Source organism: Triticum urartu, chromosome 7 (genome assembly GCF_003073215.2).
Source record: "Triticum urartu cultivar G1812 chromosome 7, Tu2.1, whole genome shotgun sequence".
In the NCBI taxonomy this organism is placed as follows: Eukaryota; Viridiplantae; Streptophyta; class Magnoliopsida; order Poales; family Poaceae; genus Triticum; species Triticum urartu.
The window spans coordinates 366,731,650-366,803,738 of NC_053028.1; positions in this window are offsets into that span (position 1 = coordinate 366,731,650).

The following is a 72,089-nucleotide window of genomic DNA, read 5'->3' on the forward strand; positions in this document are numbered from 1 at the left end:
TTTTACGAAAAATGGTCTGAAATTTGAGAAAATATTTACTTTTTACAAAGTTTGTTTGGAGTTTCAAAAATTATTCAGAAGTACAGAAACGTTCCTGGTTTTTCAAAATTTGTTCAAAAATTCGAAAAATGCTCATCAAATTCAAAAAAGTGTGTCTTTTCCTAAGTTGTTCACAGTTTCAAAAATTGTACACATATTGAAAAATTGTTTGCTTTTCAAAGTGTTGTTCAGAGTTTCAATAAAGTTCCATTTTTTCCAAAAATATTCCTGTTCTGAAAAAGGTTAACATTTTCAAATTTGTTCAAAACTCTCCCCTTTTTCTAAATTTTGTTCAAGATTGAAAAATAATTGACATTTCCATAATTTGTTCGTGTTTTCAAACAATTTTCCAACTCGTAAAATTTGTTCATGGTTTCAAATAATTTTCCAACTCATAAAATTTGTTCACAATTTTAAAATGTTTTGTTTCAATAAATATTCCAATTCCTAAATAAAGACGCGTTCAAAATTCCAAATCATATTTAGATACGTCGCCATTCACAATTCTTATAAGCCATGATGCAATTTTTAGACACCAAACTTATGTATTCCACTGGTTGTGTAGCGTTGCTTACTACCAGGAAGTGCCTAGTTCGAATCCTTGTGAGTCTATCTCTTTTATCTTTCTTAGGAATTTCATGCGAGTCCAACTACTTAAATGTTTGGGCTGCTTATTGTTTATAAACGGTTGTCAGATCCAGTCGCTTGGTTCACGAAACAAGGAGTCGTGCGGCGCGAGTTCGAACCCAACCCAGCACATCATTTTTGCTCACTGGATTGGTAACCTGGGACGGCCCATTAGTTTGGCGCATGTGCGAAGGCCTGCAAGTCTATTGCAGAATGCAGCAGATTGGAGTCTCGTATAGGAGCTTCCCAAAACGAAGGGAGCTCCTAGTTGGCGCTGTAAGCGCTGATTCCCGATACTGGCGCACACTACAACACCCTCTTGGGCCAGCCCGCCAAGGAGCAGTCGAACTAGCGATCTTGATTGCTTACCCGAGCTCAGGCAACTACTAGAGCCATTATGGACTTGCGGCTAATAATCATGCCAGTAATATATGAAGAAGTGTGCCCCACTATTTACTGCACAAATGTCATATATTGTATCACTTAGATTTTTGAATTATTTAAATAATCATGAATTTGAAAAAGTTCGTCTATTTTGAAAGAACCTCATCATTTTTGAAGAAAAGTTCACAAACTGAAAAAATGTTCATTGAATTTAAAAATAGTTCATCACTTTTGAAAAGGTTCATCGATTTTGAAAAATAGTTCATCAATTTGAACAAATTTCATTGTTTCTGACAAAAAGTTCATGGAATTTGAAAATAGTTCACCGTGTTTGAAAAAAAGTTCACCAATTTGAAAAAGGGTTTTTATCATTTATGCATGTAACGCCCGGATAATTAAGCTACAGTAATCCCGCATTAATGATGCCATGTCACCATGATTACTGTGGTTAATCTCGCGTTAGCTCAAAACCGATTCAAAATTCAAATAAAAAAATCAATTCAAACAAATAATGTTTTCAAATGTTAAAAATAAAATGTTTTTAATGTGTCAAATAATTTATAGATAATTATGGTGAAGAAGTCAACTTTTATAAAATATTTAAATGCCCTAAAATAAACAAAACAGTGGCTAAAACAATTAATTAAATGTTTTTTATTATAAAAAAATTTGCAAAGTATTTTAATTTTTGTACCAAACTTTTTCTAGCAGAGGCATATTCTGTAACACTAATTTAGGAGCCACTTTTGTACATTGATAAAACTAAAAGAAATTGAAACTAAAAGAAAGAGCAAAAACCTTCCGTGCTAGTGGGCTCTAATGCAATAGGGCACTAGGCCCAGCCTAACCGGGGTCATCCCCAACCTCAGCTACAGGGAGGCGGGGTTCGTGGCGACCATCCGCCGGCCATGGCTGCGCCATGACGCGTGTCGGCCATCCCCCGGCTCCCTTGGAGTATAAGGCCGACGCCCCCGCGCCCGTCAATCGAACCCTAGCGATATTTCCCTCTCCCTTTCCTCGTTTTTGATATGGAGCTCGTAACCGAGTAGGGCATCGATGCGCCGCCATCGTACCCATGTACCGAGGACCCCCGTGCCACCCCTTGATGTCCACGGTCCTCCCCGCACTCGTCCACGCCGTCCCCGCCTACCAGCTCGAGCCGCGGGGGTCTCCATCGTCGGATTGTGCGCCTCCCTCCGCTTCGGCCGCCGCCATCCCGCCGTGTCGCCTCGCCTCTCTGGTACACCCCAGCCTCTATTGGGGAACGCAGTAATTTTAAAAAAAATTCCTACGCACACGCAAGATCATGGTGATGCATAGCAACGAGAGGGGAGAGTGTCGTCCACGTACCCTCGTAGACCGTAAGCAGAAGCGTTATGACAACGCGGTTGATGTAGTCGTACGTCTTCATGATCAACCGATCCTAGTACCGAACGTACGGCACTCCGTGATCTGCACACGTTCAGCTCGGTGACGTCCCATGAACTCACGATCCAGTAGATCTTCGAGGGAGAGTTCCGTCAGCACGACGTCGTGATGATGGTGTTGATGAAGCTACCGACGCAGGGCTTCGCCTAAGCACCGCTACGATATGACCGAGGTGGATTATGGTGGAGGGGGGCACCGCACACGGCTAAAAGATCAATGATCAACTTGTGTGTCCATGGGGTGCCCCCCTCCCCCATATATAAAGGAGTGGAGGAGGAGGAGGGTCGGCCCTCTACTATGGCGCGCCCTGGGGAGTCCTACTCCCACCAGGAGTAGGATTCCCCCCTTCCATGTAGTAGGAGTAGGAGAGAAGGAAAGGGTAAAGAGAAGAGAAGGAAGGAGGGGGCGCAGCCCCTCCTGTCGTGGAATTGTCACGGCAGATGTCCTAGCGAAAGGACTTAGTCGTAGGGCCATCGCAACTAGGAAGCTTAAAGGGGTTAATCGGGACAAAGGACACGAGAGGTTTTATACTAGTTCGGTCCCTTACGATGAAGGTAAAAGCCTACGTCTAGTTGTGTTTGGAATTGCTAGGGTTTTGAAGACCAGGGAGCGAATATGTCTGCCCTGGCTTCGAGTTGTTGTCTCCTTCCCTAAGCCGTCGCCGGGTCGTCCCCTTATATACACGGGTTGACGCCTGGCAGCCTACAGAGTCCCGGCCGGCTTATAAAATGTGTCCGGCTCGGTGACTTCTTTTACATGCCTTTCTTTACAAGTCTTTCCTTACAATAGTGGTTTACAATATTGGGCCTTAAGCCGCCTCTGGGCTCTAGGCCTTCTATAAGTCTTAATAAACTTTCGCCTTGAATGTTACAGGGCTTCTTTTGTAACCCGCCATTGGGGCTGACCCGGCCCCTCCTGGGCAGGTCATACCTGGTAGCTATATCCCCAACATTAGGCCCCAGGTTGACTTTGAACTTTGTTCTTTGTCAATCTTCAATACTTAGACGAAATCCATCTTCCTCCCTTCGCAGAAGTTTTTGTACCCCGCCATGACGTCATTTCTTGAAAACACGAAAAACTATTATGATGTCATCTCTCAACGGATCTTTATCCTTTAATGCCTTTCGAGAATCGAGGCGTCCGTTTAGTTGGATAGTCATTATTTGGGCCTTCCTCGATTTTCGCGCTTGCCTGTTCACTTATCTCCTTATAAATAGGCACGCCCCGGTCTTTCTCATTCTTCTCTCTTCTTCATCTTCTTCCTCACGCAACCCCCGCTGCTGCTTGAGCTCTGCCGCCGTCATAGAGCACCTCACCTCCGTCGACTTCGGCCGCTGCATCAACTGGAATCAGTCCAGAGAACGGCGGCGACTCTCTGCGGAAGATTTGTGGCTGTAAGCGTTTCCCTTCTTGCTCCTCAGATCTGCATTAGGGCTTTCTAGGTTTCTACGTGTTCTTCGTAGTTCATCACAGTTTCTTTGTAATTCTTCCACTGCAGCCTCTTCTTGATCCAAAAAGAGATATATACTTGTGCGGTAGTTGTTTTGTGCCTACTCTTGATACTAGTAGATCCCTTTTCCTGGTATAAAGGCCTCATTAGGACTCACGAACTCATCTGCGCTAGACTTTTAGGTCTAGAATATTTTCCATTTTGAATAGCCATTTGATCTAGAATAAAATCAAACAATTAGGAAACTTGTTTGTCTCAACACTTAGCCGAATCTGTTTCTGGCATTTCTCAAATATCTGTAGTCATGGCGGCTTATTGCGTCGGCTTACTTTTCCTTATATGACATTAGCCCTTACTTAAGCTACTATTACTCCTTTGTACCATCATCACTTAACTTCACCATTATCATTGAATTGAACCGGCATGTTACTTTCTTTTCAGTTCGTCTTTTGAACATCATGCCATCAAAAGCACCGACTGTCTGGAACTGAGTTCCCTCAACAGTAACTGATGATAATTTGAAGGAATTATTCTCCATAGGATTTTTGCCAGGGAAGAATGTTATGTCTTACCGTGCACCTGACCCGGTCGAGGAACGGCCTAACCCAAAAGACGGTGAAGTTATTGTGTTCTCTGACCACACGAATCGAGGTTTTTCACCACCCGGCTCAAAGTTCTTCAGAGACGTTCTTCATTTCTTCAAACTCCACCCTCAAGATCTTGGTCCCAATTCCATATCCAATATCTGCAATTTCCAAGTTCTCTGTGAAGTATATCTTCACGAAGAATCGACTATGGAACTCTTTAGAGAGTATTTTTATTTGAACCGCCAGAACGAGTGCACTAATGGCCCTAGCTTGGAACTTGGAGGTATCTCAATTCAGCATCGACAGGGCGCAGTCCTCCCCCTAATAGTCTTGCCAAGTCATCCCAAAGACTGGAATCAGACTTGGTTCTATTGTCAAGACACTTCACCAGCAAATGAGAAACCACTGCCGGGTTATCGCGCAGAGCGTCTCGACTCCAAGTTTGCGCTCCCTGACAAACTCACTGCCGCCGAACGCAAGAAGCTTATTATATAAATTAAAAGGATTAACGCCTTATTGGGGAACGGCTTAACCGGGGTTGACTTGACTCGTTGTTGGGTCTCATGGCGGGGCATCCCTCTAAGCCGTCGATCCAAATTGATGTATGAATATGGTGGTGGCCCAATTGACTCTCTTCGTCATAGCTCCGTTCAACTTACTGAAGAAGATATTGTTTCAATGTCAACTCTTCTGGTGAACGGAAAATATGAAGATTGCAGTGAAGTCGGGTTAAACCCCTTCTGCAAACTTAACCCGGCGCCTGAGGTAAGAACCCCCTGACCTTTTTTCTCTTTGTATTTTTCTTAGCAGTTTAAATACCTGCATGACCTTTTATCTTGTTTACTTGTTTACAGGCTAAATCTGACTTCTGGAGAGCCAAATATGATCATGAAGCCGCCAAGAAGGCTAGAGCCGCCGACATAACTGCCAAAAAGACGACCCAGAGATCCAAGAAGAAAAAGAGCACGGTTGAGGACCTGCTAAAGCTCGATGATTCTGAGTCGGAGGTAGCCCTTGACTCCCTTGGCCAGTTTTTTAATAACCTTATTGACACTGATTATTACCAGGACGACACGGGGGCCAGTCAGGCCGGAGAAGAAGAGGTAATTATTTCCTCTGACTCAGACCATTTGCCGAGACAGAAACTTCGACTGGTAACCCAGAAAGTAAGGTTTTCGCACCCTTTGGCTTATTTGGACCCTCATTTTCTTTTGAAAAAGCAGCAGCACGAGAGCCGTTGTCAAGCCCAGAACGATGATGAGCCGCCTTCTGTTGTACAACAAACTCCTCAAAAACACCAAAATGAGGTCTCTTTTATATTCCTCTTCGGCTTTCATTAATGAATCTATTCTCTTGTATTACTGACGTTATTTGCCCTTTGAAGGAGGTTTCTCGCTCTTCTGGCGACTCATCTCAGACGCAATTTCCGGCCTTCAAGACTGCCCCTGGGTAAGGAAAAAAAATCATCTTTCCTTCATGTCTTTAAAAATTGCACCGTTGCACTAACTGTCTTATAAAATCTTTCTTAGTGGCCAAGCCAAGTCCAAGAAGGCCAAATTGGTTAAACCGGTGGAAGACCCATCAGTTCTTGCACCTGAACCGGCTATGCCAACTTCTCCCCTTCAAACTAAAGCACCAGAAGATCCGGCTGTGACGGCTCAATCGGACCCTCCTGAACCGTCAGTTGATGAGACCACTCTCAACCCGGCTATAACTGAACCATCCAGTTCAGCTAACCCACCGACAGCCTCTGACGTCTTGATTAATGGTAGCCGGTTTGTTGAGCCAGGAAACCCCACCATATTAGCTCGACACACTACTAAACAAGAAGCTTTAGAGAAGCAGAAGGTGCGGTTTGATGTCTCCCATTACACCCATCTCGATGTCAATGACGTGCTGTCCGGCTATCTCAGTCATGTGCACTCCAGCCGTGACTTGGAAATCGAGATGGTCAAGCAATTGCAGTTGAAGTATGAGGTATGCTCTTCCGGCTTACTTATATTCTGCCAGCCCCCAAGTCTTTAGATTATGGTAAACCTGAATGATCTGTAGACTTATGATATAGGCTAAAGCTTTACCTTTAGATTTTTTTGAAGTCCAACATATTAGTATAAACTTCACCTGTAGTCCCCAAGGGCCGGTTCACTTGATCATAAATGAGTTGGTACTTAATTTCATAACTGTCTTCTGCCAGTCCCAATAAATATTGTAATTCGGTTAATCTTGAGATACTTTCTGAATATCATGCATTAGCCCCCAAGTGCCAAGTACTGCTACTTTGTAAGGTACTTGGGACTTGAATCATAAGAAATTGTTTTGGCAGACATTAGCCCCCAAGTGCCAAGTGTTATTACTCTGTAAAACACTTGGGACTTGAAACATATAAGAGTCATAAAAGATTGCTTTGGCAAACATTAGCCCCCAAGTGTCAAGTAGTATTGTAGTGCAAATTACTTGAGACTTGAATCTTTATAACTTTTGGTTTAAGCGTTGATAACCTGTGTATGTTTTGTAGAACGCCCTATCTGAACTGGGCTCTCAATTAACTGATGGAAAGACCCAGCTGGTGGATCAAGAGGCAGAAATCAAGTCAGCTGATTCTAAACTTCAATTGAGTCTTGCTGAGATGGAAAAATTGAAAACCAGCTTGATTGCCAAAAAGAAATCCTGGGCCGAAGAAAAGACGCTGCTTATACAACATGCTGAAAAAGCTGAAACTGCTCTTGAAGAGGTTACCACAGAGCTCACCGGCTTAAAGAATCGGGTGTCTCAAATGGTTTCCGCCATCTTTGGTAAGTCATATGTATTGATCTTTTGTACCTTCTTTTGACCCGGAACATAAACCGCCTGCCGACTCTTTGTTTAAAAAATATGTGCAGGCCCGCGAAGCAAAAATCTGGGCCTAGATAATGTGACTAAACTGAAGGCGGTCTATACCTTAGTGGAACAGTTGTACACTGGCGCTCAACGAGCACTTGATGCTATCTCTCCTGCCAACCAAAGACCCAACCGGCTCAGTGATGTCTTGAAAAAATTGTCAATCTTACCCGCCAGGTTTCAAGAAGTCAAACGATCCTGTGCCAGAGCCGGAGCCTTGACTGCCCTGAGCCGCTCCAAAGCCTGGGTGCCAGATCTAGACCTGGCGGACGTAGCCAGGGGGTACCCTACCATGAAGGAAGACGGGTCTCTGTTTGAGCAGGATGACTTCGTTGCTTGCGTGAGGGAAGTTCGACCACAGGCTACCATTCTTGGAGATGAGACCAATATTGACAAATATCAGCCGGGTTTTGATTTGGAGAATAAGAAGATGGTGACTCCCTCTTACAAGGTGACAGACCTTATCCCGCCGGTTCGTCAACATACGTTTGCTCCAGAAGTTGATCCGGCTGGCCTTATTGATGATGAATCAGAATTCATTGCCGTGAACGGCTTTGACTGGTCCAATCCCAGCTTCCAACTAACAGAAGGAGGTGAACCGGCGAGGGAAGAGTGAGAACCATCTTTGCGGGCTCTTTAAAGCCTTGTAATAGATTTAGCTTGAAACAATTGCATATTTTGCCTATGCCATCGTGCATAAGATGTCGTGTGTGACTCTTTAATTCCTGATGTCAATATAGGCGTCACATTTATGGTTATCTCTATAACATTTCAGCTATGTTCCTATAGAAAAGGAAAAAACTGGCTTGGCGGTTTAGCACCGAACGGGTCAGAATACCTGGTACATGACCAATGGTTTTATCATAGTAGAAAAACAGAACCAGACGTGAAAATAAACAAGGTTGAAATAACCTTTGATTAACACAGAAAGAAACTGTTCATAAATAACAGTCATACATGTATCTTTTGTATTTGGACCACCGATTTATATGACCCAGGAAATGAGGTTGATGATCCAATCCATTTTTGAGAAGTCAATGCTTCTTCATGCCTGATGATCATCATGCCTGGGCAGCTTATTGTCAAATAGTCAAGCCAGTGAAAAGACAGTGCTGATCGTTTAAAATTGAGACAATAAAAGACCAGTAAGGCAAAATAGCAGTTTGCAATATAAATTAACTTTGTAACTTAAAGTTGGGGGTTTATGATTCGAATACGATCAGTAAACCGGACCAAAGGGGTTAAGCTAAGATTCGAATACGATCATATAGCCCCCAGTGGCTTTGGCGTTGCGCCGATCAAGAGGGTACCGACAGCTATGTTCTCTTTGGTTCGAATACGACCTATGTTTGAACAGGAAGCCCCCAAGTGATCATGAAGTTTACAGCTAGATTCGAATACGATCATAAGCCGGACCAAAAAGGTTAGACTTGATTCAGATATGATCAACTCCTTAATAGTCATTTTAATAGTGAAAAAGAGTAAAGATATATAATCTTTGAAAGCGAAAAGGATAGAGGTCCTGCTTTATTACTTATCATAGTATATACAATGTCAAAGTATGTACATGACCAAAGCCGGTGACTCAGGTGTAGTATGGCCGAAGTTGAGCAATGTTCCACGGCCGGCGGGTCTCCTCCTCCGACTTACGTGAGTCTTTGTGTTCTCGGACGTCGATGAGGTAATATGACACGTTGCTTAAATTCTTGCTCACCACAAAGGGTCCTTCCCAAGGTGGGGATATGTAGCGACCTGACCCGAATGGATCACGTCTACTGTGCTACGGTGTCATCCCTGGATCAATAATGCTGACACCACACAGTACATCGAGGTTTTATAACAGAGTTGCAATCACACACTTATTACATCGATGGCTCAAAAAGAACTTATTACAATAAATATGGCTTAAGGCCATATTATAAAGATAACAGCGGAAGACTTGGAAGATAAATGGGTCCATCAACTCCAGCGGCATCACTGAGTATAGGGCCACGACCTAAAAGCACCTCAATCGTCGTCTGAAAAGTCTGCAACATTAACGTTGCAGCCCGAAAACGGGTCAGCACATGGAATATGCTGGCAATGTAACACATAGAGAGTAATGGAATGAAACAGCTATACTATATGCATATATGGCTGGTGGAAAGCTCTATGGTTACAATTTTGCGTAAAGCCAATTTTTCCCTACTGCAAAGGAATAAATTTATTTAACTATAATGGTGGTTGTGAAACATTGAGAATGGTTGACAGCATTCTCAATCCCAATTAAGAATAATTAAAACCCAACAACATTAATTAGAAGTAACATGTTGAGATTCACAATGATATTCAAGTACTAGATACTCAAATTGTCCATAACCGGGGACACGGCTAATCATGATTAGTTTGTACACTCTGCAGAGGTTTGCGCACTTTTCCCCACAAGACTCGATCGCCTCCGTTTAGTTTCTCGCACTACACGGTGTTTGAGAAGACGGATGACCGAGACACAGTCTTTCAGAAGCGCTAGCACCTTACATGTGGGGTAGACCGTACCACCTACAACCCCTACATCTGCTAGTCCACCCCGTAAGAGTTCGCACAACTTAGTCAACTATGCCAGAGCCCATAATGGCTTGTGGCTGCACACAGAAGTTTCTAGCATGAAAGATCTTATGATCCCTTTGAGCCTGGGTGGCGGTCCGAAAAAAAACAGGCAAGTCCTGATAGACATCAGGTGCCTCAATCCACCCAGATGTGTGTTTAAGTTGCCACCTTAGATAAACCATTAAAATTATCAATCTCACATCTGTCATGGATATCACTCACCCAATCCACGTCTACTAGCATAGCATGGCATAATAAGCAAACGTAGAATTAACTCCCAAAGGTTTCATAGTAATACAGGTGATAGGTACTACCTCATCTACTTCCCATCCCACAATTTAATTAGATCCTAATCATGCAATGTGAGAGGATTGATCTAATGCAATAAAACATGGGTGGTAGAAAAGGTTTGATCAAAGTGTTACTTGCCTTGCTGATGATCTGCGAGTCTTAGGGTTTCGAAGTAACAAGCGGCGCAATCCGGGTAATCTATCGCAGACAAACAAGAAGCATACAGTAAGTACTCATCTAATGCACAGGTAAAACTCGAACAAGAGAACGAACCAGAAAGTTCAATTTAAGAACTCCGGTTGAGAAGAAAGAAAGAACCGAACAAAGAAACAAACGGCGAAAGAAAACAACTCGGTTCTAGCAAGTTGAAACTAGGTCAAATTTTACCGGGGGCAAAAACTTGTTTAAGTTGATTAGACGGAACGGCGGTTTCGAAACAAAACTTCAGGCGCTTGAATCACCTGATTCCGATAAACGAGCGAAAAGAAAGACTAGAAAGAAGATCGGATCTGAAATCGCGATCGCGGAAAAGACGCGGAATAAATCCGACGAGAAGAAAAAGAAGAACGGTTAAACAAACGGAGGTTTGTTAACCTAGAAGAATCCGGTGATCACGTTCGTTAAGACGAACGGTCCGGCGAACGGTCCAAAGGCAACTAAATCGGAGAAGAAAACAAATCCGATCTAGGGTTTTGGAGAAGAAAACCGAAATGAAAAACCGATCTAGAACACCGGAACGGTTTGGCGAAGAACCGGAAAGAAAACGAACGAATCGGAACGATTAGAAGAAAACGATCCGATGAAAAGAATAGATGTAGCGCGGGGCTACCTCCGGCGAGGTCTCCGACGAGGGGCTCCGGCGGCGTGGGCGTGGGGCGGCGCGGCAAGGTGCGGCGGCGGCTAGGTGCGGCGGCGGCGGCGGCGTAGGGCGCGGGCGGCGGCTTAGGGCGCGGGGTGCGGTGGAGTGCTTGGGGTTGAGAGAGGCTTGGAATTTGATGTGTTTAGAGGGGGGGGTGCTTGGGTATTTATATTGGGGAGGGGAGGGGTTTACTTGGGGTAGAGGGCAAGGAATTAGACTAGGAATAGGGATAGAAAAGAGGGAAGGAAAAGATCTAGAAATAGAAAAGGAATATACGGAAGTAGGACCAAAGTCCTACTAGGATTCGGTACAGGAGAGAGGCGGCGGCGGCCTCCTGCGCCTGCGCCTGGCGCGCGGCTAGCGATGGCCTTGGCCGGCTGCTTGGCTTGCGGCGGCTTGGGCCTTTGGCCCGGCTGGCCTGCGAATAGTTTCTTTTTTTTAACGGTTCAGCGCGCAGAAAAAAAACAAAAAGAGATCTAAACGAACTCCGAAAAATCTAAAGTAAATTTTTCCCGACTCCTAAAAATGAGCCGAACAAAATGAACTTTTCTCCGGACCTAAAATGCAATTTTCGAAAACGCGCATTTTTCCCTATCCAAATAAAATGCAAATAAAACTCCGGCAAACAAAAATTGATCTATTTATTAAATCTTCATTTTTCCTAAATTTGGGAAAGTCATATTATTCCCTCTCTCATATATTTTTGACACCGGAAAAATTATTGAAGATAAAATAAATAAATCAAATGATCCTATTTTCAAACTTCGAGAAAACTCTCAAATATGAAAATAACGAAATCTCCAACTCTCTCCGAGGGTCCTTGAGTTGCTTGAAATTTCTAGGATCAACCAAAATGCAAGAAAATAAGCTATGCATGATGATCTAGTGTATAACATTCCAAATTGAAAATTTGGGATGTTACAAACCTACCCCCCTTAAGATGAATCTCGCCCTCGAGATTCTGGTTGGCTAGAAAATAGGTGAGGGTGGTCCTTGAGCAAATATTCTTCTCTCTCCCAGGTGGCTTCATCCTCTGAGTGGTGGTTCCACTGAACTTTGCAAAACTTGATAACCTTGCTGCGAGTAACTCTGCTGGCATAATCGAGAATCTTGACTGGCTTCTCCTCATATGTTAAGTCGTCCTTCAACTGAATCGCTTCAAGCGGCACGGTATCTCTTAGCGGTACCTCCGCCATCTCGGCATGACATTTCTTCAACTGAGAAACATGAAATACATCATGAACTCCTGACAGTCCCTCTGGTAATTCCAACTTATACGCGACTTCTCCCATACGTTTCAAGATCTTAAACGGTCCAACGAAACGCGGTGCTAACTCCAAAGCGCTTAACTCCTCGAAGTGGGGATACTCGAAGATAAACTCTGTCTCCAGTTTCGTAAACTATCTCCTTGCGTTTAGAATCTGCGTAGCTCTTCTGCCTGGACTGGGCTACCTTGAACCTATCGCGAATCAACTTAACCTTCCGTTCAGACTCCTTAATCAAATCTGGTCCAAAGAATTGTCGGTCTCCAACTTCGTAACTGTTGTCATGGAACGAAACTGGTATCTGATACGATACTCCTCGGGACTCCATGCAAATAAATGATCCTAGTCATGTATATCTTCGCCAACTTAACACTGGTGTAAGTGGTCTTAACTGGAATAAAATGTGCTACCTTCGTCAAACGGTCAACTATTACCCATATCGAGTCATAGCCTGCTTTCGTCCTGGGTAGTCCTGTGATAAAATCCATGCCTATCTTATCCCACTTCCATTCGGGTATCGGCAATGGTTGTAACAATCCTGCTGGCTTCTGATGCTCTGCCTTTACTCTCTGACATACGTCACAAACTGCTACATATGCTGCAATATCCTTCTTCATTCCGGTCCACCAGAATGTTTCCTTCAAATCCAAATACATCTTGGTATTCCCTGGGTGAATCGAATACGGTGAATCATGTGCCTCCTGCAAAATCAACTTCCTGATCTCCGGGTCATTGGGCACATAAACATGGTCCTCAAACCATAAGGTATCGTGCTCATCCTCACGAAATCCCTTAGCTTTTCCTTTGCTAAGTTTCTCCTTTATAGCGGCAATCTCCTTGTCAGATTTCTGAGCTTCTCTGATTTTATCCATCAATGTTGACTGAATCTCCAATGCTGCTACATAGCCTCTCGGAACTATTTCCAAACATAGCTCACGAAGGTTTTCTGCTAACTCTTTTGGTATACTCCCCGTCATTATCGTATTGACATGGCTCTTACGGCTCAATGCGTCAGCTACTACATTAGCTTTTCCGGGATTGTAATGCAATCTCATGTCATAATCCTTGATGAGCTCCAACCATCTCCTCTGTCTGAGGTTCAACTCCTTCTGCGTGAAAATGTACTTCAAACTCTTGTGATCCGTGTACACCTCACAATGATTTCCAATGAGGAAATGTCTCCACGTCTTCAATGCATGCACTACGGCTGTTAACTCCAAATCATGCGTGGCATAATTCAACTCATGAGGCTTCAGTTGTCGTGAAGCATACGAAACAACTCTTCCTTCCTGCATAAGCACTGCTCCAAGTCCTCGACGTGAAGCGTCGCAATACACCTCATAATCCTTGGTCTGATCTGGCAAAATCAATACTGGTGAGGTAACCAAACGTTTCTTCAACTCCTGGAAACTAGCCTCACACTCCTCAGTCCAATTGAACTTAGTATCCTTCTTCAACAACTCCGTCATAGGCTTCGCAATCCTTGAAAAGTTCTCAATGAATCTCCGGTAGTATCCTGCGAGTCCAAGAAAACTCCGGATCTCTCCAACTGTTGTTGGTGCTTCCCATTCGGTTACGGTCTCAACCTTTGTGGGGTCAACTGCTATACCTTCTCCGGATATAACATGTCCGAGGAATCCTACTTCCTTCAACCAAAACTCACATTTGCTGAATTTGGCATATAACTGATGTTCCCTTAGTTTCTCCAAAACCAAACGCAAATGTTCCTTATGCTCTTCTTCATTCTTTGAATAAACCAGAATATCATCAATGAACACTACGACGAACTTATCCAAAAACTCCATAAACACTTTGTTCATCAGGTTCATAAAATAGGCAGGCGCGTTAGTCAATCCAAATGACATAACGGTATACTCATACAATCCATATCTCGTGGTGAATGCTGTCTTAGGTATGTCCTGCTCTCGAATCTTCAATTGGTGGTACCCTAATCGCAAATCGATCTTGGAAAACACTTTAGCTCCTTGCAACCGATCAACAGATCGTTGATCATTGGCAGTGGGTACTTATTCTTGATGGTTACTTCATTCAATCCCCGATAATCTACAACCATCCTTAATGATCCATCCTTCTTTTCCACTAGGAGTACGGGTGATCCCCAAGGTGAAGAACTTGGGCGAATGTAACCTTTATCCAATAACTCCTTAATCTGATTCTTTATTTCCACCAAATCCTTTGCTGGCATCCTATATGGTCGCTTCGATATTGGGCCTGTACCTGGCAATAACTCAATCAAAAACTCAAATGTCTCTATCCGGTGGCATGCCTGGCAATTCCTCAGGAAATACATCAGGAAAATCCTTTACCACTAGTACTTCCTCCTGCACGACTCCTGTTAGGCAATTCACTTGTGTCCTTTTTGGTACATGCCGGGATACATACTTGATCCTTCTCCCTTCTGGTGTAGTAAGCAAAATTGACTTACTAGCACACTCAATATTCCCTTCATACTTTGATAACCAATCCATGCCTAATATCACATCCAATCCTTGAGATTCCAATACTATTAGGTCTGAGGGAAACACATAGTTACCAATCCTTAATGGTAACCGATCACACCATCGTCTAGCCATAAACTCCGCTCCTGGTGAGCTTACTAACATGGGTGACCTAAGGGCTTGGGTTGGCAGGTTATACTTTTCCACAAATCCCCTTGATATGTATGAATGCGATGCACCAGTATCAAAAAGAACGAGTGCAGTAAATGACTTAACCAAAAACTTACCGATTACTGCATCGGGCTGATCTTCAACCTCCTCCACATTAACGTGGTTCACCTGTCCCCTATTGAAAGGGTTCGGCTTCTTTCCAGAGCTTCCATTGCCATTTCCAATCTGGCCTTCAGGACATTCATTGGCATAATGTCCGGTCTTCGAACACTTGAAACAGGTGACTTGACTCAGGTCTCTCTTGGTTGGGGTCGATGGGGTTGTCCGGTTCTGGCCGTTGCTTCCTCCATTCCCATTACCATTCTTGTGGCCATTATGGTTGTGCGAGCTACCTCCTCCATGGGTATGCTGAAACTGAAATCCCGGTTTAGGGGTAAAACGGGGCTGCTGCTGGGCTCCAGAGTTATACTTCCCCTGTCCATACTTCCTCTTACGGTTCTCCATCTGCTGTTGCTTCCCTTCTATCATGATGGCACGATCTACCAACTCCTGGTAGTTGTTGAAACTTGCTACCATCAACTTCATGCTTAGCTCATCATTCAATCCTTCCAGAAACTTCTCCTGCTTACTGCATCCGTAGCAACGTCATCTGGGGCATAACGTGCTAACTTGCTAAAATCGTCAACGTACTGGCCAACTGTCCTTCCTCCTTGGCGTAAGTTGCGAAACTCACGCTTCTTTATGGCCATAGCTCCTGCTGAAACATGGGCAGTGCGGAAAGCTTGCTAAAACTGATCCCATGTGACAGTGTCAACTGGGTAAGTGGCTGTGAAATTCTCCCACCATGCTGCCGCGGGTCCGTCAAGCTGGTGTGCGGCAAACTTCACTTTCTCACCATCCGTACATCCTGCAGTGGTCAACTCCCTTCCTATCTTGCGGAGCCAATCGTCTGCTACTATCGGCTCGGTGCTACTGGAAAACACCGGCGGATTCAGCCTAAGGAAAAGGGCTAAGTGGTCAACAGGTGGTGGTGGTGGGTTGTTGTTGTTGTTCTGCTGATTCTGAACTAACATCTGCATCAATTGATTCTGCTGCTGAATCAACTGAGTGAGCTCCGGTGGAAATCCATTGTCACGTCTCGGAGGCATCTGAGGGTTTTAGAAAAGACGAGAATTAAGAATAGAGGGGTCTAAAGGGAAAACACTACCCATATGCACATGAGGCAAATGCACACAAAATCACTTCAATCAATCAAACAAGGGCTTACAAACGGTCTAACTATCGCAAATGTGCTCGACTATTGTTTACATGGGGAAATACTACTATTATCTGGTGGTCATCTAGAAATTTGAACCGGTGGAAGACTCCATGATATCTGCTCCAGCTTCGTCTTCAAAGTCGGGTTCACTTGGATCCGAATCGGTGTCGTCGATGATGATGTAGTTGTCCGGACATGCGACGTACTCATCTTCCTCCTGGGATGCTAACTTCCTCTTGAGTTCTTCAATCTCCTGCTTAAGATCGTTATTGTGCCTTGCTAGAGCTACGATCTCGTCCATGTAGTCCTTGCGTGTAGACTTCAGTTCTCCTTCTAGCTCGATGATCCTTGCCTTCGCATTCTTCAACTCCATCATATCATTGCACATCTGGTTCTCGTGGCGTCGAATGTGCTGGTTTAACTCCTGGATGAATGCTGCAATGGATCTATCCTTCTTGGTGCTGACTAACTCCCATTGTTCATCTCGGCGTCCGCAAATCTGGTAGATAGTGTCCTTGAGGTCTTCTTGATAAACTTCTCCAATGCGTCCTATGGTGATATGAGCTGCCATGCTCCTTCCCAGACTCCAGGTTGGTGCATTGAAAACACTATCTATGGGCTTCGTGATTGGCGCGAATGTTCTTCCCGGAACGTGAGCTTGAATCTTCCAGCGCTCCTCTTCAGGCAGAGTGGCGTTGAAAGTTCCCGTGAAGCTTGGTAATCCAATGTTCAGGTACTTGGTGACTTCCTTCAGGTGAAATCCAAATGGTGTGCCTTCATCCGGTTGAGCGTACTTAATCTTCACGTTCGTCATCCTAATAGAGTAGAAAAGATGAGGAGTTAGAAAATGAGAAGAGAATGGAAATCTATGGCTTTAACTTAGTGGTCGTGTCCTACAGTCAGCGTGTGCTCTGATACCATCTCTGTAGCGACCTGACCCGAATGGATCACGTCTACTGTGCTACGGTGTCATCCCTGGATCAGTAATACTGACACCACACAGTACATCGAGGTTTTATAACAGAGTTGCAATCACACACTTATTACATCGATGGCTCAAAAAGAACTTATTACAATAAATATGGCTTAAGGCCATATTATAAAGATAACAGCGGAAGACTTGGAAGATAAATGGGTCCATCAACTCCAGCGGCATCACTGAGTATAGGGCCACGACCTAAAAGCACCTCAATCGTCGTCTGAAAAGTCTGCAACATTAACGTTGCAGCCCGAAAACGGGTCAGCACATGGAATATGCTGGCAATGTAACACATAGAGAGTAATGGAATGAAACAGCTATACTATATGCATATATGGCTGGTGGAAAGCTCTAATGGTTACAGTTTTGCGTAAAGCCAATTTTTCCCTACTGCAAAGGAATAAATTTATTTAACTATCATGGTGGTTGTGAAACATTGAGAATGGTTGACAGCATTCTCAATCCCAATTAAAATAAATTAAAACCCAACAACATTAATTAGAAGTAACATGTTGAGATTCACAATGATATTCAAGTACTAGATACTCAAGTTGTCCATAACCGGGGACACGGCTAATCATGATTAGTTGTACACTCTGCAGAGGTTTGCGCACTTTTCCCCACAAAGACTCGATCGCCTCCGTTGGATTTTTCGCACTACATGGTGTTTGAGAAACGGATGACCGAGACACAGTCTTTCAGAAGCGCTAGCACCTTACGATCGGGTAGACCGGTACCACCTACATCCCCTACATCTGCTAGTCTACCCTGTAAGAGTTCGCACACTTAGTCAACTATGCCAGAGCCCATAATGGCTTGTGGCTGCACACGGAAGTTTCTAGCATGAAAGATCTTATGATCCCTTTGAGCCTGGGTGGCGGTCCAAAAAAAACAGGCAAGTCCTGATAGACATCAGGTGCCTCAATCCACCCAGATGTGTGTTTAAGTTGCCACCTTAGATAAACCATTAAAATTATCAACTCACATCTGTCATGGATATCACTCACCCAATCCACGTCTACTAGTAATAGCATGGCATAATAAGCAAACGTAGAAGTAACTCCCAAAGGTTTCATAATAATACAGGTAATAGGTACTACCTCATCTACTTCCCATCCCACAATTTAATTAGATCCTAATCATGCAATGTGAGGGATTGGACTAATGCAATAAAACTGGGTTGTAGAAAAGGTATGATCAAAGTGTTACTTGCCTTGCTGATGATCCGCGAGACCTAGAGATTCGCAGTAACAGGCAGCGCAATCCGGGTAATCTATCATAGACAAACAACAAGCATACAATAAGTACTCGTCTAATGCACAGGTAAAACTCGAACAAGAGATCGAACCAGAAAGTTCAACTTAAGAACTCCGGTTGCAAAGAAAGTACGAACCGAACAAAGCAACGGAAAACAAACGGCGAAAGAAAACAACTCGGTTCTAGCAAGTTGAAACTAGGTCAAATTTTACTGTGGCAAAAACTTGTTTAAGTTGATTAGTCGGAACAGCAGTTTCGAAACGAAACTCCAGGCGCTTGAATCACCTGATTCCGATGAACGAGCGAGAAGATAAACTAGAACGAAGATCGGATCTGAAATCACGATCAGAAAATCGCGGAATAAATCCGACGAAAAAGAGAACGACGAACGGTTAAAATAACGGACGTTCGTTAACCGGGAATAACCGGTGATCACGTTCGTTAAGGGACGAACGGTCCGGCGAACGGTCCAAAGGCAACTAAATCGGAGAAGAAAACAAATCCGATCTAGGGTTTCGGAGAAGAAAACCGAAACGAAAAACCGATCTAGAACACCGGAACGGTTTAGCAGAAGAAAGAGAATCGGAACGATTAGAAGAAAATGATCCGATGAAAAGAATAGATGTAGCGCGGGGCTACCTCCGGCGAGGTCTCCGGCGAGGGGCTCCGGCGGCGTGGGCGTGGGGCGGCGCGGGGCAAGGTGCGGCGGCGGCTAGGTGGCGGCGGCGGCGGCGTAGGGCGCGGGCGGCGGCTTAGGGCGCGGGGTGCGGTGGAGTGCTTGGGGTTGAGAGAGGCTTGGAATTTGATGTGTTTAGAGGGGGGGGGGGGGCTTGGGTTTTTATATTGGGGGGGGGGGGGGTTTACTTGGGGTAGAGGGCAAGGAATTAGACTAGGAATAGGAATAGAAAAGAGGGAAGGAAAAGATCTAGAAATAGAAAAGGAATATACGGAAGTAGGACCAAAGTCCTACTAGGATTCGGTACAGGAGAGAGGCGGCGGCCTCCTGCGCCTGCGCCTGGCGCGCGGCTAGCGATGGCCTTGGCCGGCTGCTTGGCTTGCGGCGGCTTGGGCATTTGGCCCGGCTGGCCTGCGAATAGTTTCTTTTTTTTTAACGGTTCAGCGCGCAGAAAAAAAACAAAAAGAGATCTAAACGAACTCCGAAAAATCTAAAGTAAATTTTTCTCGACTCCTAAAAATGAGCCGAACAAAATGAACTTTTCTCCGGACCTAAAATGCAATTTTCGAAAACGCGCATTTTTCCCTATCCAAATAAAATGCAAATAAAACTCCGACAAACAAAAATTGATCTATTTATTAAATCTTCATTTTTCCTAAATTTGGGAAAGTCATATTATTCGTTCTCTCATATATTTTTGACACCGGAAAAATTATTGAAGATAAAATAAATAAATCAAATGATCCTATTTTCAAACTTCGAGAAAACTCTCAAATATGAAAATAACGAAATCTCCAACTCTCTCCGAGGGTCCTTGAGTTGCGTGAAATTTCTAGGATCAACCAAAATGCAAGAAAATAAGCTATGCATGATGATCTAGTGTATAACATTCCAAATTGAAAATTTGGGATGTTACAGGATAGCTTGTGTGCATCTGACAGATCCTAGATGAGCCGGAGCACCAGGTCACCTTCTTGAAAAGTCCTAGACTTAACCCGGCGGCTGTGGTAACAGCGCGGGTCTTGTTGATAAATTGCTGATCGAACCGCTGCTAAGTCTCTCTCCTCATCTAACAAGTCAAGTGCATCCTGTCGGGCTTGTTCGTTATTAGCTTCAACGTAAGCCGCCACACGGGGCGAGTCATGACGGATGTCGCTAGGCAGCACCGCTTCCGCTCCATAAACCATGAAGAAAGGTGTATAACCTGTAGACCTATTAGGAGTCGTGTTGATACTCCACAGCACTGAGGGTAACTCCTCTACCCAACAATTTGGCGTCCGTTGCAAGGGAACCATAAGCCGGGGTTTGAGACCTTTTAAGATTTCCTAATTTGCTCTCTCAGCCTGACCATTGGATTGGGGGTGAGCTACAGAAGAAACATCAAGCCGGATATGCTCGCGTTGATAAAACTCCTCCATAGCCCCTTGGGACAAATTAGTGCCATTGTCAGTGATAATGTTGTGTGGAAAACCAAAGTGAAAAACCACCTTTTTCATGAACTGAACCGCCATGGCTGCATTACACTTACTCACTGGCTCTGCCTCCACCCATTTTGTGAATTTGTCAACTGCCACTAAAAGATGTGTCTTTTTATCCTTGGACCTTTTGAAAGGTACAACCATGTCAAGCCCCCAGACTGCAAACGGCCAAGTGATTGGAATCATCCGCAATTCCTGAGCCGGCACATGCGCTCGTCGTGCAAATTTTTGACATCCATCACATCTACTGACCAGATCTTCTGCATCAGCGTGAGCCGTCAACCAGTAAAAACCATGACGAAAAGCTTTGGACACAAGAGATTTTGACCCGGCGTGATGACCACAATCCCCTTCATGGATCTCACGAAGTATTTCTTGGCCTTCTTCAGGAGAAACACACCGCTGAAACGCTCCAGTGACGCTACGATGGTATAACTCTCCGCCAGAAATCGTCATTGACTTGGACCGCTGGGTTATTTGTCGGGCTAGGGTTTCATCCTCTGGCAACTCGCCCCGCGTCATGTAAGCCAAGAATGGTACTGTCCAATCTGGGATGACGTGAAGAGCCGCCACCAACTGTGCCTCCGGGTCAGGAACGGACAAATCTTCCTCTGTAGGTAACTTAACAGACGGGATATGCAAAACATCCAAAAAGGTGTTAGGTGGCACCGGCTTACGCTGATATCCCAACTGGCTTAAGGCATCAGCCGCTTCATTCTTTCTACGGTCAATGTGTTCCACTTGATAACCTTTAAAATGTCCTGCAACAGCGTCGACCTCACAGCGATAAGCCGCCATGAGAGGATCCTTGGAATCCCACTTGCCTGATACCTGTTGAGCCACCAAATCTGAATTGCCAAGGCATCGGACCCGGCTTAGACTCATTTCTTTAGCCATTCGAAGACCATGGAGCAAGGCTTCATATTCTGCTGCATTGTTAGTACAAGGAAACATCAATCGCAACACATAACAAAATTTTTCACCTCGAGGGGAAGTTAATACAACTCCAGCCCCCGAGCCTTCCAACTGTCTGGACCCATCAAAGTGAATCGTCTAATATGGTTTCTCCTCTGGCATCTGCATCTCTGTATAGTCATTAATAAAGTCAACCGGTGCTTGAGATTTGATCGCAGTACGTGGCACATACTTCAACCCATGAGACCCAAGTTCAATGGCCCACTTGGCGACTCGTCCAGTAGCTTCTCTATTTTGAATGATGTCTCCCAAAGGAGTAGAGCTAACCACCATGATTGGGTGACCCTGAAAGTAATGTTTGAGCTTTCGGCTTGCCATGAACACCCCATAAACGAGCTTCTGCCAATGTGGATATCTCTGTTTAGATTCAATCAACAACTCACTGACGTAGTAAACCGGCCGTTGGACCGGATGTTCTTTGCCAGCCTCCTTGCGTTCCACCACAATCGCCACACTAACAGCTCGTGAGTTAGCGGCTACATATAACAATAGCGGCTCTTTCTCAACCGGAGCAGCAAGAACCGGCGGCTCAGCAAGCTGTTTCTTCAGATCCTCAAAGGCAGAATTTGCAGCTTCACTCCAAACAAAGTCATCCGTCTTTTTCATCATCTGATACAAAGGCATCGCCTTCTCCCCTAACCGGCTTACGAACTGGCTCAGAGCAGCAACATGACCCGCCAGCCGTTGAACGTCATTGATGCATGTTGGTTTGGCCAAGGATGTGATTGCCTTAATTTTCTCCGGGTTAGCTTCAATACCTTGGTTGGACACCAAAAAACCCAAGAGTTTGCCAGCTGGGACTCCAAAAACACACTTGGCCGGGTTAAGCATCATCTTGTAGACCCGGAGGTTATCAAAGGTCTCCTTCAGATCTGTTACCAAGGTTTCCTCTTTTCTGGACTTCACCACTATATCATCCACATAAGCATGAACATTCTGCCCAATCTGATTGTGAATTCAATTCTATACACACCGTTGATAAGTCGCCTGGGCACTCTTAAGCCCAAAAGGCATAGACACATAGCAGAAGGCTCCAAACGGAGTGATGAAAGCTGTCTTCTCCTGGTCCTTGACTGCCATCTTGATCTGATGATAACCCGAATAAGCATCCAGAAAACTCAAATGCTCACAACCCGCCGTAGCATCAATGATCTGATCAATATGAGGGAGAGCAAAAGGGTCAGCCAGACAAGCCTTGTTCAAATCGGTGTAATCCACACACATACGCCAGGTGCCGTTCTTCTTGAGTACAAGCACCGGGTTAGCCAACCACTCTGGGTGAAAGACTTCAATGATGAACCCGACCGCCAAGAGCCGGGCCACCTCTTCTCCAATGGCCTTGCGCCTTTCCTCGTTAAACCGTCGGAGAAACTGCCTGACTAGCTTAAACTTCGGATCAGTATTAAGAGTGTGCTCAGCGAGTTCTCTGGGACACCCGGCATGTCAGAAGGTTTCCATGCAAAGATGTCCCGGTTCTCACAGATGAACTCGATGAGCGCGCTTTCCTATTTTGGATCCAAGTTGGCACTGATGATGAACTGCTTGGATGAGTCGCCGGGCACAAAATCAACTGTCTTGGTGTCGTCAGCTGACTTGAATTTCAACACCGGTTCATGCTCCGTTGTTGGCTTCTTTAAAGACGTCATGTCTGCCGGGTCAACATTATCTTTATAAAACTTTAACTCCTCTGTTGCACAAACAGACTCAGCGTAAGCAGCATCTCCTTCTTCACACTCCAGGGCTATTTTCCGGCTTCCATGTACTGTAATGGTGCCTTTATAACCCGGCATCTTGAGCTGCAAATACACATAACATGGCCAAGCCATGAACTTGGCATAAGCCGGCCGTCCAAACAGAGCATGATATGGGCTTTTGATCTTAACCACCTCAAAAGTTAACTTCTCAGCCCTGGAATCATATTCATCCCCAAAGGCTACTTCCAGTTCATTCTTTCCAACTGGGTATGCCGACTTGCTAGGCACGACACCGTGAAAAACAGTATTTGATTGCTTAAGACTCTTATCAGTCAATCTCATCCGATGGAACGTCTCATAGTAGAGGATGTTGATGCTACTGCCTCCATCCATGAGCACTTTAGTGAATTTATATCCACCAACATGAGGTGCCACTACCAAGGCTAAGTGACCCGGATTATCAACCCGGGGAGGATGATCTTCTCTTCTCCACACAATAGGCTGTTCAGACCACCTCAAATAACGTGGAATCGCCGGCTCAACGGCATTGACAGCCCTCTTATGAAGCTTCTGGTCCCTCTTGCATAAACTAGTGGTAAATACATGGTATTGCCCACTATTCAACTGTTTTGGGTTGCTCTTATATCCGGACTGTTGCTGCTGATTACCTTGGTCGGGTTGTGGATTATAACCTCCCTGGTTACCCGTCTGGCCCTGACCGTGAAAACCGCCTCCACCTGAACTGGCGCTCGGGCCATGAAAGCTGCCTCCGCCTGAACCGCCGCCAGGCCCGTGACTTCCATCAAATGTGTTTGAATTTTTAAATGCCTTCATGATTGTACAGTCCTTCCATAGATGGGTGGCTGGCTTCTCTCGGGTGCCGTGTCTTGGGCAAGGTTCATTCAATAGTTGCTTGAGGGTGGGACCTGACCCGCCTGACCGAGGGGGTTGCCTACCCTTGCGCCGTTGATTGTTGCCCTGTGCATTGGTGTTAGCCACAAATTCGCCAGCCTTACGTTTATTACCTCCTTGATTTGCTGGGTTATGCTGGTGACCCTTGCCGTTGCCGTTCTTCTTTCCCTTCCCTGTTTTTTCTTCATCAAACATGGGATCCTTGGTACTGTCAGAATCAACATACTTGACCAGAGCCGCCATCAACTGGCCCATGTCATTGCAGTCACGCTTGAGCCGCCCCAGCTTCTGCTTCAGAGGTTCAAAACAGCAATTTTTCTCCAACATTAAGACTGCCGAGCCAGTATCCATCTTATCAGATGAATGTATTATCTCCTTGACCCGGCGCACCCAATGGGTTGTGGACTCCCCTTCCTCTTTCTTACAATTAGTCAGGTCCACGATTGACATAGGTTTCTTACATGTGTCTTTTAAGTTCTGAATGAACCGGGCCTTCAACTCCACCCATGAGCCGATGGAATTGGGTGGCAACCCTTTCAACCAAGTGCGAGCCGTTCCATCCAACATCATGGTGAAGTACTTAGCCATTGCTGCATCGCTGACCTCCAACAGCTTCGTTGCCATCTCGTAACTCTCAATCCATGCCCCAGGTTGCAAATCGGCCGTGTAGTTAGGCACTTTACGAGGCCCCTTGAAGTCTTTCGGCAAGCGCTCATTACGTATAGCCGGCACCAGGCAAGGAACACCTCCTGTTCTTGTGGCTACTCCTGCCTCAATAGAGGTTGCCGGATAAGCCAGAAAAGTTTGATGAGCCGCCTGCTCAACTTCCAGTTGAACCGCCCGCTCAGCCTCTTGTCGGATCCTCTCCTGATCCGCTAAGTGAAGGGCTCCAGCTTGCACCGGCTCATGCATGCACGGTTGGTTACGGCGTTGAACATTGCTTGACATATCAGCTGAGTCCATATGCCTGCTGTAGCTCGGGCTCAGGCTTGGGTGAGGGGTTGAATAGATTCTGTCTCGACTGTAAGAGTACGCATCCTGCTGCGCTAGAGCCGTCTGAAGAAGTTCTCTCACCCTTTGTGTTTCGATTGCTGCCGGAGAGTCGCCTTCCATCGAGGGAGCCGCCAAATGAGCCGACGCAGCAATGATGTTTTACAAAGGATTGGAGAAATGACCTGGTGGTGTTGGCGCATAATGAGGCGGAGCGGTATACATACGAGGTGGTTCCATGGCCCGCAGCTAAACCAGTGCTCCGGGTGTCGTGATCCGATTTGCCTCCGGTGGGTTACTTGGACCAGCCCCGGGTGTATGGAAAAGGTTCCTAGGATCGAGCGTCAGAGGTAGACGTGACTGAGTTTTCTGATGCCTTCTTCTCATGACCTCGTTTGACGCGTTCAGATCCACCGTGAGCCGGAAAGTCTCCGCTTGAAGCTGCTGAGCACGAGCGTCCAAAGCCGTCCGCTCCGCGGCCATCCTGACCTCTTCTGCTGCTAAATTTTCCTTGGCATGTGCCATCTCTTCACGTACCCGTGCCACCTCCGCGTCATACTAAGCTTTATCCGCCGGCTCTACCACAACAATCAACAGAGTCGTCAGCTTATCCATGAGGTCCATTAGCATCTGAGTAGGGGGCGCGCGGGGTCTCCTGATCCGGCCGCTGCCGACCCGGTGGTTGTTGCGGTTGCAGCCGTGGAGTTCTGCCCGGGTTGAGTGCCTGCCATGAAGACTCTGGCTCGATTCGGCGGCTCAAAGGGGTCCAGTATACTGCTGCCATCGGAACAGCCCCCAAGCATGCCATCCTATAGCTGATACAAAGAATCTGTCTCGTCTGTTGATGACGTAGCGTCAGAACAGATGGCTGTCTCACCGCCATCCACTGATCCTTTAGAGTATTCACCGCCGTGGACGCAACCCATGAAGGCATGCCTCACGACAGGTTGAACCCGGGCGGATCTCGTGCGCTGAGCCGTCTCGACGAGGTTGGTGTGGACGTCCGGCTCAGGGCCCGATTCGCCGATCCGGTCGATGAAGACACGATTTCCGCCGAAGGGGACCCGGTACCCGTACTCAATTGAGCCGGCCTCAGGGCCCCAGCCTTCATCGTCGATGTAGAGCTTGCCGCGACGACTCTTGGTCATCCGGCCCACAATGTATCCCTTGAGCCCTTCGAAGTTGCCCTTCAAGAACTCAAATCCACCGTGCGCTAGCCCCACGGTGGGCGCCAACTGTCGTGGAATTGTCACGACAGATGTCCTAGCGAAAGGACTTAGTCGTAGGGCCATCGCAACTAGGAAGCTTAAAGGGGTTAATCGGGACAAAGGACACGAGAGGTTTTATACTAGTTCGGCCCCTTACGATGAAGGTAAAAGCCTACGTCTAGTTGTGTTTGGAATTGCTAGGGTTTTGAAGACCAGGGAGCGAATATGTCTGCCCTGGCTTCGATTTGTTGTCTCCTTCCCTAAGCCGCCGCTGGGTCGTCCCCTTATATACACGGGTTGACGCCTGGCAGCCTACAGAGTCCTGGCCGGCTTATAAAACGTGTCCAGCTCGGCGACTTCTTTTACATGCCTTTCTTTACAAGTCTTTCCTTACAATAGTGGTTTACAATATTGGGCCTTAAGCCGCCTCTGGGGTTTAGGCCTTCTATAAGTCTTAATAAACTATCGCCTTGAATGTTATTGGGCTTCTTTTGTAACCCACCATTAGGGCTGACCCGGCCCCTCCTGGGCGGGTCATACCTGGTAGCTATATCCCCAACACCTCCCCCTAGTCCAATTCGGACTAAGCCTTGGGGGGGGGGGTGCGCAGCCTCCCGTCTCTCTTTCCCCTAAAGCCCAATAAGGCCCATATACTCCCCGACGAATTCCCGTAGCTCTCCGGTACTCTGAAAAATACCCGAATCACTAGGAACCTCTCCGATGTCCGAATATAGTCGTCAAATATATTTATCTTTACGTCTCGACCATTTTGAGACTCCTCGTCATGTCCCCGATCTCATCTGGGACTCCGAACTACCTTCGGTACATCAAAACACATAAACTCATATTACCGATCATCATCGAACGTTAAGCGTGCGGACCCTACGGGTTCGAGAATTATGTAGACATGACCGAGACACGTCTCCGGTCAATAACCAATAGCGGAACCTGATGCTCATATTGGCTCCTACATATTCTACGAAGATCTTTATCGGTCAAACCGCATAACAACATACGTTGTTCCCTTTGTCATCGGTATGTTATTTGCCCGAGATTCGATCGTCGGTATCTCAATACCTAGTTCAATCTCATTACCGGCAAGTCTCTTTACTTGTTCCGTAATGCATCATCCCGCAACTAACTCATTAGTCACATTGCTTGCAAGGCTTATAGTGATGTGCATTACCGAGAGGGCCCAAATATACCTCTCCTACAATCGGAGTGACAAATCCTAATCTCGATCTATGCCAACTCAACAAGTACCATCGGAGACACCTGTAGAGCACCTTTATAATCACCCAGTTACATTGTGACGTTTGGTAGCACATAAAGCGTTCCTCCGGTATTCGGGAGTTGCATAATCTCATAGTCAGAGGAACATGTATAAGTCATGAAGAAAGTAGTAGCAACAAACTAAACGATCATCGTGCTAAGCTAATGGAATGGGTCAAATCAATCACATCATTCTCTAATGATGTGATCCCATTAATCAAATGACAACTCATGTCTATGGCTAGGAAACTTAACCATCTTTGATTCAACGAGCTAGTCAAGTAGAGGCATACTAGTGACACTCTGTTTGTTTATGTATTCACACATGTACTAAGTTTCCGGTTAATACAATTCTAGCATGAATAATAAACATTTATCATGATATAAGGAAATAAATAATAACTTTATTATTGCCTCTAGAGCATATTTCCTTCAGTCTCCCACTTGCACTAGAGTCAATAATGTAGTTCACATCTTTACGTGATTAGTTCACATCTCCATATGACTAATACCCAAAGGGTTTACTAGAGTCAATAATCTTGTTCACATCGCTACGTGATTAACACCCAAAGAGTGATCATGTTTTGCTTGTGAGAGAAATTTAGTCTACGGGTCTGCAACATTCAGATCCGTATGTATTTCGTAAATTTCTATGTCTACAATGCTCTGCACGGAGCTACTCTAGCTAATTTCTCCCACTTTCAATATGTATCCAGATCGAGACTTAGATTCATCTAGATCGATGTAAAGATCTTGCATCGACGTAACTCTTTACGACGAACTCTTTTATCGCCTCCATAATTGAGAAATATTTCCTTAGTCCTCTAGGGATAATTTTGACCGCTGTCCAGTGATTTACTCCTAGATCACTACTATACTCCCTTGCCAGAATCATGATAAGGTATACAATAGGACTGGTAAATAGCATAACATACTTCATAGAACCTATGACTGAGGCATAGGGAATGACTTTTCATTCTCTTTCTATTTTCTGCCATGGTCGTGTTTTGAGTCTTTACTCAACTTCACACCTTGCAACACAGGCAAGAACTCCTACTTTGACTGTTCCATTTTGAACTACTTCAAAATCTTGTCAAGGTATGTACTCATTGAAAATATATCAAGCGTCTTGATCTATCTCTATAGATCTTGATGCTCAATATGTAAGTAGCTTCACCGAGGTCTTTCTTTGAAAAACTCATTTCAAACATTCCTTTATGCCTTCTAGAAAATTCTACATTATTTCCAATCAACAATATGTCATTCACATACACTTATCAGAAATGATGTAGTGCTCCCGCTCACTTTCTTGTAAATACAGGCTTCACCGCAAGTCTGTATAAAACCATATGTTTTGATCACTTTATCAAAGCATATATTCCAACTCCGAGATGCTTGCACCAGTCCATAGATGGATCGCTGGAGCTTGATCACTTTGTTAGCACCTTTTAGGATCAACAAAACCTTCTGGTTGCATCATATACAACTCTTCTTTAAGAAATCCATTAAGGAATACAGTTTTGACATCCATTTGCCAGATTTCATAAAATGCGGCAACTGCTAACATGATTCAGGCAGACTTTTAGGCATCGATACGAGTGAGAAAATCTCATCGTAGTCAACACCTTGAACTTGTCAAAAACATTTCGCGACAATTCGAGCTTTGTAGATAGTAATACTACTATCAGCCTCCATCTTCCTCTTGAAGATCCATTTATTCTTAATGACTCACTGATCATCGGGCAAGTCAATCAAAGTCCATACTTTGTTCTCATACATGGATCCCATCTCAGATTTCATGGCCTCTGGCCATTTCGCGGAAGCTGGGCTCATCATCGCTTCCTCATAGTTTGTAGGTTCGTCATGGTCTAGTAACATGACTTACAGAAAGGATTACCGTACCACTCTGGTGTGGACCATACTCTGGTTGTCCTATGAGGTTCGATAGTAACTTGATCCCTGGTTGAATGATTATCATATCTATCATCCTCGACTATTGGTGTAGGAGTCAGGGAAAGATTTTGGTGATGACTGACTGTTCGATGAGAGGGAACAGGTACAGATGTTCTCATCATAGTTCACGTTTCTCCTTCACTTAACTTTTCGAGAGAATGCTTCTTAAGAAGGATTCCGTTTCACTACAATTTGCGTTCGGTCTTGTGATGAAGGGTGTAGCCAACAGTAATTTTGGGCATTAGAAGAATTCTCCAAGCTGGGTTTTGAGCTTCAAGATGGACTTTTCATATAGCATCACAACCCCGAACTTTAAGAAATGACCGCTTAGGTTTATGCTAACAGTATCGGTGTCACTTAAGATTGTAGAGGTGCTTTGTTTTGTGAATGCAGTGTCTATGAGTGTCGGATGTGGGGCTCCGGCTAACCCTTAAGGTTCGAACACTGGGGTGCGCGCGAAGTCTTTCCCTCCCGATCTACGCTCTAGCTCGCTAAGATCTTGCGGACGAACTCGACGAACTCACAACACAGAAAGACACGGGGTTTATACTGGTTCGGGCCACCGTTGTGGTGTAATACCCTACTCCAGTGTGGTGGTGGTGGATTGCCTCTTGGGCTGATGATGAACAGTACAAGGGGAAGAACAGCCTCCTGAGGTTGAGGTGTTCTTGTGCGTTGGACTTGTGTGTATCTCTGCGTGGATCTCTCGATGAGGTTCCTCTCCTCTCTACTATGTGTGGCTAGTCCTATTTATAGAGGCCCTGGTCCTCTTCCCAAATATTGAGCGGGAAGGGAGCCAACAAGGGGTCTATTGAAGGGGAAGCTAGTACAAGCTATCCTGAAAAGGGTTCGCTGCGAAAGGTCTGGTGTGCGCTTGGCTTCACGATGCTCGCTTGAGTCCTGTCTTGGTCTGGTTGCACACGTTTGTGACTGGTATCGCGGTGCCTCTCTTTGCACCAAAGAGGGAAACAAGGACGTCTGCGCGCTGGCGCCCGCCTGGTGTCGATCGTCATGGCTCACGTCAGAGAGCCTCGTGAGGTTCGCCTCGCCTTGATATCTCCGCCCCTCGCGAGCCTACCTGACTAGGCCGCTCGAGAGGAGGTCTTGTGCGTCGCCTCATGAGGCTTGGACCCTCGCGAGGGTCTTGGATGCTTTGTTGATGAAGATGGGCCAGTACGGCCTGCTGGCTCCGCCACGCCGTGGGCCGCAGGTAGGCAAGTCTGGGGACCCCGTTCCCAGAACACCGACAAGTAGCCGGCCCAAGGTGCGCGCGGGCTTGGCTTCGCGGCGAAGCCAAGGGTCAAGTTCGGAGCACCGCGGGCCCCAAAGCCATGCGGCCTCGGTTGACGTGGCGGTTGATTGGACGTGGGCGTCTCCGCTTCCCCACGCTGCCTCGACGACTGCACGACTTGACAAGTCCCTGCGACATGCAAGGGAAACCATCATTACCTGTGCGATCGTGGGAGGCGGTTGGCCTTCTTCCTATAAATGGAGAGGGGGGCGGAGCCCCCGTGCCCATCTCTTCTCGCTTGCTTGCTTCTTCCTCCTTGCTCTACTGCTTGCTCCAATGGTGCCTATCAGAAGGTTCTCCGCCGAAGAGAAGGGGAAAGCCCCCCGGGATGTCCCGGAGCCACTCCCGCCGAAGAAGAGGTCGATCCATCGTGATGAAGTGGCGATGCAGGTGGTGACGAGGCCTTCGGTGTGAGGCCTCCACGGGGTATCCGCTCCCTGTACGCCCAAGCCGAGGGCTCGGGAGGACGAAGTGACGAGCACGCCCACGCCGCATCCGGGGTCGCCGCCGGCGACGCGTGCCGTCCACGCCGCGGACTCCTCTGCGCTGAGTTGGTGCTGTGGGCGCCGACGCCTCCGAGCTCCTGGATCCGCTTCCCGCGGTTCTTCTCCGACGTGATGCCCGAGGGGGCCTCTCGAGCTCTGGCTGCAGCACGCCGACTGGCGCTCCGGCGATCGGAGCGAAGATCGAAGCGGTCCCCACTGGCAAGATCTTCATGACTCGCGGCTGGGGCGAGGTCGCACGGGTCTGTCGTGCGAGGGGCGCCCTCGCGATCCACTTTGAGTACGACGGCGCCTCCACGCTTTTCTTCAAGGTCTTCGACGCCGAGGGCGCGCCTGGAGTGCTGCTCCGGAGAGGAGCGCGAGGCTGATGCGCGCTCCGTCTCGCGACCACTCCAGCAGCAGCCCTTGGGAGTCCAGCAGCTCTCCTGAGCTCTACGAGACTCTGGAGACGAGCGACGACAGCTATACGTGCCGCGAGCGTCTCGCCGGCGTCGGCAGAGGGCTACGTCCGGGCGCGCGGGTCAGGCCCGCGGCTCGCTGCTGAGCTGATGGGGTTCGCCGGCTTCGTGGCCAGTTATGATGGTGTCGCCGGGAGTGTAGCACTTAGGACTCTTGAACTAGCTTTTGTTTCCTGCGAAGAATCAATGAATACCCTGTGGGGGCATGTAAGGATCTGCAATGCTTTTGATAACTTATTCTCCTTGTATGAAGATATGAGTGCCGTAAGGCTGGTCTCTTTTCTTCTTGATATGCTTGTTGCTCTAAGCTACTGATACGTCTCCATATCTATAATTTTTGATTGCTCCATGCTATATTATCTACTGTTTGAATGTTTATGGGCTTTATTATACACTTTTATATCATTTTTGGGACTAACCTATTAACCCAGAGCCCAGTGCCAGTTTCTGTTTTTACCCTGTTTTAGGGTTTCGAAGAAAAGGAAAATCAAACGGAGTCCAATTGACCTGAAACTTCACGGAACTCATTTTTGGAAGGAAAGAAGCCCAGAAGACTTGGAGTGCACGTCGGGGGATCTGCGAGGAGGTCACGAGGCAGGGGGCGCGCCCACCCCCCTGGGCGCGCCCTCCACCCTCGTGGGCCCCTCGTGGCCCCCCTGACGTACTTCTTTCCTATATATCTCCATATACCCTAAAACATCCGGGAGCACAATAGATCGGGAGTTCCGCCGCCAGAAGCCTCCGTAGCCACCGAAAGCCAATCTAGACCCGTTCCGGCACCCTGCCGGAGGGGGAATCCTTCCGGTGGCCATCTTCATCATCCCGGTGCTCTCCATGACGAGGAGGGAGTAGTTCTCCCTTGGGGCTGAGGGTATGTACAGTAGCTATGTGTTTGATCTCTCTTCTCTCTCGTGTTCTTGATTACGATCTTGATGTATCGCGAGCTTTGCTATTATAGTTGGATTTATGTTTCTCCCCCTCTACTCTCTTGTAATGGATTGAGTTTCCCTTTGAAGTTATCTTATCGGATTGAGTCTTTAAAGATTTGAGAACACTTGATGTATGTCTTGCTGCGTATCTGTGGTGACAATGGGATATCACGTGATTCACTTGATGTATGTTTTGGTGATCAACTTGGGTTCCGCCCATGAACCTATGAATAGTGGGTTGACACGTTTTCGTCATGATTTGGTGACACTTGGAGTATCTAGGTGACATTAGGGTTTTGGTTGATTTGTGTCTTAAGGTGTTATTCTAGTACGAACTCTAGGGCTGTTTGTGACACCTTATAGGAATAGCCCAACGGATTGATTGGAAAGAATAACTTTGAGGTGGTTTCGTACCCTACCATAATTTCTTCGTTCGTTCTCCGCTATTAGTGACTTTGGAGTGACTCTTTGTTGCATGTTGAGGGATAGTTATGTTATCCAATTATGTTAGTATTGTTGAGGGAACTTACACTAGCGAAAGTATGAACCCTAGGCCTTATTTCCACGCATTGCAATACCGTTTACGCTCACTTTTATCATTGTTACCTTGCTGTTTTTATAATTTTAGATTACAAATACCTTTATCTACTATCCATTACCACTTGTATCACCATCTCTTCGCCGAACTAGTGCACCTATACAATTTACCATTGTATTGGGTGTGTTGGGGACACAAGAGACTCTTTGTTATTTGGTTGCAGGGTTGCTTGAGAGAGACCATCTTCATCCTACGCCTCCCTACGGATTGATAAACCTTAGGTCATCCACTTGAGGGAAATTTGCTACTGTCCTACAAACCTCTGCACTTGGAGGCCCAACAACGTCTACAAGAAGAAGGTTGTGTAGTAGACATCAAGCTCTTTTCTGGCGCCGTTGCCGGGGAGGTTAGTGCTTGAAGGTATATCTTTAGATCTTGCAATCGAGTCTTTTAGTTTCTTGTTTTATCACTAGTTTAGTTTATAAAAGAAAATAAAAAAATAGGAATTGAGTTTATACGCTTCATCTTTTTAATATCTTTCGTGAGTATGATGGAAAGGATAATTGTGCTCAAGTGCTAGAAGAAGAGATCTCTAAAATGTTTGGCACTAAATATTTGAATGATGAGCATGATTGCAATGTTGTTAGTACGAATTCTTTGAATATCCATGATGCTAATGATGATTGCACTAGTTATGATGAAAATGCCTCCTATAAACATGTCAATTTTTGTGGAGTAGATTGGGTTTGCAAGTACACACCAAATAGGGAAGATAGATATTGCAAGAGAATAAGTACTTAGAAACCAAATTGTTGCAAGAAGAGCTAGATGAATGTGCTGAAAATTTATCTTTTCTTAGCCCTACTTGTGAACTTTGCAATGAACGTGATCATTTTAGTACCCAATGCAAATTGTTTCATGAGCGTATCGTGTCCAAAAATTGTGATGACTTGATTTCCCTTGCACATCATAATGAACTTAGTTTGCTCTTGGGTTATGAAGAAATTAAACGTAGAACTAAGGATATTCCAAAATTTGCCCTTGATAAAGTTCTTCATTTTGATCTAGAGGAAATTTATATGTATTGCGCGGTGAATTGCATTGAAAATCCTTATATTGCCAATTACATAAAGAAAAGAAAACAAATAGGATGAAGAGAAATGAAAGGGAAGAGACTTCCCAATATCCTCCTATTATTTCTTATGATGAATCAGGTAACGAGGAGGAGCCTCTATTCAACCAATCTCATTAATAAGGAGCTCCAAAAAGAGGATTGAACCCACACATGATGTGGTGAAGAAGAAGAAAAGAAAAAGGAAGAGAGGTAAAAAGATATCTCTCCCAAATAATGCTGCTCCTATTACTATTGTGCCTCATGAAAATATAATTGTGGAATATAATGATACTTCTTATGATCTTGAAAATCTTTTTGGCACTTGCTTGGAAGAATATGATAATTGCTATACTATTGGTGCTATCCATACTATTAATTATGAGAGTGATTATGCTTATGATATGAAAAGGCCCAAGCTTGGGGATGCTATGTTTGATGAAGATGATGTTTTTGAGAATATATTTGCTGCAATTAATGTTTGTCCCAAGCTTGGGGAAGCTATGATTAATGAAGATGATATTTTTAGTCTCCCAAGTTTTGATATGCAATTTATAATGATGATAGCATGCCTCCTACTTATGATGATTATTGTGATGATACTTATGCTATAAAAAGTAGTGATTATATTTATAAAACTTGTCATGATTATGGTTACCCCTTTTCTGAACATTACTCTTTTAATGTGGAAACAATTTATAGTATTCAAGTCTCTTATGATACTCCCACTATTCCGAATGAGAAGAATTTTGCTTATGTGGAGAGTAATAAATTTCTATGCTTGTAGATCATGAAAAGAATGCTTTAGGTGCTGGTTATATTGTTGAATTCATTCATGATGCTACTGAAAATTATTATGAGGGAGGAACATATGCTTGTAGGAATTGCAATAATATCAAGTTTCCTCTCTATGTGCTTAAAGTTTTGAAGTTATGCTTGTTTTGCCTTCCTATGCTAGTTGATTATTGTTCCCATAAGTTGTTTGCTCACAAAATCCCTATGCATAGGAAGTATTTTAGACTTAAATGTGCTAGTCATATTCTTCATGATGCTCTCTTTATGTTCAATTCTTATCCTTTATGTGAGCATCATTGAAATCATCATGCCTAGCTAGGGGCATTAAACGATAGCGCTTGTTGGGAGGCAACCCAATTTTATTTGTTCCTTGCTTTTTGTTCCTGTTTAGTAATAAATAATTCATCTAGCCTCTGTTTATATGTGGTTTTATGCTTTTAGTTAGTGTTTGTGCCAAGTAGAACCTTTGGGAAGACTTGGGGAAGTCTTGTTGAATCATGCTGTAAAAAACAGAAACTTTAGCGCTCACGAGAATTGCTGCCATTTTTATTTGGAGAGTGCTATTTAGTTAATTTTTTTGCAGATGATTAATAGATAAATTCCTCAGGTCCAAATTTATTTGAGAATTGTATGAGTTCCAGAAGTATACGTTTGATCAGATTACTACAGACTGTTCTGTTTTTGACAGATTCTGTTTTTCATGTGTTGTTTACTTATTTTGATGAATTTATGGCTAGTAAAATAGTTTATAAACCATAGAGAAGTTGGAATACAGTAGGTTTAACACCAATATAAATAAAGAATGAGTTCATTACAGTACCTTGAAGTGGTGATTTATTTTCTTATACTAACGGAGCTTACGAGTTTTCTGTTAAGTTTTGTGTTGTGAAGTTTTCAAGTTTTGGGTAAAGATTCGATGGACTATGGAATAAGGAGTGGCAAGAGCCTAAGCTTGGGGATGCCCAAGGCACCCCAAGGTAATATTCAAGGACAATCAAGAGCCTAAGCTTGGGGATGCCCCGGAAGGCATCCCCTCTTTCGTCTTCGTTCATCGGTAACTTTACTTGGAGCTATATTTTTATTCGCCACATGATATGTGTTTTGCTTGGAGCGTCAATTTATTTTGTTAGGATTTGCTTGCTGTTATTTAAATGTTTTGCATCTTTTATTTCAATAAAAGTGGCATTGATAGCCTTTACTATGCCTATGTTACAAGTATACATGTTGCTGTTTGAAAACAGAAAGTTTACCGCTGTTGCAATAATTCCCTAGAAAAGTCAGAATGTGATAAAATGTTGAAAACCTTTTGCATATTAAGCTCTGATAAATTTACTACAGTGGGAATTTTCTTTCATAATTTTTGGAGCTAGGGAAGTATGGATGTTGCAGCATTCTTTACAGACTATCCTGTTTAGGCAGATTGCTGTTATGTTTGCATTGTTTGCATATGTTTGCTTCTTTAATGATTCTATTTGAGGATAGGACTATTAAATATGCAGAGGCATTTAGTATGCAATGTTGAATAATAATTTTAGTGATTTTGCTACAGTAGAGTATGATAAGGTTTTTGGCAATGGTTTATACTAACTTATCTCACGAGTCCTTGTTGAGTTTTGTGTGGATGAAGCTCTTTGAGATTTAGGGAGATCGTGATATGAGAGGAATTAAGGAGACACAAAAGCTCAAGCTTGGGGATGCCCAAGGCACCCCAAGATAATATTTCAAGAAGTCTCAAGCATCTAAGCTTGGGTATGCCCCGGTTGGCATCCCACCTTTCTTCTTCAACAACTATCGGTTAGTTTCGGTTGATCCTAAGTTTTTGCTTCTTCACATGATGTTTGCCATTCTTAGAATGTCATTTTATTTTGCTTTGCTTGCTTTTTGAATAAAATACCAAGATCTGAAATTCTTAAATGTTAGAGAGTCTTCACATAGTTGCATAATTATTCAACTACTCATTGATCTTCACTTATATCTTTCGGAGTAGTTTGTTATTTGCTCTAGTGCTTCACTTATATCTTTTTAGAGCACGGTGGTGGTTTTATTTTATAAGAAATAGATGAAATCTCATGCTTCACTTAGATTATTTTGAGAGTCTTAAATAGCATGGTAATTTGCTTAAAATCCTAATATGCTAGATATACAAGATTAATAATAAAACTTTCTTATGAGTGTGTTGAATACTAAGAGAAGTTTGATGCTTGATGATTGTTTTGAGATATGGAGGTAATAATATCAAAGTCATGCTAGTTAAGTAGTTGTGAATTTGAGAAATACTTGTGTTGAAGTTTGCAAGTCCCGTAGCATGCACGTATGGTAAACATTGTGTAACAAATTTGAAACATGAGGTGTTATTTGATTGTCCTCCTTATGAGTGGCGGTCGGGGACGAGCGATGGTCTTTTCCTACCAATCTATCCCCCTAGGAGCATGCACGTAGTGCCGAGGTTTTTGATGACTTGTAGACTTTTGCAATAATTATGTGAGTTCTTTATGACTAATGTTGAGTCCATGGATTATACACACTCTCACCCTTCCATCATTGCTAGCCTCTGCGGTACCGTGCATTGCCCTTTCTCACATCGAGAGTTGGTGCAAACTTCGCCGGTGCATACAAACCCCGTGATATGATACGCTCTTTCACACATAAACCTACTTATATCTTCCTCAAAACAGCCACCATACCTACCTATTATGGCATTTCCATAGCCATTCCGAGATATATTGCCATGCAACTTTCCACCATCCAGTTTATCATGACACATTCATCATTGTCATATTGCTTAGCATGATCATGTAGTTGAAATAGTATTTGTGGCAAAGCCACCATTCACAATTTTTTCATACTTGTCACTCTTGATTCATTGCATATCCCGGTACATCGCCGGAGGCATCCATATAGAGTCATACTTTGTTCTAGTATCGAGTTGTAATCATTGAGTTGTAAATAAATAGAAGTGTGATGATCATCATTCAATAGAGCATTGTCCCAAAAAAAGAGAAAGGCCAAAGAAAAAAAGAAGGCCCAAGAAAATAAAAAATAAAATAAAAAGGGGCAATGCTACTATCCTTTTACCACACTTGTGCTTCAAAGTAGCACCATGATCTTCATGATAGAGAGTCTCCTATGTTGTCACTTTCATATACTAGTGGGAATCTTTCATTATAGAACTTGGCTTGTATATTCCAACAATGGGCCTCCTCAAGTGCCCTAGGTCTTCGTGAGCAAGCAAGTTGGATGCACACCCACTAGTTTCTTTTGTTGAGCTTTCATACATTTATAGCTCTAGTGCATTCGTTGCATGGCAATCCCTACTCCTCGCATTAACATCAATCGATGGGCATCTCCATAGCCCATTGATTAGCCTCGTTGATGTGAGACTTTTTTTTGTCTTCTCCACATAACCCCCCTCATTATATTCTATTCCACCCATAGTGCTATATCCATGGCTCGCGCTCATGTATTGCGTGAAAGTTTATGAGTTTGAGATTACTAAAGTATGAAACAATTGCTTGGCTTGTCATCGGGGTTGTGCATGATGAGAGCATTCTTGTGTGACGAAAATGAAACATGACTAAACTATATGATTTTGTAGGGATGAACTTTCTTTGGCCATGTTATTTTGAGAAGACATGAATGCTTAGTTAGTATGCTTGAAGTATTATCATTTTTATGTCAATATGAACTTTTGTCTTGAATCTTTCGGATCTGAATATTCATACCACAATTAAGAAGAATTACATTGAAATTATGCCAACTAGCATTCCACATCAAAAATTCTTTCTTTTATCATTTACCTACTCGAGGACGAGCAGGAATTAAGCTTGGGGACGCTGATACGTCTCCAACATATCTATAATTTTTGATTGCTCCATGCTATATTATCTACTGTTTTGAATGTTTATGGGCTTTATTATACACTTTTATATCATTTTTGGGACTAACCTATTAACCCAGAGCCCAGTGCCAGTTTCTGTTTTTATCCTGTTTTAGGGTTTCGAAGAAAAGGAAAATCAAACGGAGTCCAGTTGACCTGAAACTTAACGGAACTCATTTTTGGAAGGAAAGAAGCCTAGAAGACTTGGAGTGCACGTCGGGGGACCTGCGGGGAGGCCCCGAGGCAGGGGGGCGCCCACCCCCTGGGTGCGCCCTCCACCCTCGTGGGCCCCTCGTGCCCCCCCTGACGTACTTCTTCCGCCTATATATCTCCATATACCCTAAAAACATCCAGGAGCACAATAGATCGGGAGTTCCGCCTCCGTAGCCACCGAAAGCCAATCTAGACCCGTTCCGGCACCCTGCTGGAGGGGGAATCCTTCTCCGGTGGCCATCTTCATCATCCCGGTGCTCTCCATGACGAGGAGGGAGTAGTTCTCCCTCGGGACTGAGGGTATGTACCAGTAGCTATGTGTTTGATCTCTCTCTCTCTCTCTCGTGTTCTTGATTTGGCATGATCTTGATGTATCGCGAGCTTTGCTATTATAGTTGGATCTTATGTTTCTCCTCCCCCTCTACTCTCTTGTAATGAATTGAGTTTTCCCTTTGGAGTTATCTTATCGGATTGAGTCTTTAAAGATTTGAGAACACTTGATGTATGTCTTGCCGTGCGTATCTGTGGTGACAATGGGATGCCACGTGATTCACTTGATGTATGTTTTGGTGATCAACTTGCGGATTCTGCCCATGAACCTATGCATAGGGGTTGGCACACGTTTTCGTCATGATTCTCCGGTAGAAACTTTGGGGCACTCTTTGAGGTTCTATGTGTTGGTTGAATAGATGAATCTGAGATTGTGTGATGCATATCGTATAATCATACCCACGGATACTTGAGGTGACATTGGAGTATCTAGGTGACATTAGGGTTTTGGTTGATTTTTGTCTTAAGGTGTTATTCTAGTACGAACTCTAGGGCTGTTTGTGACACTTATAGGAATAGCCCAACGGATTGATTGGAAAGAATAACTTTGAGGTGGTTTCGTACCCTACCATAATCTCTTCGTTCGTTCTCCGCTATTAGTGACTTTGGAGTGACTCTTTGTTACATGTTGAGGGATAGTTATGTGATCCAATTATGTTAGTATTGTTGAGGGAACTTACACTAGCGAAGGTATGAACCCTAGGCCTTATTTCCACGCATTGCAACACCGTTTACGCTCACTTTTATCATTAGTTACCTTGCTGTTTTTATATTTTCAGATTACAAATAGCTTTATCTACCATCCATATTGCACTTGTATCACCATCTCTTCGCCGAACTAGTGCACCTATACAATTTACCATTGTATTGGGTGTGTTGGGGACACAAGAGACTCTTTGCTATTTGGTTGCAGGGTTGCTTGAGAGAGACCATCTTCATCCTACGCCTCCTAAGGATTGATAAACCTTAGGTCATCCACTTGAGGGAAATTTGCTACTGTCCTACAAACCTCTGCACTTGGAGGCGTAACACCCCAAGACCGGAGCTTTAGATGCCTTCTAGGGTTTCCGGGTTTCGTTGTGTGATTTGTTTCGTCTGTTGCATTCATCTTTGCATTGTGTGCATTGCATCATGTCATCCTGCCATCATGTCATTTTTTTAATTCAACTAAATAAATTGCATAGATCTGTTGATCTATTTAAATTGAGGGAACTCACATGGTGACTTCTCTATATAACATATCCTCCCAATATTTTAGGGAGCTATATTAAATATTCCATTAATTTGGAATCATCGTAACACACGTGCAAAATAATTCCCATGTCTATTCCTCTTCGATTTTGACCTTCAAACCTTGCCAATAACTCTCATCTCTTTTCTCGAGGCTCCTCCTAAAACCTCAACATTTTTGGACACCTCTAATTCCTAGCCCTTGTTCAAACCATTTGAATTAAATTCAAATGATTTTGAATTAAATCCTTGCGATCATGCCTCTCTTATTTTTCTTGGAACCAGCGCATTTTTTCGAGTCCGGGAATATTATTTGCGTGCGCTAATTCTTTCCCTATCCCTCTCTTTCTTTTCGTCTCTCCAATTCTTTTCTGTTAAAGGAAATATGAGAGAGAGAGAAGAGAGATAGCACAGGCCGTCCCAACCTCCAGTGCAGGCCCATTTGCCCCTCCAAGGCCCAGCCATCCCACCTACACCTAACCCTAGCCCACACCCTCTGGACGATCCTCTCTCCCCCCTTCGTTTCCTGCTTGCGCCGCCAGGAGAGGATCGCTCGCACCCGACTCCCTCTCCCTCTCCATTCGCTCGATCTCCCCACCTCTCGCTCCCGTGTCCGAACCACCTGCGCCTCCCTCTCTCTCGCTCACGCCGAGCCCCTCCACTCCTTCTTCCAGCAAGGCCCCACACCACTCGTCCCAATTTTGGCCGGAGCTCGCCGGAGCCACAACACCGGCCGTCACCGGACCTCTTCCTCGGCTCCACCCTACCGGCTCCCGGCGCCTCCGCCTCACCCTCGATACCCCACCGCCTACAGTGAACATCGCCGGCCTCTTCCTCTTCCTCCCGTGCGCCTCCCTCTCCTGCAAGGACACCCCTCGCCTTGCCGCAGCCGAGCTGCGCCACGGCGCCGACCGGTGCTGGCCTCGTCCTCCTCACCTGCTGTCAAGCTCCTGGAGCTGCTGCTGCTGCTCCCTGCATCGCCGCGCCCTCAAGTGCATCGTCTCCCGCAGCCGGTCCAGGAGCTCCTTCGCGCCTTGCTGCCGATGTCCTTCTACAGTGCCGCCGTCCGCGTCCGCAGGAGGCCGCCGCTCGCCTCGCCCCTCTGCTGCCGGTGACCGAGGCCGCTGGGGCATGCCCGTAGTCACCCAGCGCCGCCTTTCGCCGCTCCTCTTCCTCACGTGACCCGAGGCCCCTTGTGCTGTTTTGTGTTGGACGTCAAGGCCACCAAGTTCGACTATGGGTATTCGCCAAGTACCATTCGGATACCGCCAATTTCGACTACTACACGGTTATGCCAAGTTCATCTACGAAATGTGTACATCTACTCCGTCAAGACCCGGACCGACAAGTACCCCAACGTCATGTGTACAACGACCGTCGCCGAAGACCCGGATAGCAAAACGTCAAGTACCTGTGACCGAAGAACGCCATGTACCTCTCTGAAAAATGAACATGTACCACTACGTCCGAAGACCTCAAAACCGTCAAGTCCGACAACGATTGTGCACAACTACCGACGACGTGCATGTTGCCAAGTACCCTATCCGGATCGTCATGTTCCACTACCATCGCCGAGATCGCGAGAACCTCTACCGTCGACCCTAGAGCGTGCGAGAACGTGTACTTCCACTATCGCCATCGCGAGAACGCCTACTTCCACTACGTCCCATCAAACTCGAACTGTCCCGCTTGCACGCTTCGAAGGTATAACCTCGAGACGACGTCTGTGAATGATTGCTTGTGTTGAATGAAATGCTCGCGTTTGCACCGTGCCCGACATGTTTTCTTGCATGTTCCCCATTGCCATACCGTCGTCTCGTGGGACACCCGTTTGCCGGGATCACCCCACCATCCTTGCATGACATGCTCCCGTCACACTCTCTTTTGCATCGGCATCCCAATCGAGTTACCGGAACTGGAAATTGCCGTGGCATCATTTTCAGATTCGTTGTCATGGCACCCCTTTCATTTCCGCCACGATGACAAATGCTTCATAATATGCTCTTGTTAACATTTTCATAAAAATTGCATAAACTTGTTCATGTCATCCGCATCATGATAACAACATCAAGAATGTTTAAAATTGTTGTTTACATTAAATTACTAATGCATATGGGGACCTACCGGATTTGTTATTTGTTATATCCGACCCCATTTAAGTTGTTTAGATGATATAGTTTTGTTATGCTTCACCTCTTTCCATGTTAACCAACATTTAATATTGTTGGGTACCTAACCGGGAGAGAACTAGATAATTAATGTGGTGTTCCGTCAATATGCAACTCGTTGCATATTGAGCTCCACTTAATTTGTAGAATTTGCTTGTGCACTTTGCCTTGCCATGCCTCTTTAAACCGAACATGCATCATACTTGATTGTGCATCATGCCATGTTTATGTGGTGGTTGTTTACTATGTTGTTTGCTTCTTTCCAGTGTTTCTTCTTCGGGTTAGTTCCGATAATGTCACGTTTGTGAGGACTCGCTCGACTACGTCTGTTTGTCTTCTTCATGGACTCGTTCTTCTCCCTTGCGGGATCTCAGGCAAGATAACCATACCCTCGAAATCACTTCTATCTTTGCTTGCTAGTTTCTCGCTCTTTTGCTATGCCTATGCTGCGATACCTACCACTTGCTTATCATGCCTCCTATATTGTTGAACCAAGCCTCTAACCCACCTTGTCCTAGCAAACCGTTGATTGGCTATGTTACCACTTTGCTCAGCCCCTCTTATAGCGTTGTTAGTTGCAGGTGAAGATTGAAGTTTGTTCCTTGTTGGAACATGGAGATGTTGTTCCTTGTTGGAACGTGTTTAGTTTTTGGGACATCACAATATCTTTTACTTAATTAATGCATCTATACACTTGGTAAAGGGTGGAAGACTCGGCCTTATGCCTGGTATTTTGTTCCACTCTTGCCGCCCAAGTTTCCGTCATATCGGTGTTATGTTCCCGGATTTTGCGTTCCTTACGCGGTTGGGTAATAATGGGAACCCCTTGACAGTTCACCTTGAATAAAACTCCTCCAGCAATGCCCAACCTTGGTTTTACCATTTGCACTAACAACCTACCACCTTCCCTTGTGTTCTGCAGACTCAAGGGTCATCTTTATTTTAACCCCCCGGGCCAGTGCTTCTCTAAGTGTTGGTCCGAACCGAGCTGCCTGCGGGCCACCTCGGGGCAACTTGAGGTTTGGTTTTACTCGTAGCTAGTCTCATCTGAGTGTGCCCTGAGAACGAGATATGTGCAGCTCCTATCGGGATTTGTCGGCACATTCGGGCGGTGTTGCTGGATTTGTTTTAACTTGTCGAAATGTCTTATAGAACCGGGATACCGAGTCTGATCGGAATGTCTCAGGAGAAGGTATATCCTTCGTTGACCATGAGAGCTTGTCATGGGCTAAGTTGGGACTCCCCTGCAGGGATTTGAACTTTCGAAAGCCGTGCCCGCGGTTATGGGCAGATGGGAATTTGTTAACGTCCGGTTGTAGAAAACCTGAAGTTGACCTTAATTAAAATGCATCAACCGCGTGTGTAACCGTGATGGTCTCTTCTCGGCGGAGTCTGGGAAGTGAACACGGTGTTGGAGTTATGCTTGACGTAGGTTGTTCTAGGATCACTTCTTGATCATAGTTTCTCGATTGTGCTTTTGCCTTCTCTTCTCGCTCTCTTTTGCGTATGTTAGCCACCATATATGCTAGTCGCTTGCTGCAGCTCCACCTTATACCTTTTACCTTACCCATAGCTTAAATAGTCTTGATCGCGAGGGTGCGAGATTGCTGAGTCCCCGTGACTCACAGATACTTCCAAAACCAGCTTGCAGGTGCCGTTGAACCATGTAGATGACGCAACCAAGCTCAAGGAGGAGCTCGATGGAGGTCTTGTCCTTTGTGTTGTTTCGTTCTAGTTGATCAGTAGTGGAGCCCAGTTGGGGTCGATCGGGGACCTTGTCGCTTTTGGGGTTCTTATTTTATTTTGGTTCCGTAGACGGACCTTGATTGTATTTGGATGTTGTAATGCTTTATTCATGTAATTGTGTGAAGTGGCGATTGTAAGCCAACTATGTATCTCTTTCCCTTATGTATTACATGGGTTGTGTGAAGATTACCTCACTTGTGACATTGCTTTCAATGCGGTTATGCCTCTAAGTCGTGCTTCGACACATGGGCGATATAGCCACATCAAGGGCATTACAAGTTGGTAATCAGAGCCTTCCCCGACCTTAGGAGCCCCACTGCTTGATCGAATTAGCTGACGAGTTGAGTCTAGAAAAAATGTTTTGAGTTATTTAGGAATTATATATCAGAGAGTTTAGGAATTCTTTTTACTCCCCAGTCCCTTCATCGCTCTGGTAAGGCATCCTGACGTAGAGTTTTGACTTTTCTCTTCTCAAATTTCACTAAAAAAAATTTAGGATCACGCGGGTATCTTGGAATCGTTCTGATCGATTTGTGACGAGAACATTGTTCTTGGTGCCTCCTGTCATTTAGGGGTTGTGGCAGTGTCCCGGGGAGTTGAGCTCCGAGGTGTTGTCGTCACAATTTTATCATTGCGGTTCTGGAATACCTGAGTTTAGTTTCGCCGACATCGAAAATCTCTTTTATGCAGTTGTTGGTGAGATAACCTCGACGCCACCCAGTACTGGGGCGGGAGTTCGGGAGTATTGCCATAACTCGTATAACGGATGCTTTTCGAAGGTTGAGGTAGATGATTTCCGAAGGTTTCTCGGTTATGTGTTGAAGGATGGATACAGCTGGTTGTAGGATTTGCTAGTTTTGGGTGAGATATTATGCTTCCCCTGTATCCCCAACACCTGATTGCATAACCGGGAAAATTTCGGGAGTTTATAAGTGGGAATTCAAGTAGCTCTTAGAATATCTTTCCGACAGATGTATGATATGAAATTTGGGTTCGACGTCTAGTGGTCCGCCTATTCACGGTTGGTTTTACAGTGGTCTCGTTGTGTCTTAAAGAGTCCTTGGCTATGCCGACTCGGGGACGCTTCGTATGTCATGTGCACTGCCTTGTACATGATGGTGCTATACGATCGAGCCCGTGTGGGCCCCACCATGAAAACTTCGGACGAAATCTCTATCATATGTTTGTTCCGGCTTATTCTGCAAGCCAATCCTTTGTTTTGTTTTGAGCTGTGGTATTCGAGTTGCTTCGAAGTCAAGTGTTGATTCCATACTTTTCCTAAGCGTTGTTCTCATATTTCTATGTGAATACTAATCCTTCTCGATCATCGAGTTTGTCATGTCAATCCTTTCACCGGTATGCTTCTCTTCAAGTGGATCTGATCATTTCAACATCCGCAAGATCAAGTATCAGTTTCTTCCGAACGGTGTTTGTTTCATCCGTCTCCAAGTTGCCTTTGTTTTTTCCCGCCCACCCACCCTTTTTCTTCGAGGACTAAGATTTTTCTTAATCAAATATCCATTTTATTCATGTGAAGTCTCTTCCTTCTTTTCTTTCAATATTCTTATCCAGTGATTATCAGGAAGATTCTAACGGAGCTTCAAATTCGTCACTCATTCTCTTCTTCGGTGGTTTCAAGTCAAGCTTTGTTGATCATAACCTTCCTCATTTCAATGCTTTCTCATGCCGGTGCACCTCTTAATCATCCACTTCTCGCTATTCAATTGTTCCGGAGTGCTCAAGAAATCTCAGAAGATTTGTGTTTCCACTCTGCTTTCGTAATCCTTTCAAGCTCTTTCGAGATTGTTATCTCATTCTAGCCATTTAATTCAACCGGTGCAATCTCTCTTTTCAAGCAATGTCTTAAACGGGGTTTCTTTTGAGTGGGCCCTAACCCACAGGTCTTTTCCCAGGATCTTACCTGACTCTTCTTATTTTCCCGGAGCTATCCTAAATTCTTTTTGAAGTTTGACGTAAGAATGAGTTATCGTCAGTCAAATGCCTTCTCCAAGATCTTTTCCAAATTCTTTTCATTGTTGGCTCTACCTCTTCGCTTTTCATTCTCCCGGAGTATCTCAACAATTCTTGGTGGTGTTTCTCCTTGTCATTCTCGGATTTTGAAGACCTAAGAAGAGTTTCTTTTAAATATTGCCCCATTCTCTGCCATCCTCTCATAATTGTTTTCGGTTGTGAGATTTTTTCACCCATCCGGAGCAATTCAAGATTCTGTTTAGTTTGATTATCCAGAGCCCATCATCTAAGATTTATTCATTCCATTTTTCAGCTATCATACTCTCAATCTTACCGGTGCATCATTCAATATTCTCTAATCAGTTCATGATCCCTTCGTTCACTTGTATCTAAATTCCCTCAAGTATCTTTGCTCATTTTCCAATTCCTCCTGCTGATGTGTCTGTTTTTCTTCGTTCATTTTCAATTCTTACGGTGGTTCGTTCAAGAGTTCTCTTCCTGGGTTATCAAATCTTTTATTCGTTGTTTCAATCCCACCGGTGGTTCCATAAATACCTTCTCAAGTTTACGCTATATCTCTCATCAATCCTTTCCAATGGGAATAAGTAATATGCCAAATCCGTTGGTTGTCATCAATGTAATTGGTGAAGGATGAGCATAATGTAATTCTTATTATTGTTTCATCGAGTAAATTCAATTCTTTATTCCGGAGGTCCATCAAAATTCTCGGTTTCAATTGTTTCATCTTCTCTTTTTCCCGGAGTTCCAACCTTTACAATTTTTTCACCATGGAGTTTCATCTAAATCGGTACAAGGATTCACCTTGTGTTTTCAACTTCTTTTTCTTTCTGTTTGATCATTCTCTTGTTTAACGGAGTTCTTCATGAAGGTTCTACATGATGGTTCATTAAGAATTTAATTCCTTCTTGAAGTGTTCATCAACATTCTTTTCAGAGGAGCTCATGCATTCTTCATCTTGCAATCCGGAGTGCTATTCTTCACGCATATCTTTTGAGGTGGTGTTATGTCTTTCTTGATAATTTCCCGTCGTGCTCCGTGATTCACAAGTTATCAAGAATGAGATATTTTAAATCCATCAACCTCTTCGTTGGAGTTATCTTGGGTTATATTTCACCTAAAACTTTCCCTAAGGATTGTTGCTAATTATGGTGCTTATAAATGATCCAAGTTCTTCACTTATCCTCCCGGTGAAATATTTTCTCGTCTCCTTGTTCATATCAATCCAATCAAATCTTTTCCGTCATTGGCAAGTTGTCACCTCATAATTTTGAGATGTCTTCTATAAGACCATATCAAGCCTATTCTTTCCGTTGTTGGTGTTCCAACAACTCCGTTCGACCCTTCTCCTAAAGATGCCTCTTCAAGCTCTCTTGTGGCATAAGATGGCATTTTCTTCTCCATTCTTTTATTTCAATTATCTATCTTCTATTCTTTTGTTCCGGAGCCATTGCGATGTTGCTCTCTTAACCCATCTTCCGGTCTTGTCAAGATCATGTTTGATTCGTGCTTATCCTTTCAACCGGAGTGTTTGTGTCCTCTGCTCAAGTTCTTTTCATCTTATCAAGTCTTGCATATCTTCTCGACCGGAGTGTTGTCCGAATTTGTTCTTCCTCGTTCCTCTTTTCTAACGGAGAGTTTTCAACTCTGATCATCTCTGTTGTATTCTTTTCTCAAATGGTTTAACCTCTCAAGGTTCGTGGCGTCACTCGTTTGTCAAAGAAGCAACTTAGTCTTACCTCTTCTCTTTCTCTTCCGTTTTCCCTCCGGTGCCATTCTAGATCTCGAGACGAGATCCTCTCGTAGTGGTGGAGTGTTGTAACGCCCCAAGACCGGAGCTTCAGATGCCTTCCAGGGTTTCCGGGTTTCATTGTGTGATTTGTTTCGTCTGTTGCATTCATCTTTGCATCGTGTGCATTGGATCATGTCATTTTTTTAATTCAACTAAATAAATTGCATAGATCTGTTGATCTATTTAAATTGAGGGAACTCACATGGTGACTTCTCTATAACATATCCTCCCAATATTTTAGGGAGCTATATTAAATATTCCATTAATTTGGAATCATCGTAACACACGTGCAAAATAATTCCCATGTCTATTCCTCTTCGATTTTGACCTTCAAACCTTGCCAATATCTCTCATCTCTTTTCTCGAGGCTCCTCCTAAAACCTCAACATTTTTGGACACCTCTAATTACTAGCCCTTGTTCAAACCATTTGAATTAAATTCAAATGATTTTGAATTAAATCCTTGCGATCATGCCTCTCCTATTTTTCTTGGAACCAGCGCATTTTTGCGAGTCCGGGAATATTATTTGCGTGCGCTAATTCTTTCCCTATCCCTCTCTTTCTTTTCATCTCTCCAATTCTTTTCTGTTAAAGGAAATATGAGAGAGAGAGAGAAGAGAGATAGAACAGGCCGGCCCAACCTCCAGCGCAGGCCCATTTGCCCCTCCAAGGCCCAGCCATCCCACCTACACCTAACCCTAGCCCACACCCTCTGGACGATCCTCTCTCCACCCTTCGTTTCCTGCTTGCGCCGCCAGGAGAGGATCGCTCGCACCTGACTCCCTCTCCCTCTCCATTCGCTCCATCTCCCCACCTCTCGCTCCCGTGTCCGAACCACCTGCGCCTCCCTCTCTCTCGCTCACGCCGAGCCCCTCCACTCCTTCCAGCAAGGCCCCGCACCACTCGTCCCAATTTTGGCCGGAGCTCGCCGGAGCCACAACACCAGCCGTCACCGGACCTCCTCCTCGGCTCCACCCTGCCGGCTTCCGGCGCCTCCGCCTCACCCTCGATACCCCACCACTACAGTGAACGTTGATGGCCTCTCCCTCTTCCTCCCGTGCGCCTCCCTTTCCTGCAAGGACGCCCCTCGCCTTGCCGCAGCCGAGCTGCGCCACGGCGCCAACCGGTGCTGGCCTCGACCTCCTCACCTGCTGTCAAGCTCCTGGAGCTGCTGCTGCTCCCTGCATCGCCGCGCCCTCAAGTGCATCGTCTCCCGCAGCCGGTCCAGGAGCTCCTTCGCGCCTTGCTGCCGCTGTCCTTCTACAGCGCCGCCGTCCGCGTCCGCAGGAGGCCGCCGCTCGCCTCGCCCCTCTGTTGCCGGCGACCGAGGCCGCTGGGGCATGCCCGCAGTCACCCAGCGCCGCCTTGCGCCGCTCCTCTTCCTCGCGTGCCCCGAGGCCCCTTGTGCTGTTTTGTGTTGGACGTCAAGGCCACCAAGTTAGACTACGGGTATTCTCCAGGTACCATTCGGATACCGCCAATTTCGACTACCGCACGGTTACGCCAAGTTCATCTACGAAACGTGAACATCTACTCCGTCAAGACCCGGACCGACAAGTACCCCAACGTCATGTGTACAACGACCGTCGCCGAAGACCCGGATAGCAAAACGTTAAGTACCTGTGACCGAAGAACGCCAAGTACCTCTCCGAAAAACGAACATGTACCACTACGTCCGAAGACCTCGAAACCGTCAAGTCCGACAACGATTGTGCACAACTACCGATGACGTGTATGTTGCCAAGTACCCTATCCGGATCGTCATGTTCCACTACGTTCGCCGAGATCGCGATAACCTCTACCGTCAACCCTAGAGCGTGCGAGAACGTCTACTTCCACTACCGTCATCGTGAGAACTCCTACTTCCACTACGTCCCATCGAACCCGAATTGTCCCGCTTGCACGCTTCGAAGGTATAACCTCGAGATGACGTCCGTGAATGATTGCTTGTGTTGAATGAAATGCTCGCGTTTGCACCATGCCCGACATGTTTTCTTGCATGTTCCCCGTTTCCATACCGTCGTCTCGTGGGACACCCGTTGGCCGGGATCACCCCACCATCCTTGCATGTCATGCTCCCGTCACACTCTCTTTTGCATCGGCATCCCAATCGAGTTACCGGAACCGGAAAGTTGCCGTGGCATCATTTTCGGATTCGTTGTCGTGGCACCCCTTTCATTTCCGCCACGATGACAAATGCTTCATAATATGCTCTCGTTAACATTTCCATAAAAATTGCATAAACTTGTTCATGTCATCCGCATCATGATAACAACATCAAGAATGTTTAAAATTGTTGTTTACATTAAATTACTAATGCATATGGGGACTTACCGGATTTGTTATTTGTTATATCCGACCCCATTTAAGTTGTTTAGATGATATAATTTTGTTATGCTTCACCTCTTGCCATGTTAACCAACATTTAATATTGTTGGGTACCTAACCGGGAGAGAACTAGATAATTAATGTGGTGTTCCGTCAATATGCAACTCGTTGCATATTGAGCTCCACTTAATTTGTAGAATTTGCTTGTGCACTTTGCCATGCCATGCCTCTTTAAACCGAACATGCATCATACTTGATTGTGCATCACGCCATGTTTATGTGGTGGTTGTTTACTATGTTGTTTGCTTCTTTCCGGTGTTGCTTCTTCAGGTTAGTTCTGATAACGTCGCGTTTGTGAGGATTCGCTCGACTACGTCCATTTGTCTTCTTCATGGACTCGTTCTTCTCCCGTGCGGGATCTCAGGCAAGATGACCATACCCTCGAAATCACTTCTATCTTTGCTTGCTAGTTGCTCGCTCTTTTGCTATGCCTATGTTGCGATACCTACCACTTGCTTATCATGCCTCCTATATTGTTGAACCAAGCCTCTAACCCACCTTGTCCTAGCAAACCGTTGATTGGCTATGTTACCGCTTTTCTCAGCCCCTCTTATAGCGTTGTTAGTTGCAGGTGAAGATTGAAGTTTGTTCCTTGTTGGAACATGGAGATGTTGTTCCTTGTTGGAACATGTTTACTTTTTGGGATATCACAATATCTTTTACTTAATTAATGCATCTATACACTTGGAAAAGGGTGGAAGGCTCGGCCTTATGCCTAGTGTTTTGTTCCACTCTTGCCGCCCAAGTTTCCGTCATATCGGTGTTATGTTCCCGGATTTTGCGTTCCTTACGCGGTTGGGTAATAATGGGAACCCCTTGACAGTTCGCCTTGAATAAAACTCCTCCAGCAATGCCCAACCTTGGTTTTACCATTTGCACTAACAACCTACCACCTTCCCTTGGGTTCTGCAGACTCAAGGGTCATCTTTATTTTAACCCCCCCGGGCCAGTGCTTCTCTAAGTGTTGGTCCGAACCGAGCTTCCTGCGGGGCCACCTCAGGGCAACTTGAGGTTTGGTTTTAGTCGTAGCTAGTCTCATCTGAGTGTGCCCTGAGAACGAGATATGTGCAGCTCCTATCAGGATTTGTCGGCACATTCGGGCGGTGTTGCTAGATTTGTTTTAACTTGTCGAAATGTCTTGTAGAACCGGGATAGCGAGTCTGATTGGAATGTCTCGGGAGAAGGTATATCCTTCGTTGACCGTGAGAGCTTGTCATGGGCTAAGTTGGGACTCCCCTGCAGGGATTTGAACTTTCGAAAGTTGTGCCCGCGGTTATGGGCAGATGGGAATTTGTTAACGTCCGGTTGTAGAAAACCTGAAGTTGACCTTAATTAAAATGCATCAACCGCGTGTGTAACCGTGATGGTCTCTTCTCGGCGGAGTCCGGGAAGTGAACACGGTGTTGGAGTTATGCTTGACGTAGGTTGTTCTAGGATCACTTCTTGATCATAGTTTCTCGATCGTGCTTTTGCCTTCTCTTCTCACTCTCTTTTGCGTATGTTAGCCACCATATATGCTAGTCGCTTGCTGCAGCTCCACCTTATACCTTTTACCTTACCCATAAGCTTAAATAGTCTTGATCGCGAGGGTGCGAGATTGCTGAGTCCCCGTGACTCACAGATACTTCCAAAACCACCTTGCAGGTGCCGTTGAACCGTGCAGATGACGCAACCAAGCTCAAGGAGGAGCTCGATGGAGGTCTTGTCCTTTGTGTTGTTTCGTTCTAGTTGATCAGTAGTGGAGCCCAGTTGGGGTCGATCGGGGACCTTGTCGCTTTTGGGGTTCTTCTTTTATTTTGGTTCCGTAGACGGACCTTGATTGTATTTGGATGTTGTAATGCTTTATTCATGTAATTGTGTGAAGTGGCGATTGTAAGCCAACTATGTATCTCTTTCCCTTATGTATTACATGGGTTGTGTGAAGATTACCTCACTTGCGACATTGCTTTCAATGCGGTTATGCCTCTAAGTCGTGCTTCGACACGTGGGAGATATAGCCGCATCGAGGGCGTTGCAGAGGCCCAGCAACGTCTACAAGAAGAAGGTTGTGTAGTAGACATCAATGGGTCCCGGTCACAAGGAGGCTACAGCCGTCACTGGTATGCCAGGTCGCGATGCCGTGGTCAAGGCCAGGAGGTGCGCGGCCCGAGGTCCAGTAAGAGCCCCTGAGGCGCGATGCTCAGGATGCCCCCCTTAGCGCCCAAGCAGCCATGGTAAGAAAAGAAAGGAAGATGACTTGGCCGCAACGGGGTTGTGGCATGGTGTGAGCGACTACTAGGCCCAAATATTTAGCCGATCCGAGGGCGAGACTTATCTTGCTGACTTCGTAGTGATTCCCGATGTTGCGCCAGGGTTGCGTGCCAACTTACGCGACATAGCTAGGCCGGTCTGTACGTGTTTTCTTCTCCTGAGCTCTTCTTAATGCTCTACGTCCTCAGGTCGCGGCCCTCGAGCGAGCTCAGCCGCCACTGGTATGCCAGGTCGCGATGCCATGGTCAAGGCCAGGGGGTGAGGGCTAGAGAGCCAGTAAGAGCTCCTGAGTCGCGATGCTCAGGAGCCCCCCTTTTAACGTACAAGCGAATCGCACAAGAGAAAAGGAAACTCACGGTGTCGTCTGCTATCCTTCCCGCGGGGGTCCCTGTGGACAGGCACAAGAAGAAACATGGTTTGCCGTTACTGCCGCCTGCCTGCCGCTGGTTGGTCCGGATGAAGCGAAGGCACTGAGGGCCTGGTGAGGTGACGTGCGCAGTGCGTACCATGAGCCAGAGCTCTACCACTCAGATTTGTCGGTCGTGGCAGAGACGGACCCATGCACCGGCGTCGTGCCTGTGTAGAGGCCCCGAGGGAGGCGATGATCGAGCAGGTGATAGCAGTTGGCAGGTTAAGCATGAAGAGCAGATTGACTTGGATAAATGTAGGAAGATACACGCCACTGGGCCTGGCCCGGGCGGCGTGGGGATGATGCAGCCCGAGGGGCGCCCCCAACAAGGTAAGCTAGAGACATAAGCTGAAGGGATAGATGCCACAGGGACGGACCCACGTGGCCTGGGAATAATGCAACCCAAGGGGCGTTCCCAGCTTAAATGAACTTGGAAGATATCATGGTTCTGGAGACGAAGTAGAGTTGGTGTGGCTGAAACCACGCGTTGAAGGAATGACTCCTCATGAGCCACCAGGACCCTGAGCCTCGGGAGGCTCCGGGGGCTCGGGAGGTTTCCTGAAGACCGCTCCCATCTCCTCCTGAATGGTGTGGAACCTGGCCTCCTGAGCCGCCAGGACTTGCCGCACGTTGCGCTGATAGGCCGATGCCACGCTCGACAAGCCGAAGGGCATGCAGACGTAGCTATGTGGTGGACCGTCACAGCGGCCCGCACGCGAAGGCCAGAAGTTCTCCTGAGAGGCGGCCCCGTGGAGCCCTGGGATGTCGATGCAGACGCGCAGCCCGGCATCCTTTCCTGGATGGGGGGCTGCGGCTTGTGAGCGGTCGTGGCCGCGCATGGCCCTTGCTTCTTGCAGTTCCTCGGTGGTCTTGGTGATGAACTCCTGAGCGGTGGGCACTCCTTGCCCTGTGCTCTCCTGAGGAAAGCATGTTGTGAAGCACGCTTCCAAGTGGTGCCCAAGCGTCTCCCTCGTGAGGTTGGCAAGGTCTGAGGCTCTCCAGGAGAGAGCCCCCGAGTCCTGCCTGAGGAGGACGCCGTGCGCGCTTTCCTATGCGGTGGAGGGAGGCACCCCTGGAGCGGGCGCTGATCCTGATGAGGCTCCTGACGCGACGCCATCTTCTTGGGGTCCTGCGCGGCGCGGCAACTTCTTCTTGGGGGTGGTCTCCGGAGGGCCTTCACTTCTGCTGTCAGGGTTGTCGATTGCTGCGGCTTGGAAGGCGCGCTCAAGGGATCACACCGCATCCCTTTCTTCACATGGGACCGTAATGATTCCCCCGCTTCCTGGCATCTTGAGAACGTTGTAGCCGTGGTGAGTGACTGCCATGAACTTGGCCAGGGCTGGATACCCGAGGATGGCATTGTACGACAGGCGGATGTGCGTGACGTCGAAGTCGATGAGCTCGGTCTGGTAGTTCTTGCGCTCCCCAAAGGTGACAGGCAGGCGGACTTGCCCTATCGGTGTGGTGGAGCCGTCAGTCACTCCTGAGAAAGGCTTGGTTGGCTGGAGCTGCTCATAGGGCACTTGGAGGTTGTTGAATGTGTCGATGGATAGGACGTTGAGCCCTGCGCCGCTGTCGATGAGAGTCTTGGTGACTTGCACATTGATGATGATTGGGGAGCACAGCATAGGGAGTGTGCCAGCGGTGGCTGCGCACTTGAGCTGGTCGGCCGAGTCGAAGGTGATGGCGTATTGGGACCACCTGAGCGGGCACGTGGCCTCGAGCTTGGGGAGCGCCGCGTTCACCTCGCGAGCGAACTGTTTGAAGATGCGATGAGAGGCTGGGGTCTGAGCACCACCCAAGATGCAAGCAATCGCACGCGGCTCCTGGAAGACCCCAGCCCCCTCGTCCTGGTGCTGGTCATCATTCCTGCTCGGTGGCGGCAACGGGGGAAGACCGGCGTTGCCCTGGGGGCGATCCTCACGAGGCGAGTCCCTCCAGGCGCCCTCGCGAGGTTGGTTCTGCCAGCGGTCCTCACGAGGCCGGTCGCACCACTCCTGGCGCGGGCCACGGTCGTCCCAGTGTCCGCCTCCGCGTCCTCCTCTGCGGCCGTAGCCCCGGTCGTTGCGCTCGGGGCGTCGACTGAAGCGTCCTTCCTGAATGGCTTTGAGCTCCTGACAGTCGCTGGTGTTGTGGGTGTTCAGGTTGTGGAAGGCGCAGAATGGACGGCCGTTCTTGGATGACTCAGGATGATCTCTGCCCCGCTTGGTGTCGGGCTCCGCTGCGAGCACTACTGCCTCTTTGCGCTTCACATCCTTGGCTTTGGCCTTCTTCGCCTCCACTCCTACAGCTGGCAGTTCAAGGAGAGAGAGGCGCCCCTCCTCAGCTCTCGTGCACTTGGTCGCCAGGTTGAACAGCTCCTGAGATGTGCAAAGCTCCTCGTGGATAGCCAGCTCTTCCTTCATCTTGACGTCACGGACGCCGTCTGAGAACGCGGAGATGATGGCTTCGTCCATGACCTTGGGGATCTTGAGGCGGGTGTTGTTGAAGCACCGGATGTACTTCTAGAGGGTCTCTCCTGGCTGTTGCTTGATACGGCGTAGACCGCCCGCCCTGGAAGTTGGTGACGAAGCGGTCGCGCATCTCGTCCCAGGAGGAGATCGAGCCGTGCTGCAGGTTCAGGAGCCAGGAGCGGGCCCCATCCTTGAGAGCCATGGGAAACCAGTTCGCCATGACTTTTTCGTCACCGTTGGCCGCTTCAATGCTCAGCTCATAGAGTTGCAGGAACTCCGCGGGGTCGGCGGTGCCGTCGTATCGAGGAGGTAGATCTGTCTTGAACTTGCTTGGCCAGTCTACGCAGTTCGAGGGTGAAGGCACGACAGCCAGCCGTGGTAGCCGGGGCCCTCTTCTAAGCCAGGCGTGGTCTTGATGAGGTCCGCGCTGCGCCACTACAGGCGGCACGCGATCTTGATGAGGTGGCGCAGGGAGCGCCGGTGCAGCTTCTCGCGGCCGAGGGATTTCTTGGCAGCTTCTTTCTTCACGCGCGGGCGCCGGGCGTGGTGGATCACGCCGCGGAGGCGCGCGCCATGGTGCCAAGGCTCCGTCTTGGGGTCGAGGCGGTGGAGGCAGGCCGTGAGCCCCGTCGCCCGCGGCTTGTTGAGGGGGAGGCAGAGAGTGGGACAGCGCCGGAGAGCCCCCTGCGGCACGGACGAGCTCGGCGACGCGGTCGAGCCACTCCTTGTAGAGGTCGTCGATGGGGCGATAACGCAGGAGCTCGTTCGCTGTGATGAGCGCGGCCCGTGCCTCCATGGGAGCGCGGTGCGCGTGGGACGAAGAACCAGCAGGGGTGAGTGATGGAGTATCGGTGCGGCCGTCCTGCCGCACCGAAGGATACTGCGAGGACGCCTGCTGCTCGTTCCCCACTGGGCTGGTGGCAGCGTTGGCGGCGGGGGACGGAGAACAACGAGGCGGCCCGCTGACGGGAGCCGTCTGAGCGACGCGGGCGGCGAGGGCAGCCCGTCGCTCAGCTCGAGCACGGCGAGCGTCCGACATGGAGACGACGGAGCGACGGTCTGACGGAAAGGAAGCTACGGTGGACCCCTACCTGGTGCGCCAAATGTCGGATGTGGGGCTCCGGCTAACCCTTAAGGTTCAAACACTGGGGTGCGCATGAAGTCTTTCCCTCCTACCGATCTACGCTCTAGCTCGCTAAGATCTTGCGGATGAACTCGACGAACTCACAACACAGGAAGACACACGGTTTATACTGGTTCGGGCCACCATTGTGGTGTAATGCCCTACTCCAGCGTGGTGGTGGTGGATTGCCTCTTGGGCTGATGATGAACAGTACAAGGGGAAGAACAACCTCCTGAGGTTGAGGTGTTCTTGTGCTTTCGGACTTGTGTGTCTCTCTGGGTCTAGTGAGGTCTCTCCCTGGATCTGGTGAGGTCTCTCCCCCTCTCTCCTTATCTACTATGGTGGCTAGTCCTATTTATAGAGGCCCTGGTCCTCTTCCCAAATATTGAGCGGGAAGGGAGCCAACAATGGCGGGCTAATTCGAAGGGGGATAGCTAGTACAAGTTATCCTGACAAAAGCGGTCTTCGCCTGCACAAAGCTTTAGTGGTGACGCCGTCTTGGGCTCCATGATGACCTCCGTCTTGCAGTCCATGGTCTTGGTCTTGTTGCATCGAAATGGCAACCTTTGCCTGATGCCTCGGTACTCCGCAGCTGCGCTTGCCCCCTTTGCACCAAAGAGGAAGCAAGGACGCTACGCGCGCTGGCGCCCGCCTAGCGCCCGTCTGGTGTCGATCGTCATGGCTCACGTCACGAGAGCCTCGTGAGGTTCGCCTTGCCTTGATATCTCTGCTCGGGAGGAGGTCTTGCGCCGTCCACCTCGCGAGGGTCTTTGATGCTTTGTTGGTGAAGATGGGCCGTATGGCTTGCTGGCTCCGTCACGTCGTGGGCCGTAGGCAGGCAAGTCTGGGGACCCCCGTTCCCAGAACGCCGACACATAACCCCAAAACGATAGTGGTAAATCGGTAAGAGACATCATAGATTGCACTATATTATCAAATAAAGTACAGTTATGACGTTCAGACACACCATTACGCTGTGGTGTTCCAGGTGGCATGAGTTTGTGAAACTATTCCACATAGTTTTAATTGAAGACCAAACTCGTAACTCAAATATTCTCCTATGTGATCAGATTGTAGAAACTTTATTTTCTTGTTACGATGATTTTCCACTTCACTCTAAAATTCTTTAAAATTTTCAAATGTTTCAGACTTATGTTTCTTCAAGTAGATATACCCATATCTGTTCAAATCATCTGTGAAGGTCAAAAAATAACGATACTCGACGCGAGCCTCAACGCTCATCGGACCTCATACATCAGTATGTATTATATCCAATAAGTCAGTTGCTCACTCCATTGTTCTGGAGAACGGAGTCTTAGTCATCTTTGCCCATGAGGCATGGTTCGCAAGCATCAACTGATTCATAATCAAGTGATTCCAAAAGCCCATCAGCATGGATTTTTTTCATGCGCTTTACACCAATATGACCTAAACGACAGTGCCACAAATAAGTTGCACTATCATTATTAACTTTTCATCGTTTGGCTTCAATATTATGAATGTGTGTATCACCATGATCGAGATTCAAAAAACCATTTTCATTGGGTGTATAACCATAGAAGGTTTTATTCATGTAAATAGAATAACAATTATTCTCTAACTTAAATGAATAACTGTATTGCAATAAACATGATCAAATCATATTCATGCTCAACGCAAACACCAAATAACACTTATTTAGGTTCAACGCTAATCCGGAAAGTATAGGGAGTGTGCGATGATGATCATATCATTCTTAGAACTACTTCCAACACACATCGTTACTTCACCCTTAACTAGTCTCTGTTCATTCTGCAACTCCCGTTTCAAGTTACTACTCTTAGCAACTGAACTAGTATCAAATACCGAGGGGTTGCTATAAACACTAGTAAAGTACACATCAATAACATGTATATCCAATATAACTTTGTTCACTTTGCCATCCTTCTTATGCACCAAATACTTGGGGCAGTTTCGCTTCCAGTGACTAGTCCCTTTGCAGTAAAAGCACTTAGTCTCAGGCTTAGGTCCAGACTTGGGCTTCTTCACTTGAGCAGCAACTTGCTTGCCGTTCTTCTTGAAGTTCCCCTTCTTCCCTTTTCCCTTTTCTTGAAACTAGTGGTCTTGTTAACCATCAACACTTGATGCTTTTCTTGATTTCTACCTTCATCGATTTCAGCATCACGAAGAGCTTGGGAATCATTTCCGTTATCCCTTGCATATTACAGTTCATCACGAAGTTCTAGCAACTTGGTGATAGTGACTAAAGAACTCTGTCAATCACTATCTTATCTGGAAGATTAATTCCCACTTAATTCAAGTGATTGTAGTACTCAGACAATCTGAGCACATGCTTACTGGTTGAGCTATTCTCCTCCATCTTGTAGGCAAAGTAATGTTAGAGGTCTCGTACCTCTCGACATGGGCATGAGTATGAAATACCAATTTCAACTCTTGGAACATCTTATATGCTCCGTGGCGTTCAAAACATTTTTCAAGTCCAGGTTCTAAGCCGTAAAGCATGGTGCACTAAACTATCAAGTAGTTATCATACCGAGCTTTTGTCAAGACGTTCATAACGTCTGCATCTGCACCTGCAATAGTTCTGTCACCTAGCGGTGCATCAAGGACATAATACTTCTGTGCAGCAATGAGGATAATCCTTAGATCACGGAGCTAGTCCGCATCTTTGCTACTAACATCTTTCAACTTATTTTCCTCTAGGAACATATCAAAAATAAAACAGGGGAGCTAAACGCGAGCTATTGATCTACAACATAGATATGCTAATACTACCAGGACCAAGTTCATGATAAATTAAAGTTCAACTAATCATATTACTTAAGAACTCCCACTTAGATAGACATCCCTCTAATCATGTAAGTGATCACGTGATCCAAATCAACTAAACCATGTCCGATCATCATGTGAGATGGAGTGGTTTTCAATGGTGAACATCACTATGTTGATCATATCTACTATATGATTCACGCTCGACCTTTCGGTCTCAGTGTCCTGAGGCCATATCTGCATATGCTAGGCTCGTCAAGTTTAACCCGAGTATTCTGCGTGTGTAAAACTGTCTTACACCCGTTGTAGATGAACGTTGAGCTTATCACACCCAATCATCACGTGGTGTCTCGCCACGACGAACTTTGGCAACGGTGCATACTTGTAACGCCCTCGATGCGGCTATATCTCCTATGTGTCGAAGCACGACTTAGAGGCATAACCGCATTGAAGACAATGTCGCAAGTTAGGCAATCTTCACAACATCCCATGTAATATAAATAATAAAAGGGGAAGGAACATAGTTGGCTTACACTCGCCACGTCAATCAAAGTACATAAATAGCATTACATCATTCAAACACTCATGGCCTGACTACGGCGCCAAAATAAAAGATCAACCCATCATATGACACGGTCCCGATCGTCCCAACTGGGCAACACTACTGATCATCAGGGAAAGACACATAGTAATGGCGTGAGTCCTCGTCGAACTCCCACTTGAGCTCAAGCGCGTCATCTGGAACGGAGTCTTCAGGCCCTGCATCCGGTTTGGAAGTAATCTGTGAGCCACAGGGACTCAGCAATCTCGCACCCTCGCGATCAAGACTATTTAAGCTTATAGGTAAGGCAAGGTAAAATATGTGGAGCTGCAGCACGCGACTAGCATATATGGTGGCTATCCTGTTCGCAAAAGAGAGCGAGAAGAGAAGGCAAAGTGTGAACGAATAACTAGAGAACAACCTGCGGAAAGCATTACTCCAACACCGTGTTCACTTCCTGGACTCCGCCGAGAAGAGACCATCACGGTAACTCACACAATTGATTCATTTTAATTAAGTTAAGGTTCAAGTTATCTACAACCGGACATTAACAAAATCCCATCTGCCCATAACCGCGGGCACGGCTTTCGAAAGTTCAAATCCCTGCAGGGGAGTCCCAACTTAGCCCATGACAAGCTCTCACGGTCAACGAAGGAATAAACCTTCTCCCGAGACATTCTGATCAGACTCGGTATCCCGGTTCTACAAGACACCTCGACAAGTAAAAAAAAATCCAGCAACACCGCCCGAATGTGCCGACAAATCCCGATAGGAGCTGCACATATCTCGTTCTCAGGGCACACTCAGATGAGCGAGACGTTGGGTAGGCCAGCCCAGAGTTGCCCCTGGTAGCCCCGGACATCGCTCGGTTGGACCAACACTTAGAGGAGCACTGGCCCGGGGGGGTTAAAATAAGATGACCCTCGGGCTCCGGAAACCCAAGGGAAAAAGAGGCTAGGTGGAAAATGGTAAAACCAAGGTTGGGCATTGCTGGAAAAGCTTTAATCAAGGCGAACTATCAAGGGGTTCCCATTATCACCCAACCGCGTAAGGAACGCACAATCCGGGAACATAACACCGATATGACGGAAACTAGGGCGGCAAGAGTGGAACAAAACACTAGGAGAGAGGCCGAGCCTTCCACCCTTTACCAAGTATATAGATGCACTAAGATAATAATATAATATAATGATATCCCAACAAGAAAAATAATGTTCCAACAAGGAACGGCCTCCAATCTTCACCTGCAACTAGCAACGCTATAAGAGGGGTTGAGCAAAGCGGTAACATAGCCAATCAACGGTTTGCTAGGACATGGTGGGTTAGAGGTTTGACATGGAAATTTGGGAGGCTTGAAAGCAAGTGGTAGGCATCGTAGCATTAGCATAGCAAAAGAGCGAGCAATCTAGCATAGCAAAGATAGTAGTGATTTCGAGGGTATGATCATCTTGCCTGCAAAGTTGTCAGAGTTGACTGGATCCTTGAAAGCAAACTCAACGGGCTTCTCATTAGCGAACTCGTCTCCCGGCTCTACCCAAACAAGACAAACAAGCAACAAGGACACAATCAACCACGTGCAAAGCTCAATCAATATGATGCAAAGATGGTATGCTATGCGGGATGCGATGCGGGATGCATATGCAAGATGTGACAAGGAATGCATGAACCTGGCCTCAACTTGGGAATCCAAGTGTGCCACTGGAAAGATGAGATGAAATCTCTTGAAAATGATATAAAGAACGCCGGAATCGGAGTTATGCTTTGGAAATGGCAAGCGATTCAAATATGACACCGGTCTGCGATTTACAGCAAGTAGCCATCTAAATGCAAAGAGATGAACATGCTACAGCACCCACACATGGCATAAAAATACATGGCAGGGATGCATACAAGATGCTTAACAAAAGTCTAGCACCGAGCTATGGCCAATTCATCCATTAACAGGTTCAAACAAGCATGGCAAAAATGCATATGGTAAACAGATTTCAGACTTAGTGAAATTAACACTTGTCTGGAATTTCAGATCAGATAGCACTCTTCGGAGCAACAAAACTACATGCTAAAGGACCTGAACATGGCAAAGTAAAGCATGGCATGGAGATACTCAAAGAGCTTAACAAAAGTACCTTAGTGACCTTGAGCCAAAAGGGATCAGAAAATACATTTGCAAGCATGTGAACATAGCAAAAACATAATCAGTTCACAGACTTAGTGAAAACTGGAGCATGCAAAATCAGATATCAAGTAGGCATGTTTACGAGCTCGATGCACTCACTATAGAGCAAGTCTTGACAAACTAAGAATACACCCATCAAGAATACACAAAATGCAAGCTAGACATGGCAAGAACAATAGCATAGAATGCACGGATCAACTACAACATCCTCGGCAAAAACGCTAACAAGTAGACAATCTGCCCAGATTCACAAAATAGCAAAAGTAGAGCTCGGTTGACTCAAGCTAGGGTGCTCCATAATTGCAAAAAAAGACATGGATGGATAGAGCACTACAAGATTAACAAAACATCCTCACTGATCATCCTCAAAAGAGGCACGGATCACTAGGAAACAACATGAACATATGGCATATTGAGATAAACAGATCAAGGACTTAGTGGAATTGCTAAGTCCCTGAAATCAGCATTAACGAATGCTCTACTTTGCAAGCTTGTGCTAGTCACCACACACATCACAAAAATACATGGGTTGCACCTCTAGAAAGATGGCCAAGCATATAACAAAACTCATGAAGAGCTCAGGGGCATATCATGCACACATTAATCATGGCAAAAATGACAAATATCTAATTGGAGCAGCAGATCTGACAATTATCTCAAATAGCATTCTTCCAACAGCATTTCGGGCATCAAGATGAACTCAAATGAAAATGATGCAGTGAGGTGAAATGATGTGCTCTGTGAGACGAACATTTTGATATGCTATATGCCCAAAACAGAGCTACGGATGCTGAGTTACGATGCGACGAACATAGCAAAATAATTAGGGTTAGGAGGGAAAAAGTCAACCGAAGCAATTCCATATCCAGATCCGGACCGACACGGATTACGAGGTTCGTTGGGGATTTCTGTTCGCCGGAGTGGACGAAGGTCGCCAGGGACTTGCCGGCCGGGAGGATGGACGACGAGGCGGCGGCGGAGGGCGGCGTCGGCGGGGCGGCGGCCACCGGCGACGAGGCGGCGCGGGGCGGACCGGGGCGCGGCTCACCGGACTTGAGGTCTCCGGCGGGGCTGAACTCCGGCGCGGAGGTTCCGCGCTTCTGGCCCAGACGTCGCGAGGCAGGCTCTCGCACCTTCCGGGAAGAGGCCAACTTCCGCCGGCGGCCTCGAGAGGATGGACCCGCGGGCCCTCCCCGGTCCGAGCGGTGTAGAGACAAAACCGGCTGCGGGCAGCCGGCGTCTTGTGGGACAGTGCCCGAGCGCTCACTGTGAGCGCTGCTGCGATCCTGCGCCGCGGCCTCGCGGACGTGAGTCCGGCCAGCTTCCGGACTATTTCCACCGACAGAGCCTGTGATGACTAGCTGGCTAGCGTTGAGTCAAGCAGCGGTCTGCTAGATAACCAATCGGAGTGAGTGCCACCGCACTTCTTTACTTCCCACTCCTATCGCTTCTAGCATCCTGACGTACGATTTTGACTCTCCCTCCTCAATTCCTAAATTTTTCTAGCGATCCACTAGCGAATCTTGCTTTGTCTTGTTCTTTGCAGAACATTTTTTGTCCCCTCTTAGCGTGTGCTCAGCTTTCTCCCGACGTTGCGTTCCGAGTTCCTCCTACCTTATCGTTGCTCTGTTATTACCTATGCCATCATCGAAACTCCTACGTTCTTGGTACCTTGTGTACCTCCGCGTGCGTGTCAACAACGTATACATGCTTTCCATCGTTTAGATAGTCTGCTATCGAAGTTCTTTGCGTAGTGTAAAGATGGACTCACAACCTATTCGCAACTTGTCATGCTGATATTATTCCCATGTTCCCCCCCCTTCAACGGTCATTCGGACTTTCATCTACCTGGAATTCATAGCCTTAGGCCATCCTTTCTCCGTGTGATGACAATGTCGTTTGTCTATCATCATTCTCATTTTTACTGTGTCTTTTCGAGGTCCCTGCTAGTACTACCTCCCAATTCTCACCTCATACTTCCACATCTAAATTGTATTTCGAGATTTTTATTGATCTGGTGCTCCATTTTTTCTTATTGTTAACTTTTTCTATGCACTTCGGAATCGAAATGTAACGTCGCTCATAGGACTGCATCCGATCCTAGTAGGTTATCTCGTGGTAATGAGACTCTCTGAACCTATCCCTAGCAGAAGGCGATATTTTTCGGGTTTGGGAAAGAAGGTGATCCGGAATTTTCGGGGAGGAGTCTTATATAGGGATAGAGGGAGCTAGGAGAGTCCAAATGAGGTGCGGTTTTCGGCCACGCGACCGTGATCGAACGCTCTAGATGATGGAGAAGGTTTAGGTGGGTTTTGGGACAAAATGGAGGGGTGTTGGGCTGCAACACACATGAGGCCTTTTCGGTCCCTCGGTTAACCGTTGGAGCATCAAACGAAGTCCAAATGGTACGAAACTTGACAGGCGGTCTACCCGTAGTAAACCAAGGCCGCTTGGAAAGTCTCGGTCCAATCCGGAAATGTTTAACCCCCACACACGAAAGACAGGTAGAAACGACCACCGGAGGAGAACGGAGCGCCGGAATGCAAAACGGACAACGGGGAAAATGCTCAGATGCATGAGATAAACACGTATGCAAATGCAATGCACATGATGACATGATATGAGATGCATGACAACAACAACAACAACACATGGAGACAAAAACCCGAACCCGAGAAAATAAAATAACTTAACGCCGGAAACGGCAAGAGTTGGAGTACAAATTGGGACAGTTACATCCGGGGTGTTACAACACTCCACCACTACGAAAGGATCTCGTCCCGAGATCTAGGGCTGAAAGAATGCCGGATACTCAGAACGGAGGTGATCCTCGCGTTCCCAGGTGGCTTCATGGTCGGAATGGTGTGCCCACTTGACTTTGAGGAATTTGATTGACTTGTTGCGAGTCTTGCATTCGGTCTCTTCAAGAATAGCCACGGGGTGCTCACGATAAGAGAGATCTTCTTGGAGCTCAATGTCTTCGAAGTTGACGGTGCGGTCAGGAGTCTTGAAGCACTTGCGGAGCTAAGAGACATGGAACACGTCATGCACATTTGCAAAGTTTGAAGGAAGCTTGAGTTGATAGGCGAGATCGCCTCTCTTGCTGACGATCTTGAAAGGTCCCACGTATCTAGGGGCAAGCTTCCCTTTGATACCGAAGCGACGAGTACCTTTCATTGGAGAGACGTGGAGGTAAACATGATCTCCAATCTCGAAAGCCAAATCACGGTGCTTACTATCATAGTAGCTCTTCTGGCGGGATTGGGCTGCTTTGAGGTTATCTCGAATGACTTTGCACATTTCCTCTGCCTCTGTGATTAAGTCATTTCCCAGAAGTTGACGTTCACCGGTTTCAGACCAGTTGAGAGGGGTACGACACTTCCTGCCATACAGAATTTCAAATGGGGCCTTGCCCGAACTTGCTTGAAAACTGTTGTTGTAGGAGAATTCAGCATAAGGAAGGCAATCCTCCCACTTCATGCCGAAGGAGATCACACAAGCCCTGGGCATATCTTCAAGAATCTGGTTGACACGCTTGACTTGACCGCTAGTTTGAGGATGGAAAGCTGTGCTGAAGCGGATGTTGGTGCCCATGGCCTTCTGAAAACAATCCCAAAACTTGTAGGTAAAGATGCTGCCACGGTCTGAAGAGATCACCTATGGAATACCGTGCAGAGAGACAATCCGAGAGGTATAGAGCTCCGCCAATTGAGCTGTAGTGATTGACTCTTTGATAGGCAGAAAGTGAGCCACTTTGGTGAGTTTGTCGATGACAACGAATATAGCATCATTGCCATGCTTGGACTTTGGAAATCTAGTCACGAAGTCCATCTCAATGTGGTCAAACTTCCATTCTGGAATGGCAAGAGGTTGGAGGAGACCAGCTGGCCTTTGGTGTTCTGCCTTCACTCTTCTGCAGACATCACACTCATTCACGAACTGAGCAATCTCGCGCTTCATTCGAGTCCACCAATAAGCCTGCTTGAGGTCCTGATACATCTTCGTGCTCCCAGGGTGGATGGAGAGGAGAGAATTGTGAGCCTCGTTCATGATCACTTTACGAAGGTCACCTTTGGGCACAACAATACGATCCTTGAAGAAGAGAGTGTCCTTGTCATCAAGGCAGTAGCACTTGTACTTGGGTTGACTCTTGGCAATCCCAATCTTCACCTTTTTCACCATAGCATCAAGAAGTTGGGCTTGGCGAATCTGGTCTTCCAAGGTAGGAGAGACTTGAAGGTTGGTGAGGAAACCTTGAGGAACAACTTGCAGATTAAGTTTGCGGAAAGCTTCACAAAGCTCGGGTTGATAAGGCTTGATAATCAGACTGTTGCAATAAGCCTTCCTGCTCAATGCGTCAGCAATCACATTGGCCTTGCCTGGAGTATACTCGATACTCGGATTATACTCTTGAATCATCTCGACCCATCGAGTTTGCCTGAGGTTGAGATTAGGCTGAGTGAAGATGTACTTGAGACTCTTGTGGTCAGTGAAGATGTCCACTTTTCTTCCCAATAAGAGATGTCTCCAAGTCAAAAGAGCATGCACAACTGCCGCCAACTCGAGGTCATGAGTGGGGTAGTTCTTCTCGTTGGGCTTCAACTGGCGAGAGGTATAAGCAACAACTTTCTTCTCTTGCATCAACACTGTGCCAAGACCTTGGAGAGAGGCATCACAAAAGACCTCATACGGCTTGGATTCATCAGGCGGAGTCAGAACTGGAGTAGTGATCAATTTCTCTTTCAAAGTGTTGAAAGCAACGTCACACTCCTGAGACCAAACGTACTTGACGTGCTTCTGGAGAAGATTTGAGAGAGGCTTCGCGATCTTAGAAAAGTTCTCAACGAACCTTCGACAATAGCTTGCGAGACCGAGGAAGCTACGGAGTTGCTTCACGTTCTGAGGTGGTTCCCAATTCACAATTGCAGACACCTTCTCAGGATTCACCGCAATGCCCTTGGCAGAGATGATATGACCAAGATAAAGAACCTCATCGATCCAAAATTCACACTTTGAGAACTTGGCGTAGAACTGGTGTTCCCTGAGCTTATCAAGCACCAAACGCAAGTGTTTGGCATGATCTTCCTTGTTCTTCGAAAAGACCAGAATGTCGTCGAGATAGACCAAAACGAAGTCATTGGTGTATGCGTTGAAGATGAAGTTCATCATGCGAGAGAAAGTCGGAGGAGCGTTGACGAGGCCAAAAGACATGACAGTGTATTCATATGAACCATAGCTTGTCCTGAAAGCCGTCTTGGGAATATCTTGCTCACGGATTCGAATCTGATGATAACCCATACGGAGATCAAGCTTGGAGAATACTTGGGCGCCTTTGAGTTGTTCGAATAGCTCGTTGATGTTGGGAAGTGGGTATTTGTTCTTGATAGTCTTCTTGTTTAATGGACGGTAGTCAACACAAAGTCGGTCCGTTCCATCCTTCTTCTTCACAAAAAGAACACCACAACCCCACGGATAAGAACTAGGCCGGATGAGACCCATTCTTTCTTGAATATCGAGATGCTTCTTCAGCTCCTTCAACTCTTCAGGTCCGAGCTTGTAAGGACGCTTGCACACAGGCTCCGTGTCAGGCTCAAGATCAATAACGAATTCAACTGGCCGGTGCGGAGGCATTCCTGGAAGCTCTTATGGAAAGATGTCTTGATATTCGCAAACGACTGGAATTTGCGAGATAACATCCAGTTCACCCTTCTCATTGAGAGAAAACAGACGAATGGTATCATCACGAGCGGCAAAGACAATTACATCCTCAGACGAATGAGTCAATAGAATCTGCCTGGCTGCACAATCAAGCTGAGCCTTGTGCTTAGAAAGCCAATCCATTCCGAGAATAAGATCAATATCCGAATTACCAAGAACCACCGGAGAAGAAAGGAACTTGTAGTCGCCCAATGTGATAGTAATATCCGGGACGCATAAATTAGCTGTCATTTGCTTGCTCAGTGAAACGATTTGCAAAGAATTTTGCAGATACTGATAGTCGCACTCATACTTCGATGCAAAAGGTTTGGAAATGAAACAATGCGATGCACCAGTGTCAAAAAGAACTTTGGCAGGAATATCGTTAACTGGAAGGTTACCCATAATCACATCTGACGAGTCCTCTGCCTGAGCTGCATTCATCAAGTTGACCTTGGCATGCTTGGGGTTATGCTTGACTGCAGCTGTACTTGCCGATCTGACAGGAGGAGGAGGAGGAAGATGCCTCTGGTTGAAACACTTGTTGGCATAGTGACCCTTCTGTTGGCACTTGTTGCACGTGACCTCTGAAAGCAGACGGTGGTACGGAGCACTTGATCTTGGAGGTTGAGACGAAGTCTTGTTCTGAAAGCTAGGGTTTGGTGGGTGGGAAGATCCACTACCACCTTTGCTCTTCTGCTGATACGGCTGACGGAACGGAGGAGGACGAAGCCAAAACTTCTGCTGCTTGGCCACTTGAGTAGAGGAAGAAGAAGTAGCCTCTCTGACTCGCTTCTTGGAAGCATCACACCTCAATTGAGCAGCCTCTTGCTTCAATGCCATGTTGTAGAACTCATCATACCTCAAGGGCTCAAAGAGAACAAGAGCTAGCTGGATTTCTTCTCTAAGACCACCCCTGAACTGGTATATCATGCTCTTCTCATCAGGGACGTCCTGCTTAGCAAAGCGGGTGAGCTTCTGAAACAACTTGTTGTAGTCATAGACAGACAAAGAGCCTTGCTTCAGGTTATGGAATTCCTCACGGTTGCTTTCAACCATGCTCTGAGGGATATGGTGAGCTCTGAAATCTTGACGGAATTCATCCCAAGTGATAACACGTCCACCTCTAGAATCCTTGTACTGCTGGAACCATTCTGCAGCTTGATCTTTGAGTTGGAAGGAAGCTAACTTGACAAAGTCCTCAGGCCTGACGTTACTGCACTCGAAATGCTTGCACAGATCCACGAGCCAATCGTCAGCATCAGTTGCCTCAACACAATTGCTGAAAGTCTTTGGCCCGTTAGCAAGGAACTGGTTGAGTGTAGCAAAGTGATTTTGATTGTTGCCTTGGTTCCCTTGGTTGCCTTGATTGCGCTCTTGGAGAATTTGCATGATCAACTGTGTGTTTGCATTGGTTGCGGCCATCACATCTTGCCATGCCTCCGGAGGAGGTGGAGGTGGTGGCGGATCAGGATTCAGAGTCGTGCGCGTTGGAGGAGCCATCCTGAAGAGGTTGACATCCATTAGCACATTGATAGACAAATATTGAAGCTGAATCCAACGGAATGAAAATTGCAACATATAGTCTTCACATCCGAACAAAATGAACGAATGCATTCCTCTTGAAATGGTCACATATCCATAAATTGAGAAGCCACTTAGAATTTAGGTAGAGGAATAAATCAACAAGGTACGGATCAAGAACGAATACTCGGTAAGAAATCCCAATCTCGAACCAATATTCCGTGGAAGAAGAACTAGAGCTACAAGAATTCCCACCTATGAAACTCCCGAACCTTTCTGGTTATGCAATCAGGTGTTGGGGATACAGGGGAAGCATAATATCTCACCCAAATCTAGCAAATCCTACATCCATTTGTATCCATCCTTCAACACATAACCGAGAAAAACTTCGGAAACCATCTACATCAACCTTCGAAAAGCATCCGTTATACAAGTTATGGCAATACTCCCGAACTCCCGCCCCAGTACTGGGTGGCGTCGAGGTTATCTCACCAACGAACTGCATAAAAGAGAATTCCGATGTCGGCGTACTAAACTCAGGTATTCCAGAACTGCAACGATAAAATTGTGACAACAACACCTCGGAGCTCAACTCCCCGGGACACTGCCACAACCCCTAAAAGACAGGAGGCACCAAGAACAATGTTCTTGTCACAAAACCATCGGAACGATTCCAAGATACCCGCGTGATCCTAAATTTTTTTAGTGAAATTTGAGAAGAGAAGAGTCAAAACTCTACGTCAGGACGCCCTACCAGAGCGATGAGGGGACTAGGAAGTAAAAAGGATTCCTAAACTGATATGAAATTCCAGACAAGTGTTAATTTCACTAAGTCTGAAATCTGTTTACCATATGCATTTTTGCCATGCTTGTTTGAACCCGTTAATGGATGAATTGGCCGTAGCTCAGTGCTAGACTTTTGTTAAGCATCTTGTATGCATCCCTGCCATGTATTTTTATGCCATGTGTGGGTGCTGTAGCATGTTCATCTCTTTGCATTTAGATGGCTACTTGCTGTAAATCGCAGACCGGTGTCATATTTGAATCGCTTGCCATTTCCAAACCGTAACTCCGATTCCGGCGTTCTTTATATCGTTTTCAAGCGATTTCATCTCATCTTTCCAGTGGCATACTTGGATTACCAAGTTGAGGCCAGGTTCATGCATTCCTTGTCACATCTTGCATATGCATCCCGCATAGCATACCATCTTTGCATCATATTGATTGAGCTTTGCACGTGGTTGATTGTGTCCTTGTTGCTTGTTTGTCTTGTTTGGGTAGAGTCGGGAGACGAGTTCGCTAATAAGGAGCCCATTGAGTTTGCTTTCGAGGAGCCAGTCAACTCTGACAACTTTGCAGGCAAGATGATCATACCCTCGAAATCACTACTATCTTTGCTATGCTAGATTGCTCGCTCTTTTGCTATGCCAATGCTACGATGCCTACCACTTGATTTCAAGCCTCACAAATTGCCATGTCAAACCTCTAACCCACCATGTCCTAGCAAACCATTGATTGGCAATGTTACCGCTTTGCTCAGCCCCTCTTATAGCATTGCTAGTTGCAGGTGAAGATTGGAGGTCGTTCCTTGTTGGAACATTTATTTACTTGTTGGGATATCATTATATTGCCATGTTATCTTAATGCATCTATATACTTGGTAAAGGGTGGAAGGCTCGGCCTCTCGCCTAGTGTTTTGTTCCACTCTTGCCGCCCTAGTTTCCGTCATATCGGTGTTATGTTCCCGGATTTTGCGTTCCTTACGCGGTTGGGTTATAATGGGAAACCCTTGATAGTTCGCCTTGATTAAAGCTTTTCCAGCAATGCCCAACCTTGGTTTTACCATTTGCCACCTAGCCTATTTTTCCCTTGGGTTTCCGGAGCCCGAGGGTCATCTTATTTTAGCCCCCCTGGGCCAGTGCTCCTCTAAGTGTTGGTCCAAACTAGAGTCCTGTGCAGCGCCCCCTCGGGGAAACTCGAGGTTTGGTTTTAGTTGTATGGAGAGCTCATCTGAGTGTGCCCTGAGAACGAGATATGTGCAGCTCCTATCGGGATTTGTCGGCACATTCGAGCGGTGTTGCTGGTCTTGTTTTAACCTGTCGAAGTGTCTTGAAG